Source organism: Syngnathus leptorhynchus, unplaced genomic scaffold, assembly GCF_054491065.1.
Source record: "Syngnathus leptorhynchus isolate UIUO unplaced genomic scaffold, UIUO_Slep HiC_scaffold_81, whole genome shotgun sequence".
Taxonomy (NCBI): Eukaryota; Metazoa; Chordata; class Actinopteri; order Syngnathiformes; family Syngnathidae; genus Syngnathus; species Syngnathus leptorhynchus.
Window position 1 is genome coordinate 191,639 of NW_028232048.1, and position 72,089 is coordinate 263,727.

A 72,089-nucleotide genomic window follows, 5' to 3' on the forward strand; every position below is an offset into this window, starting at 1 on the left:
GCTCCATACCTCCAGAGCTCCATACCTCCAGAGCTCCATACCTCCAGAGCTCCATAGCTCCATAGCACCAGAGCTCCATAGCTCCATAGCACCAGAGCTCCATAGCACCAGAGCTCCATAGCACCAGAGCTCCATAGCTCCATAGCACCAGAGCTCCATAGCTCCATAGCACCAGAGCTCCATACTTCCAGAGCTCCATAGCTCCATAGCTCCATAGCACCAGAGCTCCATAGCTCCATAGCACCAGAGCTCCATGGCTTCAGAGCTCCATAGCACCATAGCTCCATACCTCCAGAGCTCCAGGGCTCCATAGCTCCATACCTCCAGAGCTCCATACCTCCAGAGCTCCATACCTCCAGAGCTCCATAGCACCAGAGCTCCATAGCTCCATAGCACCAGAGCTCCATAGCACCAGAGCTCCATAGCTCCATAGCACCAGAGCTCCATAGCTCCATAGCACCAGAGCTCCATACTTCCAGAGCTCCATAGCTCCATAGCACCAGAGCTCCATAGCTCCATAGCACCAGAGCTCCATAGCTCCATAGCACCAGAGCTCCATACTTCCATAGCTCCATAGCTCCATACCTCCAGAGCTCCATAGCTCCATAGCTCCATACCTCCAGAGCTCCATAGCTCCAGAGCTCCATAGCTCCATAGCTCCATAGCACCAGAGCTCCATAGCTCCATAGCACCAGAGCTCCATACTTCCATAGCTCCAGGGCTCCATAGCTCCAGGGCTCCATACCTCCAGAGCTCCATAGCTCCATACTTCCAGAGCTCCATAGCTCCATACTTCCATAGCTCCATACTTCCATACCTCCATAGCTCCATACTTCCATAGCACCGGAGCTCCATACTTCCATAGCACCAGAGCTCCATACCTCCAGAGCTCCAGAGCTCCAGCCTGGGTGGCTGGTGGCTCCATAGCTCCATACTTCCATAGCTCTAAGTCAGAGAGTTGGCGAAAATTGCACTAAGTGCGAAAGCCCATTCATTTACAACGGCGTGTCCACAAGGCGGCGACATTTCCCCGTTACCGGTGGCTGCGCGGCGGGTGAGTGACAGAGCTTATCCGAGCGGCTGGAACTCTGCGCCGGCGTGGTCGAGCGTGAGGCCTCGGCCCTTTGGCTGCCTGGTACCTAAAACACTTCCATTGATCCAGCCACGGAGGGTGCTGGCTGGTGGCTCCATACCTCCATAGCTCCATAGCACCAGAGCTCCATAGCTCCATAGCACCAGAGCTCCATGGCTTCAGAGCTCCATAGCACCATAGCTCCATACCTCCAGAGCTCCAGGGCTCCATAGCTCCATACCTCCAGAGCTCCATACCTCCAGAGCTCCATACCTCCAGAGCTCCATAGCACCAGAGCTCCATGGCTTCAGAGCTCCATAGCACCATAGCTCCATACCTCCAGAGCTCCAGGGCTCCATAGCTCCATACCTCCAGAGCTCCATACCTCCAGAGCTCCATACCTCCAGAGCTCCATACCTCCAGAGCTCCATAGCACCAGAGCTCCATGGCTTCAGAGCTCCATAGCACCATAGCTCCATACCTCCAGAGCTCCAGGGCTCCATAGCTCCATACCTCCAGAGCTCCATACCTCCAGAGCTCCAGAGCTCCATAGCACCAGAGCTCCATGGCTTCAGAGCTCCATAGCACCATAGCTCCATACCTCCAGAGCTCCAGGGCTCCATAGCTCCATACCTCCAGAGCTCCATACCTCCAGAGCTCCAGAGCTCCATAGCACCAGAGCTCCATGGCTTCAGAGCTCCATAGCACCATAGCTCCATACCTCCAGAGCTCCAGGGCTCCAAAGCTCCATACCTCCAGAGCTCCATACCTCCAGAGCTCCATACCTCCAGAGCTCCATAGCTCCATAGCACCAGAGCTCCATAGCTCCATAGCACCAGAGCTCCATAGCACCAGAGCTCCATAGCACCAGAGCTCCATAGCTCCATAGCACCAGAGCTCCATAGCTCCATAGCACCAGAGCTCCATAGCTCCATAGCACCAGAGCTCCATACTTCCAGAGCTCCATAGCTCCATAGCTCCATAGCACCAGAGCTCCATAGCTCCATAGCACCAGAGCTCCATAGCTCCATAGCACCAGAGCTCCATACTTCCATAGCTCCATAGCTCCATACCTCCAGAGCTCCATAGCTCCATAGCTCCATACCTCCAGAGCTCCATAGCTCCAGAGCTCCATAGCTCCATAGCACCAGAGCTCCATAGCTCCATAGCACCAGAGCTCCATACTTCCATAGCTCCAGGGCTCCATAGCTCCAGGGCTCCATAGCTCCATACCTCCAGAGCTCCATAGCTCCATACTTCCAGAGCTCCATAGCTCCATAGCACCAGAGCTCCATAGCTCCATAGCACCAGAGCTCCATAGCTCCATAGCACCAGAGCTCCATAGCTCCATAGCACCAGAGCTCCATAGCTCCATAGCTCCAGGGCTCCATAGCTCCATAGCTCCAGGGCTCCATAGCTCCATAGCTCCAGGGCTCCATAGCTCCATAGCTCCATACCTCCAGAGCTCCATACCTCCAGAGCTCCATACCTCCATAGCACCAGAGCTCCATAGCTCCAGGGCTCCAGGGCTCCATAGCTCCATACCTCCAGAGCTCCATAGCTCCATACTTCCAGAGCTCCATAGCTCCATAGCTCCATACTTCCATAGCTCCATAGCTCCATACTTCCATAGCACCTGAGCTCCATACCTCCAGAGCTCCATAGCTCCAGCCTGGGTGGCTGGTGGCTCCATAGCTCCATACTTCCATAGCTCTAAGTCAGAGAGTTGGCGAAAATTGCACTAAGTGCGAAAGCCCATTCATTTACAACGGCGTGTCCGCCAGGCGGCGACATTTCCCCGTTACCGGTGGCTGCGCGGCGGGTGAGTGACAGAGCTTATCCGAGCGGCTGGAACTCTGCGCCGGCGTGGTCGAGCGTGAGGCCTCGGCCCTTTGGCTGCCTGGTACCTAAAACACTTCCATTGATCCAGCCACGGAGGGTGCTGGCTGGTGGCTCCATACCTCCATAGCTCCATAGCACCAGAGCTCCATAGCTCCATAGCACCAGAGCTCCATGGCTTCAGAGCTCCATAGCACCATAGCTCCATACCTCCAGAGCTCCAGGGCTCCATAGCTCCATACCTCCAGAGCTCCATACCTCCAGAGCTCCATACCTCCAGAGCTCCATAGCACCAGAGCTCCATGGCTTCAGAGCTCCATAGCACCATAGCTCCATACCTCCAGAGCTCCAGGGCTCCATAGCTCCATACCTCCAGAGCTCCATACCTCCAGAGCTCCATACCTCCAGAGCTCCATAGCACCAGAGCTCCATGGCTTCAGAGCTCCATAGCACCATAGCTCCATACCTCCAGAGCTCCAGGGCTCCATAGCTCCATACCTCCAGAGCTCCATACCTCCAGAGCTCCATACCTCCAGAGCTCCATAGCACCAGAGCTCCATAGCACCAGAGCTCCATAGCTCCATAGCACCAGAGCTCCATGGCTTCAGAGCTCCATAGCACCATAGCTCCATACCTCCAGAGCTCCAGGGCTCCATAGCTCCATACCTCCAGAGCTCCATACCTCCAGAGCTCCATACCTCCAGAGCTCCATAGCACCAGAGCTCCATAGCTCCATAGCACCAGAGCTCCATAGCACCAGAGCTCCATAGCACCAGAGCTCCATAGCTCCATAGCACCAGAGCTCCAGCTCCAGCCTGGGTGGCTGGTGGCTCCATAGCTCCATACTTCCATAGCTCTAAGTCAGAGAGTTGGCGAAAATTGCACTAAGTGCGAAAGCCCATTCATTTACAACGGCGTGTCCACAAGGCGGCGACATTTCCCCGTTACCGGTGGCTGCGCGGCGGGTGAGTGACAGAGCTTATCCGAGCGGCTGGAACTCTGCGCCGGCGTGGTCGAGCGTGAGGCCTCGGCCCTTTGGCTGCCTGGTACCTAAAACACTTCCATTGATCCAGCCACGGAGGGTGCTGGCTGGTGGCTCCATACCTCCATAGCTCCATAGCACCAGAGCTCCATAGCTCCATAGCACCAGAGCTCCATGGCTTCAGAGCTCCATAGCACCATAGCTCCATACCTCCAGAGCTCCAGGGCTCCATAGCTCCATACCTCCAGAGCTCCATACCTCCAGAGCTCCAGAGCTCCATAGCACCAGAGCTCCATGGCTTCAGAGCTCCATAGCTCCATACCTCCAGAGCTCCAGGGCTCCATAGCTCCATACCTCCAGAGCTCCATACCTCCAGAGCTCCAGAGCTCCATAGCACCAGAGCTCCATGGCTTCAGAGCTCCATAGCACCATAGCTCCATACCTCCAGAGCTCCAGGGCTCCATAGCTCCATACCTCCAGAGCTCCATACCTCCAGAGCTCCATACCTCCAGAGCTCCATAGCTCCATAGCACCAGAGCTCCATAGCTCCATAGCACCAGAGCTCCATAGCACCAGAGCTCCATAGCACCAGAGCTCCATAGCTCCATAGCACCAGAGCTCCATAGCTCCATAGCACCAGAGCTCCATAGCTCCATAGCACCAGAGCTCCATACTTCCAGAGCTCCATAGCTCCATAGCTCCATAGCACCAGAGCTCCATAGCTCCATAGCACCAGAGCTCCATAGCTCCATAGCACCAGAGCTCCATACTTCCATAGCTCCATAGCTCCATACCTCCAGAGCTCCATAGCTCCATAGCTCCATACCTCCAGAGCTCCATAGCTCCAGAGCTCCATAGCTCCATAGCTCCATAGCACCAGAGCTCCATAGCTCCATAGCACCAGAGCTCCATACTTCCATAGCTCCAGGGCTCCATAGCTCCAGGGCTCCATACCTCCAGAGCTCCATAGCTCCATACTTCCAGAGCTCCATAGCTCCATACTTCCATAGCTCCATACTTCCATACCTCCATAGCTCCATACTTCCATAGCACCAGAGCTCCATACTTCCATAGCACCAGAGCTCCATACCTCCAGAGCTCCAGAGCTCCAGCCTGGGTGGCTGGTGGCTCCATAGCTCCATACTTCCATAGCTCTAAGTCAGAGAGTTGGCGAAAATTGCACTAAGTGCGAAAGCCCATTCATTTACAACGGCGTGTCCACAAGGCGGCGACATTTCCCCGTTACCGGTGGCTGCGCGGCGGGTGAGTGACAGAGCTTATCCGAGCGGCTGGAACTCTGCGCCGGCGTGGTCGAGCGTGAGGCCTCGGCCCTTTGGCTGCCTGGTACCTAAAACACTTCCATTGATCCAGCCACGGAGGGTGCTGGCTGGTGGCTCCATACCTCCATAGCTCCATAGCACCAGAGCTCCATAGCTCCATAGCACCAGAGCTCCATGGCTTCAGAGCTCCATAGCACCATAGCTCCATACCTCCAGAGCTCCAGGGCTCCATAGCTCCATACCTCCAGAGCTCCATACCTCCAGAGCTCCATACCTCCAGAGCTCCATAGCACCAGAGCTCCATGGCTTCAGAGCTCCATAGCACCATAGCTCCATACCTCCAGAGCTCCAGGGCTCCATAGCTCCATACCTCCAGAGCTCCATACCTCCAGAGCTCCATACCTCCAGAGCTCCATAGCACCAGAGCTCCATGGCTTCAGAGCTCCATAGCACCATAGCTCCATACCTCCAGAGCTCCAGGGCTCCATAGCTCCATACCTCCAGAGCTCCATACCTCCAGAGCTCCATACCTCCAGAGCTCCATAGCACCAGAGCTCCATGGCTTCAGAGCTCCATAGCACCATAGCTCCATACCTCCAGAGCTCCAGGGCTCCATAGCTCCATACCTCCAGAGCTCCATACCTCCAGAGCTCCATACCTCCAGAGCTCCAGAGCTCCATGGCTTCAGAGCTCCATAGCACCATAGCTCCATACCTCCAGAGCTCCAGGGCTCCATAGCTCCATACCTCCAGAGCTCCATACCTCCAGAGCTCCATACCTCCAGAGCTCCATAGCTCCATAGCACCAGAGCTCCATAGCTCCATAGCACCAGAGCTCCATAGCACCAGAGCTCCATAGCACCAGAGCTCCATAGCTCCATAGCACCAGAGCTCCATAGCTCCTTAGCACCAGAGCTCCATAGCTCCATAGCACCAGAGCTCCATAGCTCCATAGCTCCATAGCACCAGAGCTCCATAGCTCCATAGCACCAGAGCTCCATGGCTTCAGAGCTCCATAGCACCATAGCTCCATACCTCCAGAGCTCCAGGGCTCCATAGCTCCATACCTCCAGAGCTCCATACCTCCAGAGCTCCATACCTCCAGAGCTCCATAGCACCAGAGCTCCATAGCTCCATAGCACCAGAGCTCCATAGCACCAGAGCTCCATAGCACCAGAGCTCCATAGCTCCATAGCACCAGAGCTCCATAGCTCCATAGCACCAGAGCTCCATACTTCCAGAGCTCCATAGCTCCATAGCTCCATAGCACCAGAGCTCCATAGCTCCATAGCACCAGAGCTCCATAGCTCCATAGCACCAGAGCTCCATACTTCCATAGCTCCATAGCTCCATACCTCCAGAGCTCCATAGCTCCATAGCTCCATACCTCCAGAGCTCCATACCTCCAGAGCTCCAGAGCTCCATAGCACCAGAGCTCCATGGCTTCAGAGCTCCATAGCACCATAGCTCCATACCTCCAGAGCTCCAGGGCTCCATAGCTCCATACCTCCAGAGCTCCATACCTCCAGAGCTCCAGAGCTCCAGAGCTCCATAGCACCAGAGCTCCATGGCTTCAGAGCTCCATAGCACCATAGCTCCATACCTCCAGAGCTCCAGGGCTCCATAGCTCCATACCTCCAGAGCTCCATACCTCCAGAGCTCCAGAGCTCCATAGCACCAGAGCTCCATGGCTTCAGAGCTCCATAGCACCATAGCTCCATACCTCCAGAGCTCCAGGGCTCCAAAGCTCCATACTTCCAGAGCTCCATACCTCCAGAGCTCCATACCTCCAGAGCTCCATAGCTCCATAGCACCAGAGCTCCATAGCTCCATAGCACCAGAGCTCCATAGCACCAGAGCTCCATAGCACCAGAGCTCCATAGCTCCATAGCACCAGAGCTCCATAGCTCCATAGCACCAGAGCTCCATAGCTCCATAGCACCAGAGCTCCATACTTCCAGAGCTCCATAGCTCCATAGCTCCATAGCACCAGAGCTCCATAGCTCCATAGCACCAGAGCTCCATAGCTCCATAGCACCAGAGCTCCATACTTCCATAGCTCCATAGCTCCATACCTCCAGAGCTCCATAGCTCCATAGCTCCATACCTCCAGAGCTCCATAGCTCCAGAGCTCCATAGCTCCATAGCACCAGAGCTCCATAGCTCCATAGCACCAGAGCTCCATACTTCCATAGCTCCAGGGCTCCATAGCTCCAGGGCTCCATAGCTCCATACCTCCAGAGCTCCATAGCTCCATACTTCCAGAGCTCCATAGCTCCATAGCACCAGAGCTCCATAGCTCCATAGCACCAGAGCTCCATAGCTCCATAGCACCAGAGCTCCATAGCTCCATAGCACCAGAGCTCCATAGCTCCATAGCTCCAGGGCTCCATAGCTCCATAGCTCCAGGGCTCCATAGCTCCATAGCTCCAGGGCTCCATAGCTCCATAGCTCCATACCTCCAGAGCTCCATACCTCCAGAGCTCCATACCTCCATAGCACCAGAGCTCCATAGCTCCAGGGCTCCAGGGCTCCATAGCTCCATACCTCCAGAGCTCCATAGCTCCATAGCTCCATACTTCCAGAGCTCCATAGCTCCATAGCTCCATACTTCCATAGCTCCATAGCTCCATACTTCCATAGCACCTGAGCTCCATACCTCCAGAGCTCCATAGCTCCAGCCTGGGTGGCTGGTGGCTCCATAGCTCCATACTTCCATAGCTCTAAGTCAGAGAGTTGGCGAAAATTGCACTAAGTGCGAAAGCCCATTCATTTACAACGGCGTGTCCGCCAGGCGGCGACATTTCCCCGTTACCGGTGGCTGCGCGGCGGGTGAGTGACAGAGCTTATCCGAGCGGCTGGAACTCTGCGCCGGCGTGGTCGAGCGTGAGGCCTCGGCCCTTTGGCTGCCTGGTACCTAAAACACTTCCATTGATCCAGCCACGGAGGGTGCTGGCTGGTGGCTCCATACCTCCATAGCTCCATAGCACCAGAGCTCCATAGCTCCATAGCACCAGAGCTCCATGGCTTCAGAGCTCCATAGCACCATAGCTCCATACCTCCAGAGCTCCAGGGCTCCATAGCTCCATACCTCCAGAGCTCCATACCTCCAGAGCTCCATACCTCCAGAGCTCCATAGCACCAGAGCTCCATGGCTTCAGAGCTCCATAGCACCATAGCTCCATACCTCCAGAGCTCCAGGGCTCCATAGCTCCATACCTCCAGAGCTCCATACCTCCAGAGCTCCATACCTCCAGAGCTCCATAGCACCAGAGCTCCATGGCTTCAGAGCTCCATAGCACCATAGCTCCATACCTCCAGAGCTCCAGGGCTCCATAGCTCCATACCTCCAGAGCTCCATACCTCCAGAGCTCCATACCTCCAGAGCTCCATAGCACCAGAGCTCCATGGCTTCAGAGCTCCATAGCACCATAGCTCCATACCTCCAGAGCTCCAGGGCTCCATAGCTCCATACCTCCAGAGCTCCATACCTCCAGAGCTCCATACCTCCAGAGCTCCAGAGCTCCATAGCACCAGAGCTCCATGGCTTCAGAGCTCCATAGCACCATAGCTCCATACCTCCAGAGCTCCAGGGCTCCATAGCTCCATACCTCCAGAGCTCCATACCTCCAGAGCTCCAGAGCTCCATAGCACCAGAGCTCCATGGCTTCAGAGCTCCATAGCACCATAGCTCCATACCTCCAGAGCTCCAGGGCTCCATAGCTCCATACCTCCAGAGCTCCATACCTCCAGAGCTCCAGAGCTCCATAGCACCAGAGCTCCATGGCTTCAGAGCTCCATAGCACCATAGCTCCATACCTCCAGAGCTCCAGGGCTCCAAAGCTCCATACCTCCAGAGCTCCATACCTCCAGAGCTCCATACCTCCAGAGCTCCATAGCTCCATAGCACCAGAGCTCCATAGCTCCATAGCACCAGAGCTCCATAGCACCAGAGCTCCATAGCACCAGAGCTCCATAGCTCCATAGCACCAGAGCTCCATAGCTCCATAGCACCAGAGCTCCATAGCTCCATAGCACCAGAGCTCCATACTTCCAGAGCTCCATAGCTCCATTGCTCCATAGCACCAGAGCTCCATAGCTCCATAGCACCAGAGCTCCATAGCTCCATAGCACCAGAGCTCCATACTTCCATAGCTCCATAGCTCCATACCTCCAGAGCTCCATAGCTCCATAGCTCCATACCTCCAGAGCTCCATAGCTCCAGAGCTCCATAGCTCCATAGCACCAGAGCTCCATAGCTCCATAGCACCAGAGCTCCATACTTCCATAGCTCCAGGGCTCCATAGCTCCAGGGCTCCAGGGCTCCATAGCTCCATACCTCCAGAGCTCCATAGCTCCATACTTCCAGAGCTCCATAGCTCCATAGCACCAGAGCTCCATAGCTCCATAGCACCAGAGCTCCATAGCTCCATAGCACCAGAGCTCCATAGCTCCATAGCACCAGAGTTCCATAGCTCCATAGCTCCAGGGCTCCATAGCTCCATAGCTCCAGGGCTCCATAGCTCCATAGCTCCAGGGCTCCATAGCTCCATAGCTCCATACCTCCAGAGCTCCATACCTCCAGAGCTCCATACCTCCATAGCACCAGAGCTCCATAGCTCCAGGGCTCCAGGGCTCCATAGCTCCATACCTCCAGAGCTCCATAGCTCCATACTTCCAGAGCTCCATAGCTCCATAGCTCCATACTTCCATAGCTCCATAGCTCCATACTTCCATAGCACCTGAGCTCCATACCTCCAGAGCTCCATAGCTCCAGCCTGGGTGGCTGGTGGCTCCATAGCTCCATACTTCCATAGCTCTAAGTCAGAGAGTTGGCGAAAATTGCACTAAGTGCGAAAGCCCATTCATTTACAACGGCGTGTCCGCCAGGCGGCGACATTTCCCCGTTACCGGTGGCTGCGCGGCGGGTGAGTGACAGAGCTTATCCGAGCGGCTGGAACTCTGCGCCGGCGTGGTCGAGCGTGAGGCCTCGGCCCTTTGGCTGCCTGGTACCTAAAACACTTCCATTGATCCAGCCACGGAGGGTGCTGGCTGGTGGCTCCATACCTCCATAGCTCCATAGCACCAGAGCTCCATAGCTCCATAGCACCAGAGCTCCATGGCTTCAGAGCTCCATAGCACCATAGCTCCATACCTCCAGAGCTCCAGGGCTCCATAGCTCCATACCTCCAGAGCTCCATACCTCCAGAGCTCCATACCTCCAGAGCTCCATAGCACCAGAGCTCCATGGCTTCAGAGCTCCATAGCACCATAGCTCCATACCTCCAGAGCTCCAGGGCTCCATAGCTCCATACCTCCAGAGCTCCATACCTCCAGAGCTCCATACCTCCAGAGCTCCATAGCACCAGAGCTCCATGGCTTCAGAGCTCCATAGCACCATAGCTCCATACCTCCAGAGCTCCAGGGCTCCATAGCTCCATACCTCCAGAGCTCCATACCTCCAGAGCTCCATACCTCCAGAGCTCCATAGCACCAGAGCTCCATGGCTTCAGAGCTCCATAGCACCATAGCTCCATACCTCCAGAGCTCCAGGGCTCCATAGCTCCATACCTCCAGAGCTCCATACCTCCAGAGCTCCATACCTCCAGAGCTCCATAGCACCAGAGCTCCATGGCTTCAGAGCTCCATAGCACCATAGCTCCATACCTCCAGAGCTCCAGGGCTCCATAGCTCCATACCTCCAGAGCTCCATACCTCCAGAGCTCCATACCTCCAGAGCTCCAGAGCTCCATAGCACCAGAGCTCCATGGCTTCAGAGCTCCATAGCACCATAGCTCCATACCTCCAGAGCTCCAGGGCTCCATAGATCCATACCTCCAGAGCTCCATACCTCCAGAGCTCCAGAGCTCCATAGCACCAGAGCTCCATGGCTTCAGAGCTCCATAGCACCATAGCTCCATACCTCCAGAGCTCCAGGGCTCCATAGCTCCATACCTCCAGAGCTCCATACCTCCAGAGCTCCAGAGCTCCATAGCACCAGAGCTCCATGGCTTCAGAGCTCCATAGCACCATAGCTCCATACCTCCAGAGCTCCAGGGCTCCAAAGCTCCATACCTCCAGAGCTCCATACCTCCAGAGCTCCATACCTCCAGAGCTCCATAGCTCCATAGCACCAGAGCTCCATAGCTCCATAGCACCAGAGCTCCGTAGCACCAGAGCTCCATAGCACCAGAGCTCCATAGCTCCATAGCACCAGAGCTCCATAGCTCCATAGCACCAGAGCTCCATAGCTCCATAGCACCAGAGCTCCATACTTCCAGAGCTCCATAGCTCCATAGCACCAGAGCTCCATAGCTCCATAGCACCAGAGCTCCATAGCTCCATAGCACCAGAGCTCCATACTTCCATAGCTCCATAGCTCCATACCTCCAGAGCTCCATAGCTCCATAGCTCCATACCTCCAGAGCTCCATAGCTCCAGAGCTCCATAGCTCCATAGCACCAGAGCTCCATAGCTCCATAGCACCAGAGCTCCATACTTCCATAGCTCCAGGGCTCCATAGCTCCAGGGCTCCATAGCTCCATACCTCCAGAGCTCCATAGCTCCATACTTCCAGAGCTCCATAGCTCCATAGCACCAGAGCTCCATAGCTCCATAGCACCAGAGCTCCATAGCTCCATAGCACCAGAGCTCCATAGCTCCATAGCACCAGAGCTCCATAGCTCCATAGCTCCAGGGCTCCATAGCTCCACAGCTCCAGGGCTCCATAGCTCCATAGCTCCAGGGCTCCATAGCTCCATAGCTCCATACCTCCAGAGCTCCATACCTCCAGAGCTCCATACCTCCATAGCACCAGAGCTCCATAGCTCCAGGGCTCCAGGGCTCCATAGCTCCATACCTCCAGAGCTCCATAGCTCCATACTTCCAGAGCTCCATAGCTCCATAGCTCCATACTTCCATAGCTCCATAGCTCCATACTTCCATAGCACCTGAGCTCCATACCTCCAGAGCTCCATAGCTCCAGCCTGGGTGGCTGGTGGCTCCATAGCTCCATACTTCCATAGCTCTAAGTCAGAGAGTTGGCGAAAATTGCACTAAGTGCGAAAGCCCATTCATTTACAACGGCGTGTCCGCCAGGCGGCGACATTTCCCCGTTACCGGTGGCTGCGCGGCGGGTGAGTGACAGAGCTTATCCGAGCGGCTGGAACTCTGCGCCGGCGTGGTCGAGCGTGAGGCCTCGGCCCTTTGGCTGCCTGGTACCTAAAACACTTCCATTGATCCAGCCACGGAGGGTGCTGGCTGGTGGCTCCATACCTCCATAGCTCCATAGCACCAGAGCTCCATAGCTCCATAGCACCAGAGCTCCATGGCTTCAGAGCTCCATAGCACCATAGCTCCATACCTCCAGAGCTCCAGGGCTCCATAGCTTCATACCTCCAGAGCTCCATACCTCCAGAGCTCCATAGCACCAGAGCTCCATGGCTTCAGAGCTCCATAGCACCATAGCTCCATACTTCCAGAGCTCCAGGGCTCCATAGCTCCATACCTCCAGAGCTCCATACCTCCAGAGCTCCATACCTCCAGAGCTCCATAGCACCAGAGCTCCATGGCTTCAGAGCTCCATAGCACCATAGCTCCATACCTCCAGAGCTCCAGGGCTCCATAGCTCCATACCTCCAGAGCTCCATACCTCCAGAGCTCCATACCTCCAGAGCTCCAGAGCTCCATAGCACCAGAGCTCCATGGCTTCAGAGCTCCATAGCACCATAGCTCCATACCTCCAGAGCTCCAGGGCTCCATAGCTCCATACCTCCAGAGCTCCATACCTCCAGAGCTCCAGAGCTCCAGAGCTCCATAGCACCAGAGCTCCATGGCTTCAGAGCTCCATAGCACCATAGCTCCATACCTCCAGAGCTCCAGGGCTCCATAGCTCCATACCTCCAGAGCTCCATACCTCCAGAGCTCCATACCTCCAGAGCTCCATAGCTCCATAGCACCAGAGCTCCATAGCTCCATAGCACCAGAGCTCCATAGCACCAGAGCTCCATAGCACCAGAGCTCCATAGCTCCATAGCACCAGAGCTCCATAGCTCCATAGCACCAGAGCTCCATAGCTCCATAGCACCAGAGCTCCATACTTCCAGAGCTCCATAGCTCCATAGCTCCATAGCACCAGAGCTCCATAGCTCCATAGCACCAGAGCTCCATGGCTTCAGAGCTCCATAGCACCATAGCTCCATACCTCCAGAGCTCCAGGGCTCCATAGCTCCATACCTCCAGAGCTCCATACCTCCAGAGCTCCATACCTCCAGAGCTCCATAGCACCAGAGCTCCATAGCTCCATAGCACCAGAGCTCCATAGCACCAGAGCTCCATAGCACCAGAGCTCCATAGCTCCATAGCACCAGAGCTCCATAGCTCCATAGCACCAGAGCTCCATACTTCCAGAGCTCCATAGCTCCATAGCTCCATAGCACCAGAGCTCCATAGCTCCATAGCACCAGAGCTCCATAGCTCCATAGCACCAGAGCTCCATACTTCCATAGCTCCATAGCTCCATACCTCCAGAGCTCCATAGCTCCATAGCTCCATACCTCCAGAGCTCCATAGCTCCAGAGCTCCATAGCTCCATAGCTCCATAGCACCAGAGCTCCATAGCTCCATAGCACCAGAGCTCCATACTTCCATAGCTCCAGGGCTCCATAGCTCCAGGGCTCCATACCTCCAGAGCTCCATAGCTCCATACTTCCAGAGCTCCATAGCTCCATACTTCCATAGCTCCATACTTCCATACCTCCATAGCTCCATACTTCCATAGCACCAGAGCTCCATACTTCCATAGCACCAGAGCTCCATACCTCCAGAGCTCCAGAGCTCCAGCCTGGGTGGCTGGTGGCTCCATAGCTCCATACTTCCATAGCTCTAAGTCAGAGAGTTGGCGAAAATTGCACTAAGTGCGAAAGCCCATTCATTTACAACGGCGTGTCCGCCAGGCGGCGACATTTCCCCGTTACCGGTGGCTGCGCGGCGGGTGAGTGACAGAGCTTATCCGAGCGGCTGGAACTCTGCGCCGGCGTGGTCGAGCGTGAGGCCTCGGCCCTTTGGCTGCCTGGTACCTAAAACACTTCCATTGATCCAGCCACGGAGGGTGCTGGCTGGTGGCTCCATACCTCCATAGCTCCATAGCACCAGAGCTCCATAGCTCCATAGCACCAGAGCTCCATGGCTTCAGAGCTCCATAGCACCATAGCTCCATACCTCCAGAGCTCCAGGGCTCCATAGCTCCATACCTCCAGAGCTCCATACCTCCAGAGCTCCATACCTCCAGAGCTCCATAGCACCAGAGCTCCATGGCTTCAGAGCTCCATAGCACCATAGCTCCATACCTCCAGAGCTCCAGGGCTCCATAGCTCCATACCTCCAGAGCTCCATACCTCCAGAGCTCCATACCTCCAGAGCTCCATAGCACCAGAGCTCCATGGCTTCAGAGCTCCATAGCACCATAGCTCCATACCTCCAGAGCTCCAGGGCTCCATAGCTCCATACCTCCAGAGCTCCATACCTCCAGAGCTCCATACCTCCAGAGCTCCATAGCACCAGAGCTCCATGGCTTCAGAGCTCCATAGCACCATAGCTCCATACCTCCAGAGCTCCAGGGCTCCATAGCTCCATACCTCCAGAGCTCCATACCTCCAGAGCTCCATACCTCCAGAGCTCCAGAGCTCCATAGCACCAGAGCTCCATGGCTTCAGAGCTCCATAGCACCATAGCTCCATACCTCCAGAGCTCCAGGGCTCCATAGCTCCATACCTCCAGAGCTCCATACCTCCAGAGCTCCAGAGCTCCATAGCACCAGAGCTCCATGGCTTCAGAGCTCCATAGCACCATAGCTCCATACCTCCATAGCTCCAGGGCTCCATAGCTCCATACCTCCAGAGCTCCATACCTCCAGAGCTCCAGAGCTCCATAGCACCAGAGCTCCATGGCTTCAGAGCTCCATAGCACCATAGCTCCATACCTCCAGAGCTCCAGGGCTCCAAAGCTCCATACCTCCAGAGTTCCATACCTCCAGAGCTCCATACCTCCAGAGCTCCATAGCTCCATAGCACCAGAGCTCCATAGCTCCATAGCACCAGAGCTCCATAGCACCAGAGCTCCATAGCACCAGAGCTCCATAGCTCCATAGCACCAGAGCTCCATAGCTCCATAGCACCAGAGCTCCATAGCTCCATAGCACCAGAGCTCCATACTTCCAGAGCTCCATAGCTCCATAGCACCAGAGCTCCATAGCTCCATAGCACCAGAGCTCCATAGCTCCATAGCACCAGAGCTCCATACTTCCATAGCTCCATAGCTCCATACCTCCAGAGCTCCATAGCTCCATAGCTCCATACCTCCAGAGCTCCATAGCTCCAGAGCTCCATAGCTCCATAGCACCAGAGCTCCATAGCTCCATAGCACCAGAGCTCCATACTTCCATAGCTCCAGGGCTCCATAGCTCCAGGGCTCCATAGCTCCATACCTCCAGAGCTCCATAGCTCCATACTTCCAGAGCTCCATAGCTCCATAGCACCAGAGCTCCATAGCTCCATAGCACCAGAGCTCCATAGCTCCATAGCACCAGAGCTCCATAGCTCCATAGCACCAGAGCTCCATAGCTCCATAGCTCCAGGGCTCCATAGCTCCAGGGCTCCATAGCTCCATAGCTCCAGGGCTCCATAGCTCCATAGCTCCATACCTCCAGAGCTCCATACCTCCAGAGCTCCATACCTCCATAGCACCAGAGCTCCATAGCTCCAGGGCTCCAGGGCTCCATAGCTCCATACCTCCAGAGCTCCATAGCTCCATACTTCCAGAGCTCCATAGCTCCATAGCTCCATACTTCCATAGCTCCATAGCTCCATACTTCCATAGCACCTGAGCTCCATACCTCCAGAGCTCCATAGCTCCAGCCTGGGTGGCTGGTGGCTCCATAGCTCCATACTTCCATAGCTCTAAGTCAGAGAGTTGGCGAAAATTGCACTAAGTGCGAAAGCCCATTCATTTACAACGGCGTGTCCGCCAGGCGGCGACATTTCCCCGTTACCGGTGGCTGCGCGGCGGGTGAGTGACAGAGCTTATCCGAGCGGCTGGAACTCTGCGCCGGCGTGGTCGAGCGTGAGGCCTCGGCCCTTTGGCTGCCTGGTACCTAAAACACTTCCATTGATCCAGCCACGGAGGGTGCTGGCTGGTGGCTCCATACCTCCATAGCTCCATAGCACCAGAGCTCCATAGCTCCATAGCACCAGAGCTCCATGGCTTCAGAGCTCCATAGCACCATAGCTCCATACCTCCAGAGCTCCAGGGCTCCATAGCTCCATACCTCCAGAGCTCCATACCTCCAGAGCTCCATACCTCCAGAGCTCCATAGCACCAGAGCTCCATGGCTTCAGAGCTCCATAGCACCATAGCTCCATACCTCCAGAGCTCCAGGGCTCCATAGCTCCATACCTCCAGAGCTCCATACCTCCAGAGCTCCATACCTCCAGAGCTCCATAGCACCAGAGCTCCATGGCTTCAGAGCTCCATAGCACCATAGCTCCATACCTCCAGAGCTCCAGGGCTCCATAGCTCCATACCTCCAGAGCTCCATACCTCCAGAGCTCCATACCTCCAGAGCTCCAGAGCTCCATAGCACCAGAGCTCCATGGCTTCAGAGCTCCATACCTCCAGAGCTCCAGGGCTCCATAGCTCCATACCTCCAGAGCTCCATACCTCCAGAGCTCCAGAGCTCCATAGCACCAGAGCTCCATGGCTTCAGAGCTCCATAGCACCATAGCTCCATACCTCCAGAGCTCCAGGGCTCCATAGCTCCATACCTCCAGAGCTCCATACCTCCAGAGCTCCATACCTCCAGAGCTCCATAGCTCCATAGCACCAGAGCTCCATAGCTCCATAGCACCAGAGCTCCATAGCACCAGAGCTCCATAGCACCAGAGCTCCATAGCTCCATAGCACCAGAGCTCCATAGCTCCATAGCACCAGAGCTCCATAGCTCCATAGCACCAGAGCTCCATACTTCCAGAGCTCCATAGCTCCATAGCTCCATAGCACCAGAGCTCCATAGCTCCATAGCACCAGAGCTCCATGGCTTCAGAGCTCCATAGCACCATAGCTCCATACCTCCAGAGCTCCAGGGCTCCATAGCTCCATACCTCCAGAGCTCCATACCTCCAGAGCTCCATACCTCCAGAGCTCCATAGCACCAGAGCTCCATAGCTCCATAGCACCAGAGCTCCATAGCACCAGAGCTCCATAGCACCAGAGCTCCATAGCTCCATAGCACCAGAGCTCCATAGCTCCATAGCACCAGAGCTCCATACTTCCAGAGCTCCATAGCTCCATAGCACCAGAGCTCCATAGCTCCATAGCACCAGAGCTCCATAGCTCCATAGCACCAGAGCTCCAGGGCTCCATAGCTCCATACCTCCAGAGCTCCATACCTCCAGAGCTCCAGAGCTCCATAGCACCAGAGCTCCATGGCTTCAGAGCTCCATAGCACCATAGCTCCATACCTCCAGAGCTCCAGGGCTCCAAAGCTCCATACCTCCAGAGTTCCATACCTCCAGAGCTCCATACCTCCAGAGCTCCATAGCTCCATAGCACCAGAGCTCCATAGCTCCATAGCACCAGAGCTCCATAGCACCAGAGCTCCATAGCACCAGAGCTCCATAGCTCCATAGCACCAGAGCTCCATAGCTCCATAGCACCAGAGCTCCATAGCTCCATAGCACCAGAGCTCCATACTTCCAGAGCTCCATAGCTCCATAGCACCAGAGCTCCATAGCTCCATAGCACCAGAGCTCCATAGCTCCATAGCACCAGAGCTCCATACTTCCATAGCTCCATAGCTCCATACCTCCAGAGCTCCATAGCTCCATAGCTCCATACCTCCAGAGCTCCATAGCTCCAGAGCTCCATAGCTCCATAGCACCAGAGCTCCATAGCTCCATAGCACCAGAGCTCCATACTTCCATAGCTCCAGGGCTCCATAGCTCCAGGGCTCCATAGCTCCATACCTCCAGAGCTCCATAGCTCCATACTTCCAGAGCTCCATAGCTCCATAGCACCAGAGCTCCATAGCTCCATAGCACCAGAGCTCCATAGCTCCATAGCACCAGAGCTCCATAGCTCCATAGCACCAGAGCTCCATAGCTCCATAGCTCCAGGGCTCCATAGCTCCAGGGCTCCATAGCTCCATAGCTCCAGGGCTCCATAGCTCCATAGCTCCATACCTCCAGAGCTCCATACCTCCAGAGCTCCATACCTCCATAGCACCAGAGCTCCATAGCTCCAGGGCTCCAGGGCTCCATAGCTCCATACCTCCAGAGCTCCATAGCTCCATACTTCCAGAGCTCCATAGCTCCATAGCTCCATACTTCCATAGCTCCATAGCTCCATACTTCCATAGCACCTGAGCTCCATACCTCCAGAGCTCCATAGCTCCAGCCTGGGTGGCTGGTGGCTCCATAGCTCCATACTTCCATAGCTCTAAGTCAGAGAGTTGGCGAAAATTGCACTAAGTGCGAAAGCCCATTCATTTACAACGGCGTGTCCGCCAGGCGGCGACATTTCCCCGTTACCGGTGGCTGCGCGGCGGGTGAGTGACAGAGCTTATCCGAGCGGCTGGAACTCTGCGCCGGCGTGGTCGAGCGTGAGGCCTCGGCCCTTTGGCTGCCTGGTACCTAAAACACTTCCATTGATCCAGCCACGGAGGGTGCTGGCTGGTGGCTCCATACCTCCATAGCTCCATAGCACCAGAGCTCCATAGCTCCATAGCACCAGAGCTCCATGGCTTCAGAGCTCCATAGCACCATAGCTCCATACCTCCAGAGCTCCAGGGCTCCATAGCTCCATACCTCCAGAGCTCCATACCTCCAGAGCTCCATACCTCCAGAGCTCCATAGCACCAGAGCTCCATGGCTTCAGAGCTCCATAGCACCATAGCTCCATACCTCCAGAGCTCCAGGGCTCCATAGCTCCATACCTCCAGAGCTCCATACCTCCAGAGCTCCAGAGCTCCATAGCACCAGAGCTCCATGGCTTCAGAGCTCCATAGCACCATAGCTCCATACCTCCAGAGCTCCAGGGCTCCATAGCTCCATACCTCCAGAGCTCCATACCTCCAGAGCTCCATACCTCCAGAGCTCCATAGCTCCATAGCACCAGAGCTCCATAGCTCCATAGCACCAGAGCTCCATAGCACCAGAGCTCCATAGCACCAGAGCTCCATAGCTCCATAGCACCAGAGCTCCATAGCTCCATAGCACCAGAGCTCCATAGCTCCATAGCACCAGAGCTCCATACTTCCAGAGCTCCATAGCTCCATAGCTCCATAGCACCAGAGCTCCATAGCTCCATAGCACCAGAGCTCCATAGCTCCATAGCACCAGAGCTCCATACTTCCATAGCTCCATAGCTCCATACCTCCAGAGCTCCATAGCTCCATAGCTCCATACCTCCAGAGCTCCATAGCTCCAGAGCTCCATAGCTCCATAGCTCCATAGCACCAGAGCTCCATAGCTCCATAGCACCAGAGCTCCATACTTCCATAGCTCCAGGGCTCCATAGCTCCAGGGCTCTATACCTCCAGAGCTCCATAGCTCCATACTTCCAGAGCTCCATAGCTCCATACTTCCATAGCTCCATACTTCCATACCTCCATAGCTCCATACTTCCATAGCACCAGAGCTCCATACTTCCATAGCACCAGAGCTCCATACCTCCAGAGCTCCAGAGCTCCAGCCTGGGTGGCTGGTGGCTCCATAGCTCCATACTTCCATAGCTCTAAGTCAGAGAGTTGGCGAAAATTGCACTAAGTGCGAAAGCCCATTCATTTACAACGGCGTGTCCACAAGGCGGCGACATTTCCCCGTTACCGGTGGCTGCGCGGCGGGTGAGTGACAGAGCTTATCCGAGCGGCTGGAACTCTGCGCCGGCGTGGTCGAGCGTGAGGCCTCGGCCCTTTGGCTGCCTGGTACCTAAAACACTTCCATTGATCCAGCCACGGAGGGTGCTGGCTGGTGGCTCCATACCTCCATAGCTCCATAGCACCAGAGCTCCATAGCTCCATAGCACCAGAGCTCCATGGCTTCAGAGCTCCATAGCACCATAGCTCCATACCTCCAGAGCTCCAGGGCTCCATAGCTCCATACCTCCAGAGCTCCATACCTCCAGAGCTCCATACCTCCAGAGCTCCATAGCACCAGAGCTCCATGGCTTCAGAGCTCCATAGCACCATAGCTCCATACCTCCAGAGCTCCAGGGCTCCATAGCTCCATACCTCCAGAGCTCCATACCTCCAGAGCTCCATACCTCCAGAGCTCCATAGCACCAGAGCTCCATGGCTTCAGAGCTCCATAGCACCATAGCTCCATACCTCCAGAGCTCCAGGGCTCCATAGCTCCATACCTCCAGAGCTCCATACCTCCAGAGCTCCATACCTCCAGAGCTCCATAGCACCAGAGCTCCATGGCTTCAGAGCTCCATAGCACCATAGCTCCATACCTCCAGAGCTCCAGGGCTCCATAGCTCCATACCTCCAGAGCTCCATACCTCCAGAGCTCCATACCTCCAGAGCTCCAGAGCTCCATGGCTTCAGAGCTCCATAGCACCATAGCTCCATACCTCCAGAGCTCCAGGGCTCCATAGCTCCATACCTCCAGAGCTCCATACCTCCAGAGCTCCATACCTCCAGAGCTCCATAGCTCCATAGCACCAGAGCTCCATAGCTCCATAGCACCAGAGCTCCATAGCACCAGAGCTCCATAGCACCAGAGCTCCATAGCTCCATAGCACCAGAGCTCCATAGCTCCATAGCACCAGAGCTCCATAGCTCCATAGCACCAGAGCTCCATACTTCCAGAGCTCCATAGCTCCATAGCTCCATAGCACCAGAGCTCCATAGCTCCATAGCACCAGAGCTCCATGGCTTCAGAGCTCCATAGCACCATAGCTCCATACCTCCAGAGCTCCAGGGCTCCATAGCTCCATACCTCCAGAGCTCCATACCTCCAGAGCTCCATACCTCCAGAGCTCCATAGCACCAGAGCTCCATAGCTCCATAGCACCAGAGCTCCATAGCACCAGAGCTCCATAGCACCAGAGCTCCATAGCTCCATAGCACCAGAGCTCCATAGCTCCATAGCACCAGAGCTCCATACTTCCAGAGCTCCATAGCTCCATAGCTCCATAGCACCAGAGCTCCATAGCTCCATAGCACCAGAGCTCCATAGCTCCATAGCACCAGAGCTCCATACTTCCATAGCTCCATAGCTCCATACCTCCAGAGCTCCATAGCTCCATAGCTCCATACCTCCAGAGCTCCATACCTCCAGAGCTCCAGAGCTCCATAGCACCAGAGCTCCATGGCTTCAGAGCTCCATAGCACCATAGCTCCATACCTCCAGAGCTCCAGGGCTCCATAGCTCCATACCTCCAGAGCTCCATACCTCCAGAGCTCCAGAGCTCCATAGCACCAGAGCTCCATGGCTTCAGAGCTCCATAGCACCATAGCTCCATACCTCCAGAGCTCCAGGGCTCCATAGCTCCATACCTCCAGAGCTCCATACCTCCAGAGCTCCAGAGCTCCATAGCACCAGAGCTCCATGGCTTCAGAGCTCCATAGCACCATAGCTCCATACCTCCAGAGCTCCAGGGCTCCAAAGCTCCATACTTCCAGAGCTCCATACCTCCAGAGCTCCATACCTCCAGAGCTCCATAGCTCCATAGCACCAGAGCTCCATAGCTCCATAGCACCAGAGCTCCATAGCACCAGAGCTCCATAGCACCAGAGCTCCATAGCTCCATAGCACCAGAGCTCCATAGCTCCATAGCACCAGAGCTCCATAGCTCCATAGCACCAGAGCTCCATACTTCCAGAGCTCCATAGCTCCATAGCTCCATAGCACCAGAGCTCCATAGCTCCATAGCACCAGAGCTCCATAGCTCCATAGCACCAGAGCTCCATACTTCCATAGCTCCATAGCTCCATACCTCCAGAGCTCCATAGCTCCATAGCTCCATACCTCCAGAGCTCCATAGCTCCAGAGCTCCATAGCTCCATAGCACCAGAGCTCCATAGCTCCATAGCACCAGAGCTCCATACTTCCATAGCTCCAGGGCTCCATAGCTCCAGGGCTCCATAGCTCCATACCTCCAGAGCTCCATAGCTCCATACTTCCAGAGCTCCATAGCTCCATAGCACCAGAGCTCCATAGCTCCATAGCACCAGAGCTCCATAGCTCCATAGCACCAGAGCTCCATAGCTCCATAGCACCAGAGCTCCATAGCTCCATAGCTCCAGGGCTCCATAGCTCCATAGCTCCAGGGCTCCATAGCTCCATAGCTCCAGGGCTCCATAGCTCCATAGCTCCATACCTCCAGAGCTCCATACCTCCAGAGCTCCATACCTCCATAGCACCAGAGCTCCATAGCTCCAGGGCTCCAGGGCTCCATAGCTCCATACCTCCAGAGCTCCATAGCTCCATAGCTCCATACTTCCAGAGCTCCATAGCTCCATAGCTCCATACTTCCATAGCTCCATAGCTCCATACTTCCATAGCACCTGAGCTCCATACCTCCAGAGCTCCATAGCTCCAGCCTGGGTGGCTGGTGGCTCCATAGCTCCATACTTCCATAGCTCTAAGTCAGAGAGTTGGCGAAAATTGCACTAAGTGCGAAAGCCCATTCATTTACAACGGCGTGTCCGCCAGGCGGCGACATTTCCCCGTTACCGGTGGCTGCGCGGCGGGTGAGTGACAGAGCTTATCCGAGCGGCTGGAACTCTGCGCCGGCGTGGTCGAGCGTGAGGCCTCGGCCCTTTGGCTGCCTGGTACCTAAAACACTTCCATTGATCCAGCCACGGAGGGTGCTGGCTGGTGGCTCCATACCTCCATAGCTCCATAGCACCAGAGCTCCATAGCTCCATAGCACCAGAGCTCCATGGCTTCAGAGCTCCATAGCACCATAGCTCCATACCTCCAGAGCTCCAGGGCTCCATAGCTCCATACCTCCAGAGCTCCATACCTCCAGAGCTCCATACCTCCAGAGCTCCATAGCACCAGAGCTCCATGGCTTCAGAGCTCCATAGCACCATAGCTCCATACCTCCAGAGCTCCAGGGCTCCATAGCTCCATACCTCCAGAGCTCCATACCTCCAGAGCTCCATACCTCCAGAGCTCCATAGCACCAGAGCTCCATGGCTTCAGAGCTCCATAGCACCATAGCTCCATACCTCCAGAGCTCCAGGGCTCCATAGCTCCATACCTCCAGAGCTCCATACCTCCAGAGCTCCATACCTCCAGAGCTCCAGAGCTCCATAGCACCAGAGCTCCATGGCTTCAGAGCTCCATAGCACCATAGCTCCATACCTCCAGAGCTCCAGGGCTCCATAGCTCCATACCTCCAGAGCTCCATACCTCCAGAGCTCCAGAGCTCCATAGCACCAGAGCTCCATGGCTTCAGAGCTCCATAGCACCATAGCTCCATACCTCCAGAGCTCCAGGGCTCCATAGCTCCATACCTCCAGAGCTCCATACCTCCAGAGCTCCAGAGCTCCATAGCACCAGAGCTCCATGGCTTCAGAGCTCCATAGCACCATAGCTCCATACCTCCAGAGCTCCAGGGCTCCATAGCTCCATACCTCCAGAGCTCCATACCTCCAGAGCTCCAGAGCTCCATAGCACCAGAGCTCCATGGCTTCAGAGCTCCATAGCACCATAGCTCCATACCTCCAGAGCTCCAGGGCTCCATAGATCCATACCTCCAGAGCTCCATACCTCCAGAGCTCCAGAGCTCCATAGCACCAGAGCTCCATGGCTTCAGAGCTCCATAGCACCATAGCTCCATACCTCCAGAGCTCCAGGGCTCCATAGCTCCATACCTCCAGAGCTCCATACCTCCAGAGCTCCAGAGCTCCATAGCACCAGAGCTCCATGGCTTCAGAGCTCCATAGCACCATAGCTCCATACCTCCAGAGCTCCAGGGCTCCAAAGCTCCATACCTCCAGAGCTCCATACCTCCAGAGCTCCATACCTCCAGAGCTCCATAGCTCCATAGCACCAGAGCTCCATAGCTCCATAGCACCAGAGCTCCGTAGCACCAGAGCTCCATAGCACCAGAGCTCCATAGCTCCATAGCACCAGAGCTCCATAGCTCCATAGCACCAGAGCTCCATAGCTCCATAGCACCAGAGCTCCATACTTCCAGAGCTCCATAGCTCCATAGCACCAGAGCTCCATAGCTCCATAGCACCAGAGCTCCATAGCTCCATAGCACCAGAGCTCCATACTTCCATAGCTCCATAGCTCCATACCTCCAGAGCTCCATAGCTCCATAGCTCCATACCTCCAGAGCTCCATAGCTCCAGAGCTCCATAGCTCCATAGCACCAGAGCTCCATAGCTCCATAGCACCAGAGCTCCATACTTCCATAGCTCCAGGGCTCCATAGCTCCAGGGCTCCATAGCTCCATACCTCCAGAGCTCCATAGCTCCATACTTCCAGAGCTCCATAGCTCCATAGCACCAGAGCTCCATAGCTCCATAGCACCAGAGCTCCATAGCTCCATAGCACCAGAGCTCCATAGCTCCATAGCACCAGAGCTCCATAGCTCCATAGCTCCAGGGCTCCATAGCTCCACAGCTCCAGGGCTCCATAGCTCCATAGCTCCAGGGCTCCATAGCTCCATAGCTCCATACCTCCAGAGCTCCATACCTCCAGAGCTCCATACCTCCATAGCACCAGAGCTCCATAGCTCCAGGGCTCCAGGGCTCCATAGCTCCATACCTCCAGAGCTCCATAGCTCCATACTTCCAGAGCTCCATAGCTCCATAGCTCCATACTTCCATAGCTCCATAGCTCCATACTTCCATAGCACCTGAGCTCCATACCTCCAGAGCTCCATAGCTCCAGCCTGGGTGGCTGGTGGCTCCATAGCTCCATACTTCCATAGCTCTAAGTCAGAGAGTTGGCGAAAATTGCACTAAGTGCGAAAGCCCATTCATTTACAACGGCGTGTCCGCCAGGCGGCGACATTTCCCCGTTACCGGTGGCTGCGCGGCGGGTGAGTGACAGAGCTTATCCGAGCGGCTGGAACTCTGCGCCGGCGTGGTCGAGCGTGAGGCCTCGGCCCTTTGGCTGCCTGGTACCTAAAACACTTCCATTGATCCAGCCACGGAGGGTGCTGGCTGGTGGCTCCATACCTCCATAGCTCCATAGCACCAGAGCTCCATAGCTCCATAGCACCAGAGCTCCATGGCTTCAGAGCTCCATAGCACCATAGCTCCATACCTCCAGAGCTCCAGGGCTCCATAGCTTCATACCTCCAGAGCTCCATACCTCCAGAGCTCCATACCTCCAGAGCTCCATAGCACCAGAGCTCCATGGCTTCAGAGCTCCATAGCACCATAGCTCCATACTTCCAGAGCTCCAGGGCTCCATAGCTCCATACCTCCAGAGCTCCATACCTCCAGAGCTCCATACCTCCAGAGCTCCATAGCACCAGAGCTCCATGGCTTCAGAGCTCCATAGCACCATAGCTCCATACCTCCAGAGCTCCAGGGCTCCATAGCTCCATACCTCCAGAGCTCCATACCTCCAGAGCTCCATACCTCCAGAGCTCCAGAGCTCCATAGCACCAGAGCTCCATGGCTTCAGAGCTCCATAGCACCATAGCTCCATACCTCCAGAGCTCCAGGGCTCCATAGCTCCATACCTCCAGAGCTCCATACCTCCAGAGCTCCAGAGCTCCAGAGCTCCATAGCACCAGAGCTCCATGGCTTCAGAGCTCCATAGCACCATAGCTCCATACCTCCAGAGCTCCAGGGCTCCATAGCTCCATACCTCCAGAGCTCCATACCTCCAGAGCTCCATACCTCCAGAGCTCCATAGCTCCATAGCACCAGAGCTCCATAGCTCCATAGCACCAGAGCTCCATAGCACCAGAGCTCCATAGCACCAGAGCTCCATAGCTCCATAGCACCAGAGCTCCATAGCTCCATAGCACCAGAGCTCCATAGCTCCATAGCACCAGAGCTCCATACTTCCAGAGCTCCATAGCTCCATAGCTCCATAGCACCAGAGCTCCATAGCTCCATAGCACCAGAGCTCCATGGCTTCAGAGCTCCATAGCACCATAGCTCCATACCTCCAGAGCTCCAGGGCTCCATAGCTCCATACCTCCAGAGCTCCATACCTCCAGAGCTCCATACCTCCAGAGCTCCATAGCACCAGAGCTCCATAGCTCCATAGCACCAGAGCTCCATAGCACCAGAGCTCCATAGCACCAGAGCTCCATAGCTCCATAGCACCAGAGCTCCATAGCTCCATAGCACCAGAGCTCCATACTTCCAGAGCTCCATAGCTCCATAGCTCCATAGCACCAGAGCTCCATAGCTCCATAGCACCAGAGCTCCATAGCTCCATAGCACCAGAGCTCCATACTTCCATAGCTCCATAGCTCCATACCTCCAGAGCTCCATAGCTCCATAGCTCCATACCTCCAGAGCTCCATAGCTCCAGAGCTCCATAGCTCCATAGCTCCATAGCACCAGAGCTCCATAGCTCCATAGCACCAGAGCTCCATACTTCCATAGCTCCAGGGCTCCATAGCTCCAGGGCTCCATACCTCCAGAGCTCCATAGCTCCATACTTCCAGAGCTCCATAGCTCCATACTTCCATAGCTCCATACTTCCATACCTCCATAGCTCCATACTTCCATAGCACCAGAGCTCCATACTTCCATAGCACCAGAGCTCCATACCTCCAGAGCTCCAGAGCTCCAGCCTGGGTGGCTGGTGGCTCCATAGCTCCATACTTCCATAGCTCTAAGTCAGAGAGTTGGCGAAAATTGCACTAAGTGCGAAAGCCCATTCATTTACAACGGCGTGTCCGCCAGGCGGCGACATTTCCCCGTTACCGGTGGCTGCGCGGCGGGTGAGTGACAGAGCTTATCCGAGCGGCTGGAACTCTGCGCCGGCGTGGTCGAGCGTGAGGCCTCGGCCCTTTGGCTGCCTGGTACCTAAAACACTTCCATTGATCCAGCCACGGAGGGTGCTGGCTGGTGGCTCCATACCTCCATAGCTCCATAGCACCAGAGCTCCATAGCTCCATAGCACCAGAGCTCCATGGCTTCAGAGCTCCATAGCACCATAGCTCCATACCTCCAGAGCTCCAGGGCTCCATAGCTCCATACCTCCAGAGCTCCATACCTCCAGAGCTCCATACCTCCAGAGCTCCATAGCACCAGAGCTCCATGGCTTCAGAGCTCCATAGCACCATAGCTCCATACCTCCAGAGCTCCAGGGCTCCATAGCTCCATACCTCCAGAGCTCCATACCTCCAGAGCTCCATACCTCCAGAGCTCCATAGCACCAGAGCTCCATGGCTTCAGAGCTCCATAGCACCATAGCTCCATACCTCCAGAGCTCCAGGGCTCCATAGCTCCATACCTCCAGAGCTCCATACCTCCAGAGCTCCATACCTCCAGAGCTCCAGAGCTCCATAGCACCAGAGCTCCATGGCTTCAGAGCTCCATAGCTCCATACCTCCAGAGCTCCAGGGCTCCATACCTCCAGAGCTCCATACCTCCAGAGCTCCAGAGCTCCATAGCACCAGAGCTCCATGGCTTCAGAGCTCCATAGCACCATAGCTCCATACCTCCAGAGCTCCAGGGCTCCATAGCTCCATACCTCCAGAGCTCCATACCTCCAGAGCTCCATAGCTCCATAGCACCAGAGCTCCATAGCTCCATAGCACCAGAGCTCCATAGCACCAGAGCTCCATAGCACCAGAGCTCCATAGCTCCATAGCACCAGAGCTCCATAGCTCCATAGCACCAGAGCTCCATACTTCCAGAGCTCCATAGCTCCATAGCTCCATAGCACCAGAGCTCCATAGCTCCATAGCACCAGAGCTCCATAGCTCCATAGCACCAGAGCTCCATACTTCCATAGCTCCATAGCTCCATACCTCCAGAGCTCCATAGCTCCATAGCTCCATACCTCCAGAGCTCCATAGCTCCAGAGCTCCATAGCTCCATAGCTCCATAGCACCAGAGCTCCATAGCTCCATAGCACCAGAGCTCCATACTTCCATAGCTCCAGGGCTCCATAGCTCCAGGGCTCCATACCTCCAGAGCTCCATAGCTCCATACTTCCAGAGCTCCATAGCTCCATACTTCCATAGCTCCATACTTCCATACCTCCATAGCTCCATACTTCCATAGCACCAGAGCTCCATACTTCCATAGCACCAGAGCTCCATACCTCCAGAGCTCCAGAGCTCCAGCCTGGGTGGCTGGTGGCTCCATAGCTCCATACTTCCATAGCTCTAAGTCAGAGAGTTGGCGAAAATTGCACTAAGTGCGAAAGCCCATTCATTTACAACGGCGTGTCCACAAGGCGGCGACATTTCCCCGTTACCGGTGGCTGCGCGGCGGGTGAGTGACAGAGCTTATCCGAGCGGCTGGAACTCTGCGCCGGCGTGGTCGAGCGTGAGGCCTCGGCCCTTTGGCTGCCTGGTACCTAAAACACTTCCATTGATCCAGCCACGGAGGGTGCTGGCTGGTGGCTCCATACCTCCATAGCTCCATAGCACCAGAGCTCCATAGCTCCATAGCACCAGAGCTCCATGGCTTCAGAGCTCCATAGCACATAGCTCCATAGCTCCATAGCACCAGAGCTCCATAGCTCCATAGCACCAGAGCTCCATAGCTCCATAGCACCAGAGCTCCATACTTCCATAGCTCCATAGCTCCATACCTCCAGAGCTCCATAGCTCCATACCTCCAGAGCTCCATACCTCCAGAGCTCCATAGCACCAGAGCTCCATGGCTTCAGAGCTCCATAGCACCATAGCTCCATACCTCCAGAGCTCCAGGGCTCCATAGCTCCATACCTCCAGAGCTCCATACCTCCAGAGCTCCATACCTCCAGAGCTCCATAGCACCAGAGCTCCATGGCTTCAGAGCTCCATAGCACCATAGCTCCATACCTCCAGAGCTCCAGGGCTCCATAGCTCCATACCTCCAGAGCTCCATACCTCCAGAGCTCCATACCTCCAGAGCTCCAGAGCTCCATAGCACCAGAGCTCCATGGCTTCAGAGCTCCATAGCACCATAGCTCCATACCTCCAGAGCTCCAGGGCTCCATAGCTCCATACCTCCAGAGCTCCATACCTCCAGAGCTCCAGAGCTCCATAGCACCAGAGCTCCATGGCTTCAGAGCTCCATAGCACCATAGCTCCATACCTCCAGAGCTCCAGGGCTCCATAGCTCCATACCTCCAGAGCTCCATACCTCCAGAGCTCCAGAGCTCCATAGCACCAGAGCTCCATGGCTTCAGAGCTCCATAGCACCATAGCTCCATACCTCCAGAGCTCCAGGGCTCCAAAGCTCCATACCTCCAGAGCTCCATACCTCCAGAGCTCCATACCTCCAGAGCTCCATAGCTCCATAGCACCAGAGCTCCATAGCTCCATAGCACCAGAGCTCCATAGCACCAGAGCTCCATAGCACCAGAGCTCCATAGCTCCATAGCACCAGAGCTCCATAGCTCCATAGCACCAGAGCTCCATAGCTCCATAGCACCAGAGCTCCATACTTCCAGAGCTCCATAGCTCCATAGCACCAGAGCTCCATAGCTCCATAGCACCAGAGCTCCATAGCTCCATAGCACCAGAGCTCCATACTTCCATAGCTCCATAGCTCCATACCTCCAGAGCTCCATAGCTCCATAGCTCCATACCTCCAGAGCTCCATACCTCCAGAGCTCCAGAGCTCCATAGCACCAGAGCTCCATGGCTTCAGAGCTCCATAGCACCATAGCTCCATACCTCCAGAGCTCCAGGGCTCCATAGCTCCATACCTCCAGAGCTCCATACCTCCAGAGCTCCATACCTCCAGAGCTCCATAGCTCCATAGCACCAGAGCTCCATAGCTCCATAGCACCAGAGCTCCATAGCACCAGAGCTCCATAGCACCAGAGCTCCATAGCTCCATAGCACCAGAGCTCCATAGCTCCATAGCACCAGAGCTCCATAGCTCCATAGCACCAGAGCTCCATACTTCCAGAGCTCCATAGCTCCATAGCTCCATAGCACCAGAGCTCCATAGCTCCATAGCACCAGAGCTCCATGGCTTCAGAGCTCCATAGCACAATAGCTCCATACCTCCAGAGCTCCAGGGCTCCATAGCTCCATACCTCCAGAGCTCCATACCTCCAGAGCTCCATACCTCCAGAGCTCCATAGCACCAGAGCTCCATAGCTCCATAGCACCAGAGCTCCATAGCACCAGAGCTCCATAGCACCAGAGCTCCATAGCTCCATAGCACCAGAGCTCCATAGCTCCATAGCACCAGAGCTCCATACTTCCAGAGCTCCATAGCTCCATAGCTCCATAGCACCAGAGCTCCATAGCTCCATAGCACCAGAGCTCCATAGCTCCATAGCACCAGAGCTCCATACTTCCATAGCTCCATAGCTCCATACCTCCAGAGCTCCATAGCTCCATAGCTCCATACCTCCAGAGCTCCATAGCTCCAGAGCTCCATAGCTCCATAGCTCCATAGCACCAGAGCTCCATAGCTCCATAGCACCAGAGCTCCATACTTCCATAGCTCCAGGGCTCCATAGCTCCAGGGCTCCATACCTCCAGAGCTCCATAGCTCCATACTTCCAGAGCTCCATAGCTCCATACTTCCATAGCTCCATACTTCCATACCTCCATAGCTCCATACTTCCATAGCACCAGAGCTCCATACTTCCATAGCACCAGAGCTCCATACCTCCAGAGCTCCAGAGCTCCAGCCTGGGTGGCTGGTGGCTCCATAGCTCCATACTTCCATAGCTCTAAGTCAGAGAGTTGGCGAAAATTGCACTAAGTGCGAAAGCCCATTCATTTACAACGGCGTGTCCACAAGGCGGCGACATTTCCCCGTTACCGGTGGCTGCGCGGCGGGTGAGTGACAGAGCTTATCCGAGCGGCTGGAACTCTGCGCCGGCGTGGTCGAGCGTGAGGCCTCGGCCCTTTGGCTGCCTGGTACCTAAAACACTTCCATTGATCCAGCCACGGAGGGTGCTGGCTGGTGGGTCCATACCTCCATAGCTCCATAGCACCAGAGCTCCATAGCTCCATAGCACCAGAGCTCCATGGCTTCAGAGCTCCATAGCACATAGCTCCATAGCTCCATAGCACCAGAGCTCCATAGCTCCATAGCACCAGAGCTCCATAGCTCCATAGCACCAGAGCTCCATACTTCCATAGCTCCATAGCTCCATACCTCCAGAGCTCCATAGCTCCATAGCTCCATACCTCCAGAGCTCCATAGCTCCAGAGCTCCATAGCTCCATAGCTCCATAGCACCAGAGCTCCATAGCTCCATAGCACCAGAGCTCCATACTTCCATAGCTCCAGGGCTCCATAGCTCCAGGGCTCCATACCTCCAGAGCTCCATAGCTCCATACTTCCAGAGCTCCATAGCTCCATACTTCCATAGCTCCATACTTCCATACCTCCATAGCTCCATACTTCCATAGCACCAGAGCTCCATACTTCCATAGCACCAGAGCTCCATACCTCCAGAGCTCCAGAGCTCCAGCCTGGGTGGCTGGTGGCTCCATAGCTCCATACTTCCATAGCTCTAAGTCAGAGAGTTGGCGAAAATTGCACTAAGTGCGAAAGCCCATTCATTTACAACGGCGTGTCCACAAGGCGGCGACATTTCCCCGTTACCGGTGGCTGCGCGGCGGGTGAGTGACAGAGCTTATCCGAGCGGCTGGAACTCTGCGCCGGCGTGGTCGAGCGTGAGGCCTCGGCCCTTTGGCTGCCTGGTACCTAAAACACTTCCATTGATCCAGCCACGGAGGGTGCTGGCTGGTGGCTCCATACCTCCATAGCTCCATAGCACCAGAGCTCCATAGCTCCATAGCACCAGAGCTCCATGGCTTCAGAGCTCCATAGCACCATAGCTCCATACCTCCAGAGCTCCAGGGCTCCATAGCTCCATACCTCCAGAGCTCCATACCTCCAGAGCTCCATACCTCCAGAGCTCCATAGCACCAGAGCTCCATGGCTTCAGAGCTCCATAGCACCATAGCTCCATACCTCCAGAGCTCCAGGGCTCCATAGCTCCATACCTCCAGAGCTCCATACCTCCAGAGCTCCATACCTCCAGAGCTCCATAGCACCAGAGCTCCATGGCTTCAGAGCTCCATAGCACCATAGCTCCATACCTCCAGAGCTCCAGGGCTCCATAGCTCCATACCTCCAGAGCTCCATACCTCCAGAGCTCCATACCTCCAGAGCTCCATAGCACCAGAGCTCCATGGCTTCAGAGCTCCATAGCACCATAGCTCCATACCTCCAGAGCTCCAGGGCTCCATAGCTCCATACCTCCAGAGCTCCATACCTCCAGAGCTCCATACCTCCAGAGCTCCAGAGCTCCATAGCACCAGAGCTCCATGGCTTCAGAGCTCCATAGCACCATAGCTCCATACCTCCAGAGCTCCAGGGCTCCATAGCTCCATACCTCCAGAGCTCCATACCTCCAGAGCTCCAGAGCTCCATAGCACCAGAGCTCCATGGCTTCAGAGCTCCATAGCACCATAGCTCCATACCTCCAGAGCTCCAGGGCTCCATAGCTCCATACCTCCAGAGCTCCATACCTCCAGAGCTCCAGAGCTCCATAGCACCAGAGCTCCATGGCTTCAGAGCTCCATAGCACCATAGCTCCATACCTCCAGAGCTCCAGGGCTCCAAAGCTCCATACCTCCAGAGCTCCATACCTCCAGAGCTCCATACCTCCAGAGCTCCATAGCTCCATAGCACCAGAGCTCCAGAGCTCCATAGCACCAGAGCTCCATAGCACCAGAGCTCCATAGCACCAGAGCTCCATAGCTCCATAGCACCAGAGCTCCATAGCTCCATAGCACCAGAGCTCCATAGCTCCATAGCACCAGAGCTCCATACTTCCAGAGCTCCATAGCTCCATAGCTCCATAGCACCAGAGCTCCATAGCTCCATAGCACCAGAGCTCCATAGCTCCATAGCACCAGAGCTCCATACTTCCATAGCTCCATAGCTCCATACCTCCAGAGCTCCATAGCTCCATAGCTCCATACCTCCAGAGCTCCATAGCTCCAGAGCTCCATAGCTCCATAGCACCAGAGCTCCATAGCTCCATAGCACCAGAGCTCCATACTTCCATAGCTCCAGGGCTCCATAGCTCCAGGGCTCCATAGCTCCATACCTCCAGAGCTCCATAGCTCCATACTTCCAGAGCTCCATAGCTCCATAGCACCAGAGCTCCATAGCTCCATAGCACCAGAGCTCCATAGCTCCATAGCACCAGAGCTCCATAGCTCCATAGCACCAGAGCTCCATAGCTCCATAGCTCCAGGGCTCCATAGCTCCATAGCTCCAGGGCTCCATAGCTCCATAGCTCCAGGGCTCCATAGCTCCATAGCTCCATACCTCCAGAGCTCCATACCTCCAGAGCTCCATACCTCCATAGCACCAGAGCTCCATAGCTCCAGGGCTCCAGGGCTCCATAGCTCCATACCTCCAGAGCTCCATAGCTCCATACTTCCAGAGTTCCATAGCTCCATAGCTCCATACTTCCATAGCTCCATAGCTCCATACTTCCATAGCACCTGAGCTCCATACCTCCAGAGCTCCATAGCTCCAGCCTGGGTGGCTGGTGGCTCCATAGCTCCATACTTCCATAGCTCTAAGTCAGAGAGTTGGCGAAAATTGCACTAAGTGCGAAAGCCCATTCATTTACAACGGCGTGTCCGCCAGGCGGCGACATTTCCCCGTTACCGGTGGCTGCGCGGCGGGTGAGTGACAGAGCTTATCCGAGCGGCTGGAACTCTGCGCCGGCGTGGTCGAGCGTGAGGCCTCGGCCCTTTGGCTGCCTGGTACCTAAAACACTTCCATTGATCCAGCCACGGAGGGTGCTGGCTGGTGGCTCCATACCTCCATAGCTCCATAGCACCAGAGCTCCATAGCTCCATAGCACCAGAGCTCCATGGCTTCAGAGCTCCATAGCACCATAGCTCCATACCTCCAGAGCTCCAGGGCTCCAAAGCTCCATACCTCCAGAGCTCCATACCTCCAGAGCTCCATACCTCCAGAGCTCCATAGCTCCATAGCACCAGAGCTCCATAGCTCCATAGCACCAGAGCTCCATAGCACCATAGCTCCATAGCACCAGAGCTCCATAGCTCCATAGCACCAGAGCTCCATAGCTCCATAGCACCAGAGCTCCATAGCTCCATAGCACCAGAGCTCCATACTTCCAGAGCTCCATAGCTCCATAGCACCAGAGCTCCATACTTCCATAGCTCCAGGGCTCCATAGCTCCAGGGCTCCATAGCTCCATACCTCCAGAGCTCCATAGCTCCATACCTCCAGAGCTCCATAGCTCCATACTTCCAGAGCTCCATAGCTCCATAGCACCAGAGCTCCATAGCTCCATAGCACCAGAGCTCCATAGCTCCATAGCACCAGAGCTCCATAGCTCCATAGCACCAGAGCTCCATAGCTCCATAGCTCCAGGGCTCCATAGCTCCATAGCTCCAGGGCTCCATAGCTCCATAGCTCCAGGGCTCCATAGCTCCAGGGCTCCAGGGCTCCATAGCTCCATACCTCCAGAGCTCCATAGCTCCATACTTCCAGAGCTCCATAGCTCCATAGCTCCATACTTCCATAGCTCCATAGCTCCATACTTCCATAGCACCAGAGCTCCATACCTCCAGAGCTCCAGGGCTCCATAGCTCCATACCTCCAGATCTCCATACCTCCAGAGCTCCATACCTCCAGAGCTCCAGAGCTCCATAGCACCAGAGCTCCATGGCTTCAGAGCTCCATAGCACCATAGCTCCATACCTCCAGAGCTCCAGGGCTCCATAGCTCCATACCTCCAGAGCTCCATACCTCCAGAGCTCCAGAGCTCCATAGCACCAGAGCTCCATGGCTTCAGAGCTCCATAGCACCATAGCTCCATACCTCCAGAGCTCCAGGGCTCCATAGCTCCATACCTCCATAGCTCCATAGCACCAGAGCTCCATAGCTCCATAGCACCAGAGCTCCATGGCTTCAGAGCTCCATAGCACCATAGCTCCATACCTCCAGAGCTCCAGGGCTCCAAAGCTCCATACCTCCAGAGCTCCATACCTCCAGAGCTCCATAGCTCCATAGCACCAGAGCTCCATAGCTCCATAGCACCAGAGCTCCATAGCACCATAGCTCCATAGCACCAGAGCTCCATAGCTCCATAGCACCAGAGCTCCATAGCTCCATAGCACCAGAGCTCCATAGCTCCATAGCACCAGAGCTCCATACTTCCAGAGCTCCATAGCTCCATAGCTCCATAGCACCAGAGCTCCATAGCTCCATAGCACCAGAGCTCCATAGCTCCATAGCACCAGAGCTTAATACTTCCATAGCTCCATAGCTCCATACCTCCAGAGCTCCATAGCTCCATACCTCCAGAGCTCCATAGCTCCAGAGCTCCATAGCTCCATAGCACCAGAGCTCCATAGCTCCATAGCACCAGAGCTCCATACTTCCATAGCTCCAGGGCTCCATAGCTCCAGGGCTCCATAGCTCCATACTTCCAGAGCTCCATAGCTCCATACCTCCAGAGCTCCATAGCTCCATACTTCCAGAGCTCCATAGCTCCATAGCACCAGAGCTCCATAGCTCCATAGCACCAGAGCTCCATAGCTCCATAGCACCAGAGCTCCATAGCTCCATAGCACCAGAGCTCCATAGCTCCATAGCTCCAGGGCTCCATAGCTCCATAGCTCCAGGGCTCCATAGCTCCATAGCTCCAGGGCTCCATAGCTCCAGGGCTCCAGGGCTCCATAGCTCCATACCTCCAGAGCTCCATAGCTCCATACTTCCAGAGCTCCATAGCTCCATAGCTCCATACTTCCATAGCTCCATAGCTCCATACTTCCATAGCACCAGAGCTCCATACCTCCAGAGCTCCATAGCTCCAGCCTGGGTGGCTGGTGGCTCCATAGCTCCATACTTCCATAGCTCCAGTCAGAGAGTTGGCGAAAATTGCACTAAGTGCGAAAGCCCATTCATTTACAACGGCGTGTCCACAAGGCGGCGACATTTCCCCGTTACCGGTGGCTGCGCGGCGGGTGAGTGACAGAGCTTATCCGAGCGGCTGGAACTCTGCGCCGGCGTGGTCGAGCGTGAGGCCTCGGCCCTTTGGCTGCCTGGTACCTAAAACACTTCCATTGATCCAGCCACGGAGGGTGCTGGCTGGTGGCTCCATACCTCCATAGCTCCATAGCACCAGAGCTCCATAGCTCCATAGCACCAGAGCTCCATGGCTTCAGAGCTCCATAGCACCATAGCTCCATACCTCCAGAGCTCCAGGGCTCCATAGCTCCATACCTCCAGAGCTCCATACCTCCAGAGCTCCATACCTCCAGAGCTCCATAGCACCAGAGCTCCATGGCTTCAGAGCTCCATAGCACCATAGCTCCATACCTCCAGAGCTCCAGGGCTCCATAGCTCCATACCTCCAGAGCTCCATACCTCCAGAGCTCCATACCTCCAGAGCTCCATAGCACCAGAGCTCCATGGCTTCAGAGCTCCATAGCACCATAGCTCCATACCTCCAGAGCTCCAGGGCTCCATAGCTCCATACCTCCAGAGCTCCATACCTCCAGAGCTCCATACCTCCAGAGCTCCAGAGCTCCATAGCACCAGAGCTCCATGGCTTCAGAGCTCCATAGCACCATAGCTCCATACCTCCAGAGCTCCAGGGCTCCATAGCTCCATACCTCCAGAGCTCCATACCTCCAGAGCTCCAGAGCTCCATAGCACCAGAGCTCCATGGCTTCAGAGCTCCATAGCACCATAGCTCCATACCTCCAGAGCTCCAGGGCTCCATAGCTCCATACCTCCAGAGCTCCATACCTCCAGAGCTCCATACCTCCAGAGCTCCATAGCTCCATAGCACCAGAGCTCCATAGCTCCATAGCACCAGAGCTCCATAGCACCAGAGCTCCATAGCACCAGAGCTCCATAGCTCCATAGCACCAGAGCTCCATAGCTCCATAGCACCAGAGCTCCATAGCTCCATAGCACCAGAGCTCCATACTTCCAGAGCTCCATAGCTCCATAGCTCCATAGCACCAGAGCTCCATAGCTCCATAGCACCAGAGCTCCATGGCTTCAGAGCTCCATAGCACCATAGCTCCATACCTCCAGAGCTCCAGGGCTCCATAGCTCCATACCTCCAGAGCTCCATACCTCCAGAGCTCCATACCTCCAGAGCTCCATAGCACCAGAGCTCCATAGCTCCATAGCACCAGAGCTCCATAGCACCAGAGCTCCATAGCACCAGAGCTCCATAGCTCCATAGCACCAGAGCTCCATAGCTCCATAGCACCAGAGCTCCATACTTCCAGAGCTCCATAGCTCCATAGCTCCATAGCACCAGAGCTCCATAGCTCCATAGCACCAGAGCTCCATAGCTCCATAGCACCAGAGCTCCATACTTCCATAGCTCCATAGCTCCATACCTCCAGAGCTCCATAGCTCCATAGCTCCATACCTCCAGAGCTCCATAGCTCCAGAGCTCCATAGCTCCATAGCTCCATAGCACCAGAGCTCCATAGCTCCATAGCACCAGAGCTCCATACTTCCATAGCTCCAGGGCTCCATAGCTCCAGGGCTCCATACCTCCAGAGCTCCATAGCTCCATACTTCCAGAGCTCCATAGCTCCATACTTCCATAGCTCCATACTTCCATACCTCCATAGCTCCATACTTCCATAGCACCAGAGCTCCATACTTCCATAGCACCAGAGCTCCATACCTCCAGAGCTCCAGAGCTCCAGCCTGGGTGGCTGGTGGCTCCATAGCTCCATACTTCCATAGCTCTAAGTCAGAGAGTTGGCGAAAATTGCACTAAGTGCGAAAGCCCATTCATTTACAACGGCGTGTCCACAAGGCGGCGACATTTCCCCGTTACCGGTGGCTGCGCGGCGGGTGAGTGACAGAGCTTATCCGAGCGGCTGGAACTCTGCGCCGGCGTGGTCGAGCGTGAGGCCTCGGCCCTTTGGCTGCCTGGTACCTAAAACACTTCCATTGATCCAGCCACGGAGGGTGCTGGCTGGTGGCTCCATACCTCCATAGCTCCATAGCACCAGAGCTCCATAGCTCCATAGCACCAGAGCTCCATGGCTTCAGAGCTCCATAGCACCATAGCTCCATACCTCCAGAGCTCCAGGGCTCCATAGCTCCATACCTCCAGAGCTCCATACCTCCAGAGCTCCATACCTCCAGAGCTCCATAGCACCAGAGCTCCATGGCTTCAGAGCTCCATAGCACCATAGCTCCATACCTCCAGAGCTCCAGGGCTCCATAGCTCCATACCTCCAGAGCTCCATACCTCCAGAGCTCCATACCTCCAGAGCTCCAGAGCTCCATAGCACCAGAGCTCCATGGCTTCAGAGCTCCATAGCACCATAGCTCCATACCTCCAGAGCTCCAGGGCTCCATAGCTCCATACCTCCAGAGCTCCATACCTCCAGAGCTCCAGAGCTCCATAGCACCAGAGCTCCATGGCTTCAGAGCTCCATAGCACCATAGCTCCATACCTCCAGAGCTCCAGGGCTCCATAGCTCCATACCTCCAGAGCTCCATACCTCCAGAGCTCCAGAGCTCCATAGCACCAGAGCTCCATGGCTTCAGAGCTCCATAGCACCATAGCTCCATACCTCCAGAGCTCCAGGGCTCCAAAGCTCCATACCTCCAGAGCTCCATACCTCCAGAGCTCCATACCTCCAGAGCTCCATAGCTCCATAGCACCAGAGCTCCATAGCTCCATAGCACCAGAGCTCCATAGCACCAGAGCTCCATAGCACCAGAGCTCCATAGCTCCATAGCACCAGAGCTCCATAGCTCCATAGCACCAGAGCTCCATAGCTCCATAGCACCAGAGCTCCATACTTCCAGAGCTCCATAGCTCCATAGCTCCATAGCACCAGAGCTCCATAGCTCCATAGCACCAGAGCTCCATAGCTCCATAGCACCAGAGCTCCATACTTCCATAGCTCCATAGCTCCATACCTCCAGAGCTCCATAGCTCCATAGCTCCATACCTCCAGAGCTCCATAGCTCCAGAGCTCCATAGCTCCATAGCACCAGAGCTCCATAGCTCCATAGCACCAGAGCTCCATACTTCCATAGCTCCAGGGCTCCATAGCTCCAGGGCTCCATAGCTCCATACCTCCAGAGCTCCATAGCTCCATACTTCCAGAGCTCCATAGCTCCATAGCACCAGAGCTCCATAGCTCCATAGCACCAGAGCTCCATAGCTCCATAGCACCAGAGCTCCATAGCTCCATAGCACCAGAGCTCCATAGCTCCATAGCTCCAGGGCTCCATAGCTCCATAGCTCCAGGGCTCCATAGCTCCATAGCTCCAGGGCTCCATAGCTCCATAGCTCCATACCTCCAGAGCTCCATACCTCCAGAGCTCCATACCTCCATAGCACCAGAGCTCCATAGCTCCAGGGCTCCAGGGCTCCATAGCTCCATACCTCCAGAGCTCCATAGCTCCATACTTCCAGAGCTCCATAGCTCCATAGCTCCATACTTCCATAGCTCCATAGCTCCATACTTCCATAGCACCTGAGCTCCATACCTCCAGAGCTCCATAGCTCCAGCCTGGGTGGCTGGTGGCTCCATAGCTCCATACTTCCATAGCTCTAAGTCAGAGAGTTGGCGAAAATTGCACTAAGTGCGAAAGCCCATTCATTTACAACGGCGTGTCCGCCAGGCGGCGACATTTCCCCGTTACCGGTGGCTGCGCGGCGGGTGAGTGACAGAGCTTATCCGAGCGGCTGGAACTCTGCGCCGGCGTGGTCGAGCGTGAGGCCTCGGCCCTTTGGCTGCCTGGTACCTAAAACACTTCCATTGATCCAGCCACGGAGGGTGCTGGCTGGTGGCTCCATACCTCCATAGCTCCATAGCACCAGAGCTCCATAGCTCCATAGCACCAGAGCTCCATGGCTTCAGAGCTCCATAGCACCATAGCTCCATACCTCCAGAGCTCCAGGGCTCCATAGCTCCATACCTCCAGAGCTCCATACCTCCAGAGCTCCATACCTCCAGAGCTCCATAGCACCAGAGCTCCATGGCTTCAGAGCTCCATAGCACCATAGCTCCATACCTCCAGAGCTCCAGGGATCCATAGCTCCATACCTCCAGAGCTCCATACCTCCAGAGCTCCATACCTCCAGAGCTCCATAGCACCAGAGCTCCATGGCTTCAGAGCTCCATAGCACCATAGCTCCATACCTCCAGAGCTCCAGGGCTCCATAGCTCCATACCTCCAGAGCTCCATACCTCCAGAGCTCCATACCTCCAGAGCTCCAGAGCTCCATAGCACCAGAGCTCCATGGCTTCAGAGCTCCATAGCTCCATACCTCCAGAGCTCCAGGGCTCCATAGCTCCATACCTCCAGAGCTCCATACCTCCAGAGCTCCAGAGCTCCATAGCACCAGAGCTCCATGGCTTCAGAGCTCCATAGCACCATAGCTCCATACCTCCAGAGCTCCAGGGCTCCATAGCTCCATACCTCCAGAGCTCCATACCTCCAGAGCTCCATAGCTCCATAGCACCAGAGCTCCATAGCTCCATAGCACCAGAGCTCCATAGCACCAGAGCTCCATAGCACCAGAGCTCCATAGCTCCATAGCACCAGAGCTCCATAGCTCCATAGCACCAGAGCTCCATACTTCCAGAGCTCCAGGGCTCCATAGCTCCAGGGCTCCATACCTCCAGAGCTCCATAGCTCCATACTTCCAGAGCTCCATAGCTCCATACTTCCATAGCTCCATACTTCCATACCTCCATAGCTCCATACTTCCATAGCACCAGAGCTCCATACTTCCATAGCACCAGAGCTCCATACCTCCAGAGCTCCAGAGCTCCAGCCTGGGTGGCTGGTGGCTCCATAGCTCCATACTTCCATAGCTCTAAGTCAGAGAGTTGGCGAAAATTGCACTAAGTGCGAAAGCCCATTCATTTACAACGGCGTGTCCACAAGGCGGCGACATTTCCCCGTTACCGGTGGCTGCGCGGCGGGTGAGTGACAGAGCTTATCCGAGCGGCTGGAACTCTGCGCCGGCGTGGTCGAGCGTGAGGCCTCGGCCCTTTGGCTGCCTGGTACCTAAAACACTTCCATTGATCCAGCCACGGAGGGTGCTGGCTGGTGGCTCCATACCTCCATAGCTCCATAGCACCAGAGCTCCATAGCTCCATAGCACCAGAGCTCCATGGCTTCAGAGCTCCATAGCACCATAGCTCCATACCTCCAGAGCTCCAGGGCTCCAAAGCTCCATACCTCCAGAGCTCCATACCTCCAGAGCTCCATACCTCCAGAGCTCCATAGCTCCATAGCACCAGAGCTCCATAGCTCCATAGCACCAGAGCTCCATAGCACCATAGCTCCATAGCACCAGAGCTCCATAGCTCCATAGCACCAGAGCTCCATAGCTCCATAGCACCAGAGCTCCATAGCTCCATAGCACCAGAGCTCCATACTTCCAGAGCTCCATAGCTCCATAGCTCCATAGCACCAGAGCTCCATAGCTCCATAGCACCAGAGCTCCATAGCTCCATAGCACCAGAGCTCCATACTTCCATAGCTCCATAGCTCCATACCTCCAGAGCTCCATAGCTCCATACCTCCAGAGCTCCATAGCTCCAGAGCTCCATAGCTCCATAGCACCAGAGCTCCATAGCTCCATAGCACCAGAGCTCCATACTTCCATAGCTCCAGGGCTCCATAGCTCCAGGGCTCCATAGCTCCATACCTCCAGAGCTCCATAGCTCCATACCTCCAGAGCTCCATAGCTCCATACTTCCAGAGCTCCATAGCTCCATAGCACCAGAGCTCCATAGCTCCATAGCACCAGAGCTCCATAGCTCCATAGCACCAGAGCTCCATAGCTCCATAGCACCAGAGCTCCATAGCTCCATAGCTCCAGGGCTCCATAGCTCCATAGCTCCAGGGCTCCATAGCTCCATAGCTCCAGGGCTCCATAGCTCCAGGGCTCCAGGGCTCCATAGCTCCATACCTCCAGAGCTCCATAGCTCCATACTTCCAGAGCTCCATAGCTCCATAGCTCCATACTTCCATAGCTCCATAGCTCCATACTTCCATAGCACCAGAGCTCCATACCTCCAGAGCTCCATAGCTCCAGCCTGGGTGGCTGGTGGCTCCATAGCTCCATACTTCCATAGCTACAGTCAGAGAGTTGGCGAAAATTGCACTAAGTGCGAAAGCCCATTCATTTACAACGGCGTGTCCACAAGGCGGCGACATTTCCCCGTTACCGGTGGCTGCGCGGCGGGTGAGTGACAGAGCTTATCCGAGCGGCTGGAACTCTGCGCCGGCGTGGTCGAGCGTGAGGCCTCGGCCCTTTGGCTGCCTGGTACCTAAAACACTTCCATTGATCCAGCCACGGAGGGTGCTGGCTGGTGGCTCCATACCTCCATAGCTCCATAGCACCAGAGCTCCATAGCTCCATAGCACCAGAGCTCCATGGCTTCAGAGCTCCATAGCACCATAGCTCCATACCTCCAGAGCTCCAGGGCCATAGCTCCATACCTCCAGAGCTCCATACCTCCAGAGCTCCATACCTCCAGAGCTCCATAGCACCAGAGCTCCATGGCTTCAGAGCTCCATAGCACCATAGCTCCATACCTCCAGAGCTCCAGGGCTCCATAGCTCCATACCTCCAGAGCTCCATACCTCCAGAGCTCCATACCTCCAGAGCTCCATAGCACCAGAGCTCCATGGCTTCAGAGCTCCATAGCACCATAGCTCCATACCTCCAGAGCTCCAGGGCTCCATAGCTCCATACCTCCAGAGCTCCATACCTCCAGAGCTCCAGAGCTCCATAGCACCAGAGCTCCATGGCTTCAGAGCTCCATAGCACCATAGCTCCATACCTCCAGAGCTCCAGGGCTCCATAGCTCCATACCTCCAGAGCTCCATACCTCCAGAGCTCCAGAGCTCCATAGCACCAGAGCTCCATGGCTTCAGAGCTCCATAGCACCATAGCTCCATACCTCCAGAGCTCCAGGGCTCCATAGCTCCATACCTCCAGAGCTCCATACCTCCAGAGCTCCATACCTCCAGAGCTCCATAGCTCCATAGCACCAGAGCTCCATAGCTCCATAGCACCAGAGCTCCATAGCACCAGAGCTCCATAGCACCAGAGCTCCATAGCTCCATAGCACCAGAGCTCCATAGCTCCATAGCACCAGAGCTCCATAGCTCCATAGCACCAGAGCTCCATACTTCCAGAGCTCCATAGCTCCATAGCACCAGAGCTCCATAGCTCCATAGCACCAGAGCTCCATGGCTTCAGAGCTCCATAGCACCATAGCTCCATACCTCCAGAGCTCCAGGGCTCCATAGCTCCATACCTCCAGAGCTCCATACCTCCAGAGCTCCATACCTCCAGAGCTCCATAGCACCAGAGCTCCATAGCTCCATAGCACCAGAGCTCCATAGCACCAGAGCTCCATAGCACCAGAGCTCCATAGCTCCATAGCACCAGAGCTCCATAGCTCCATAGCACCAGAGCTCCATACTTCCAGAGCTCCATAGCTCCATAGCTCCATAGCACCAGAGCTCCATAGCTCCATAGCACCAGAGCTCCATAGCTCCATAGCACCAGAGCTCCATACTTCCATAGCTCCATAGCTCCATACCTCCAGAGCTCCATAGCTCCATAGCTCCATACCTCCAGAGCTCCATAGCTCCAGAGCTCCATAGCTCCATAGCTCCATAGCTCCATAGCACCAGAGCTCCATAGCTCCATAGCACCAGAGCTCCATACTTCCATAGCTCCAGGGCTCCATAGCTCCAGGGCTCCATACCTCCAGAGCTCCATAGCTCCATACTTCCAGAGCTCCATAGCTCCATACTTCCATAGCTCCATACTTCCATACCTCCATAGCTCCATACTTCCATAGCACCAGAGCTCCATACTTCCATAGCACCAGAGCTCCATACCTCCAGAGCTCCAGAGCTCCAGCCTGGGTGGCTGGTGGCTCCATAGCTCCATACTTCCATAGCTCTAAGTCAGAGAGTTGGCGAAAATTGCACTAAGTGCGAAAGCCCATTCATTTACAACGGCGTGTCCACAAGGCGGCGACATTTCCCCGTTACCGGTGGCTGCGCGGCGGGTGAGTGACAGAGCTTATCCGAGCGGCTGGAACTCTGCGCCGGCGTGGTCGAGCGTGAGGCCTCGGCCCTTTGGCTGCCTGGTACCTAAAACACTTCCATTGATCCAGCCACGGAGGGTGCTGGCTGGTGGCTCCATACCTCCATAGCTCCATAGCACCAGAGCTCCATAGCTCCATAGCACCAGAGCTCCATGGCTTCAGAGCTCCATAGCACCATAGCTCCATACCTCCAGAGCTCCAGGGCTCCATAGCTCCATACCTCCAGAGCTCCATACCTCCAGAGCTCCATACCTCCAGAGCTCCATAGCACCAGAGCTCCATGGCTTCAGAGCTCCATAGCACCATAGCTCCATACCTCCAGAGCTCCAGGGCTCCATAGCTCCATACCTCCAGAGCTCCATACCTCCAGAGCTCCATACCTCCAGAGCTCCATAGCACCAGAGCTCCATGGCTTCAGAGCTCCATAGCACCATAGCTCCATACCTCCAGAGCTCCAGGGCTCCATAGCTCCATACCTCCAGAGCTCCATACCTCCAGAGCTCCATACCTCCAGAGCTCCAGAGCTCCATAGCACCAGAGCTCCATGGCTTCAGAGCTCCATAGCACCATAGCTCCATACCTCCAGAGCTCCAGGGCTCCATAGCTCCATACCTCCAGAGCTCCATACCTCCAGAGCTCCAGAGCTCCATAGCACCAGAGCTCCATGGCTTCAGAGCTCCATAGCACCATAGCTCCATACCTCCAGAGCTCCAGGGCTCCATAGCTCCATACCTCCAGAGCTCCATACCTCCAGAGCTCCATAGCACCAGAGCTCCATGGCTTCAGAGCTCCATAGCACCATAGCTCCATACCTCCAGAGCTCCAGGGCTCCAAAGCTCCATACCTCCAGAGCTCCATACCTCCAGAGCTCCATACCTCCAGAGCTCCATAGCTCCATAGCACCAGAGCTCCATAGCTCCATAGCACCAGAGCTCCATAGCACCAGAGCTCCATAGCACCAGAGCTCCATAGCTCCATAGCACCAGAGCTCCATAGCTCCATAGCACCAGAGCTCCATAGCTCCATAGCACCAGAGCTCCATACTTCCAGAGCTCCATAGCTCCATAGCTCCATAGCACCAGAGCTCCATAGCTCCATAGCACCAGAGCTCCATAGCTCCATAGCACCAGAGCTCCATACTTCCATAGCTCCATAGCTCCATACCTCCAGAGCTCCATAGCTCCATAGCTCCATACTTCCAGAGCTCCATAGCTCCATACTTCCATACCTCCATAGCTCCATACTTCCATAGCACCAGAGCTCCATACTTCCATAGCACCAGAGCTCCATACCTCCAGAGCTCCAGAGCTCCAGCCTGGGTGGCTGGTGGCTCCATAGCTCCATACTTCCATAGCTCTAAGTCAGAGAGTTGGCGAAAATTGCACTAAGTGCGAAAGCCCATTCATTTACAACGGCGTGTCCACAAGGCGGCGACATTTCCCCGTTACCGGTGGCTGCGCGGCGGGTGAGTGACAGAGCTTATCCGAGCGGCTGGAACTCTGCGCCGGCGTGGTCGAGCGTGAGGCCTCGGCCCTTTGGCTGCCTGGTACCTAAAACACTTCCATTGATCCAGCCACGGAGGGTGCTGGCTGGTGGCTCCATACCTCCATAGCTCCATAGCACCAGAGCTCCATAGCTCCATAGCACCAGAGCTCCATGGCTTCAGAGCTCCATAGCACCATAGCTCCATACCTCCAGAGCTCCAGGGCTCCATAGCTCCATACCTCCAGAGCTCCATACCTCCAGAGCTCCATACCTCCAGAGCTCCATAGCACCAGAGCTCCATGGCTTCAGAGCTCCATAGCACCATAGCTCCATACCTCCAGAGCTCCAGGGCTCCATAGCTCCATACCTCCAGAGCTCCATACCTCCAGAGCTCCATACCTCCAGAGCTCCATAGCACCAGAGCTCCATGGCTTCAGAGCTCCATAGCACCATAGCTCCATACCTCCAGAGCTCCAGGGCTCCATAGCTCCATACCTCCAGAGCTCCATACCTCCAGAGCTCCATACCTCCAGAGCTCCATAGCACCAGAGCTCCATAGCTCCATAGCACCAGAGCTCCATAGCACCAGAGCTCCATAGCACCAGAGCTCCATAGCTCCATAGCACCAGAGCTCCATAGCTCCATAGCACCAGAGCTCCATACTTCCAGAGCTCCATAGCTCCATAGCACCAGAGCTCCATGGCTTCAGAGCTCCATAGCACCATAGCTCCATACCTCCAGAGCTCCAGGGCTCCATACCTCCAGAGCTCCATACCTCCAGAGCTCCATACCTCCAGAGCTCCATAGCACCAGAGCTCCATGGCTTCAGAGCTCCATAGCACCATAGCTCCATACCTCCAGAGCTCCAGGGCTCCATAGCTCCATACCTCCAGAGCTCCATACCTCCAGAGCTCCAGAGCTCCATAGCACCAGAGCTCCATGGCTTCAGAGCTCCATAGCACCATAGCTCCATACCTCCAGAGCTCCAGGGCTCCATAGCTCCATACCTCCAGAGCTCCATACCTCCAGAGCTCCATACCTCCAGAGCTCCATAGCTCCATAGCACCAGAGCTCCATAGCTCCATAGCACCAGAGCTCCATAGCACCAGAGCTCCATAGCTCCATAGCACCAGAGCTCCATAGCTCCATAGCACCAGAGCTCCATAGCTCCATAGCACCAGAGCTCCATACTTCCAGAGCTCCATAGCTCCATAGCTCCATAGCACCAGAGCTCCATAGCTCCATAGCACCAGAGCTCCATGGCTTCAGAGCTCCATAGCACCATAGCTCCATACCTCCAGAGCTCCAGGGCTCCATAGCTCCATACCTCCAGAGCTCCATACCTCCAGAGCTCCATACCTCCAGAGCTCCATAGCACCAGAGCTCCATAGCTCCATAGCACCAGAGCTCCATAGCACCAGAGCTCCATAGCACCAGAGCTCCATAGCTCCATAGCACCAGAGCTCCATAGCTCCATAGCACCAGAGCTCCATACTTCCAGAGCTCCATAGCTCCATAGCTCCATAGCACCAGAGCTCCATAGCTCCATAGCACCAGAGCTCCATAGCTCCATAGCACCAGAGCTCCATACTTCCATAGCTCCATAGCTCCATACCTCCAGAGCTCCATAGCTCCATAGCTCCATACCTCCAGAGCTCCATAGCTCCAGAGCTCCATAGCTCCATAGCTCCATAGCACCAGAGCTCCATAGCTCCATAGCACCAGAGCTCCATACTTCCATAGCTCCAGGGCTCCATAGCTCCAGGGCTCCATACCTCCAGAGCTCCATAGCTCCATACTTCCAGAGCTCCATAGCTCCATACTTCCATAGCTCCATACTTCCATACCTCCATAGCTCCATACTTCCATAGCACCAGAGCTCCATACTTCCATAGCACCAGAGCTCCATACCTCCAGAGCTCCAGAGCTCAAGCCTGGGTGGCTGGTGGCTCCATAGCTCCATACTTCCATAGCTCTAAGTCAGAGAGTTGGCGAAAATTGCACTAAGTGCGAAAGCCCATTCATTTACAACGGCGTGTCCACAAGGCGGCGACATTTCCCCGTTACCGGTGGCTGCGCGGCGGGTGAGTGACAGAGCTTATCCGAGCGGCTGGAACTCTGCGCCGGCGTGGTCGAGCGTGAGGCCTCGGCCCTTTGGCTGCCTGGTACCTAAAACACTTCCATTGATCCAGCCACGGAGGGTGCTGGCTGGTGGCTCCATACCTCCATAGCTCCATAGCACCAGAGCTCCATAGCTCCATAGCACCAGAGCTCCATGGCTTCAGAGCTCCATAGCACCATAGCTCCATACCTCCAGAGCTCCAGGGCTCCATAGCTCCATACCTCCAGAGCTCCATACCTCCAGAGCTCCATACCTCCAGAGCTCCATAGCACCAGAGCTCCATGGCTTCAGAGCTCCATAGCACCATAGCTCCATACCTCCAGAGCTCCAGGGCTCCATAGCTCCATACCTCCAGAGCTCCATACCTCCAGACCTCCATACCTCCAGAGCTCCAGAGCTCCATAGCACCAGAGCTCCATGGCTTCAGAGCTCCATAGCACCATAGCTCCATACCTCCAGAGCTCCAGGGCTCCATAGCTCCATACCTCCAGAGCTCCATACCTCCAGAGCTCCAGAGCTCCATAGCACCAGAGCTCCATGGCTTCAGAGCTCCATAGCACCATAGCTCCATACCTCCAGAGCTCCAGGGCTCCATAGCTCCATACCTCCATAGCTCCATAGCACCAGAGCTCCATAGCTCCATAGCACCAGAGCTCCATGGCTTCAGAGCTCCATAGCACCATAGCTCCATACCTCCAGAGCTCCAGGGCTCCAAAGCTCCATACCTCCAGAGCTCCATACCTCCAGAGCTCCATACCTCCAGAGCTCCATAGCTCCATAGCACCAGAGCTCCATAGCTCCATAGCACCAGAGCTCCATAGCACCATAGCTCCATAGCACCAGAGCTCCATAGCTCCATAGCACCAGAGCTCCATAGCTCCATAGCACCAGAGCTCCATAGCTCCATAGCACCAGAGCTCCATACTTCCAGAGCTCCATAGCTCCATAGCTCCATAGCACCAGAGCTCCATAGCTCCATAGCACCAGAGCTCCATAGCTCCATAGCACCAGAGCTCCATACTTCCATAGCTCCATAGCTCCATACCTCCAGAGCTCCATAGCTCCATACCTCCAGAGCTCCATAGCTCCAGAGCTCCATAGCTCCATAGCACCAGAGCTCCATAGCTCCATAGCACCAGAGCTCCATACTTCCATAGCTCCAGGGCTCCATAGCTCCAGGGCTCCATAGCTCCATACCTCCAGAGCTCCATAGCTCCATACCTCCAGAGCTCCATAGCTCCATACTTCCAGAGCTCCATAGCTCCATAGCACCAGAGCTCCATAGCTCCATAGCACCAGAGCTCCATAGCTCCATAGCACCAGAGCTCCATAGCTCCATAGCACCAGAGCTCCATAGCTCCATAGCTCCAGGGCTCCATAGCTCCATAGCTCCAGGGCTCCATAGCTCCATAGCTCCAGGGCTCCATAGCTCCAGGGCTCCAGGGCTCCATAGCTCCATACCTACAGAGCTCCATAGCTCCATACTTCCAGAGCTCCATAGCTCCATAGCTCCATACTTCCATAGCTCCATAGCTCCATACTTCCATAGCACCAGAGCTCCATACCTCCAGAGCTCCATAGCTCCAGCCTGGGTGGCTGGTGGCTCCATAGCTCCATACTTCCATAGCTCCAGTCAGAGAGTTGGCGAAAATTGCACTAAGTGCGAAAGCCCATTCATTTACAACGGCGTGTCCACAAGGCGGCGACATTTCCCCGTTACCGGTGGCTGCGCGGCGGGTGAGTGACAGAGCTTATCCGAGCGGCTGGAACTCTGCGCCGGCGTGGTCGAGCGTGAGGCCTCGGCCCTTTGGCTGCCTGGTACCTAAAACACTTCCATTGATCCAGCCACGGAGGGTGCTGGCTGGTGGCTCCATACCTCCATAGCTCCATAGCACCAGAGCTCCATAGCTCCATAGCACCAGAGCTCCATGGCTTCAGAGCTCCATAGCACCATAGCTCCATACCTCCAGAGCTCCAGGGCTCCATAGCTCCATACCTCCAGAGCTCCATACCTCCAGAGCTCCATACCTCCAGAGCTCCATAGCACCAGAGCTCCATAGCTCCATAGCACCAGAGCTCCATAGCACCAGAGCTCCATAGCACCAGAGCTCCATAGCTCCATAGCACCAGAGCTCCATAGCTCCATAGCACCAGAGCTCCATACTTCCAGAGCTCCATAGCTCCATAGCTCCATAGCACCAGAGCTCCATAGCTCCATAGCACCAGAGCTCCATAGCTCCATAGCACCAGAGCTCCATACTTCCATAGCTCCATAGCTCCATACCTCCAGAGCTCCATAGCTCCATAGCTCCATACCTCCAGAGCTCCATAGCTCCAGAGCTCCATAGCTCCATAGCTCCATAGCACCAGAGCTCCATAGCTCCATAGCACCAGAGCTCCATACTTCCATAGCTCCAGGGCTCCATAGCTCCAGGGCTCCATACCTCCAGAGCTCCATAGCTCCATACTTCCAGAGCTCCATAGCTCCATACTTCCATAGCTCCATACTTCCATACCTCCATAGCTCCATACTTCCATAGCACCAGAGCTCCATACTTCCATAGCACCAGAGCTCCATACCTCCAGAGCTCCAGAGCTCCAGCCTGGGTGGCTGGTGGCTCCATAGCTCCATACTTCCATAGCTCTAAGTCAGAGAGTTGGCGAAAATTGCACTAAGTGCGAAAGCCCATTCATTTACAACGGCGTGTCCGCCAGGCGGCGACATTTCCCCGTTACCGGTGGCTGCGCGGCGGGTGAGTGACAGAGCTTATCCGAGCGGCTGGAACTCTGCGCCGGCGTGGTCGAGCGTGAGGCCTCGGCCCTTTGGCTGCCTGGTACCTAAAACACTTCCATTGATCCAGCCACGGAGGGTGCTGGCTGGTGGCTCCATACCTCCATAGCTCCATAGCACCAGAGCTCCATAGCTCCATAGCACCAGAGCTCCATGGCTTCAGAGCTCCATAGCACCATAGCTCCATACCTCCAGAGCTCCAGGGCTCCATAGCTCCATACCTCCAGAGCTCCATACCTCCAGAGCTCCATACCTCCAGAGCTCCATAGCACCAGAGCTCCATGGCTTCAGAGCTCCATAGCACCATAGCTCCATACCTCCAGAGCTCCAGGGCTCCATAGCTCCATACCTCCAGAGCTCCATACCTCCAGAGCTCCATACCTCCAGAGCTCCATAGCACCAGAGCTCCATGGCTTCAGAGCTCCATAGCACCATAGCTCCATACCTCCAGAGCTCCAGGGCTCCATAGCTCCATACCTCCAGAGCTCCATACCTCCAGAGCTCCATACCTCCAGAGCTCCAGAGCTCCATAGCACCAGAGCTCCATGGCTTCAGAGCTCCATAGCTCCATACCTCCAGAGCTCCAGGGCTCCATACCTCCAGAGCTCCATACCTCCAGAGCTCCAGAGCTCCATAGCACCAGAGCTCCATGGCTTCAGAGCTCCATAGCACCATAGCTCCATACCTCCAGAGCTCCAGGGCTCCATAGCTCCATACCTCCAGAGCTCCATACCTCCAGAGCTCCATAGCTCCATAGCACCAGAGCTCCATAGCTCCATAGCACCAGAGCTCCATAGCACCAGAGCTCCATAGCACCAGAGCTCCATAGCTCCATAGCACCAGAGCTCCATAGCTCCATAGCACCAGAGCTCCATACTTCCAGAGCTCCATAGCTCCATAGCTCCATAGCACAGGAGCTCCATAGCTCCATAGCACCAGAGCTCCATAGCTCCATAGCACCAGAGCTCCATACTTCCATAGCTCCATAGCTCCATACCTCCAGAGCTCCATAGCTCCATAGCTCCATACCTCCAGAGCTCCATAGCTCCAGAGCTCCATAGCTCCATAGCTCCATAGCACCAGAGCTCCATAGCTCCATAGCACCAGAGCTCCATACTTCCATAGCTCCAGGGCTCCATAGCTCCAGGGCTCCATACCTCCAGAGCTCCATAGCTCCATACTTCCAGAGCTCCATAGCTCCATACTTCCATAGCTCCATACTTCCATACCTCCATAGCTCCATACTTCCATAGCACCAGAGCTCCATACTTCCATAGCACCAGAGCTCCATACCTCCAGAGCTCCAGAGCTCCAGCCTGGGTGGCTGGTGGCTCCATAGCTCCATACTTCCATAGCTCTAAGTCAGAGAGTTGGCGAAAATTGCACTAAGTGCGAAAGCCCATTCATTTACAACGGCGTGTCCACAAGGCGGCGACATTTCCCCGTTACCGGTGGCTGCGCGGCGGGTGAGTGACAGAGCTTATCCGAGCGGCTGGAACTCTGCGCCGGCGTGGTCGAGCGTGAGGCCTCGGCCCTTTGGCTGCCTGGTACCTAAAACACTTCCATTGATCCAGCCACGGAGGGTGCTGGCTGGTGGCTCCATACCTCCATAGCTCCATAGCACCAGAGCTCCATAGCTCCATAGCACCAGAGCTCCATGGCTTCAGAGCTCCATAGCACATAGCTCCATAGCTCCATAGCACCAGAGCTCCATAGCTCCATAGCACCAGAGCTCCATAGCTCCATAGCACCAGAGCTCCATACTTCCATAGCTCCATAGCTCCATACCTCCAGAGCTCCATAGCTCCATACCTCCAGAGCTCCATACCTCCAGAGCTCCATAGCACCAGAGCTCCATGGCTTCAGAGCTCCATAGCACCATAGCTCCATACCTCCAGAGCTCCAGGGCTCCATAGCTCCATACCTCCAGAGCTCCATACCTCCAGAGCTCCATACCTCCAGAGCTCCATAGCACCAGAGCTCCATGGCTTCAGAGCTCCATAGCACCATAGCTCCATACCTCCAGAGCTCCAGGGCTCCATAGCTCCATACCTCCAGAGCTCCATACCTCCAGAGCTCCATACCTCCAGAGCTCCAGAGCTCCATAGCACCAGAGCTCCATGGCTTCAGAGCTCCATAGCACCATAGCTCCATACCTCCAGAGCTCCAGGGCTCCATAGCTCCATACCTCCAGAGCTCCATACCTCCAGAGCTCCAGAGCTCCATAGCACCAGAGCTCCATGGCTTCAGAGCTCCATAGCACCATAGCTCCATACCTCCAGAGCTCCAGGGCTCCATAGCTCCATACCTCCAGAGCTCCATACCTCCAGAGCTCCAGAGCTCCATAGCACCAGAGCTCCATGGCTTCAGAGCTCCATAGCACCATAGCTCCATACCTCCAGAGCTCCAGGGCTCCAAAGCTCCATACCTCCAGAGCTCCATACCTCCAGAGCTCCATACCTCCAGAGCTCCATAGCTCCATAGCACCAGAGCTCCATAGCTCCATAGCACCAGAGCTCCATAGCACCAGAGCTCCATAGCACCAGAGCTCCATAGCTCCATAGCACCAGAGCTCCATAGCTCCATAGCACCAGAGCTCCATAGCTCCATAGCACCAGAGCTCCATACTTCCAGAGCTCCATAGCTCCATAGCACCAGAGCTCCATAGCTCCATAGCACCAGAGCTCCATAGCTCCATAGCACCAGAGCTCCATACTTCCATAGCTCCATAGCTCCATACCTCCAGAGCTCCATAGCTCCATAGCTCCATACCTCCAGAGCTCCATACCTCCAGAGCTCCAGAGCTCCATAGCACCAGAGCTCCATGGCTTCAGAGCTCCATAGCACCATAGCTCCATACCTCCAGAGCTCCAGGGCTCCATAGCTCCATACCTCCAGAGCTCCATACCTCCAGAGCTCCATACCTCCAGAGCTCCATAGCTCCATAGCACCAGAGCTCCATAGCTCCATAGCACCAGAGCTCCATAGCACCAGAGCTCCATAGCACCAGAGCTCCATAGCTCCATAGCACCAGAGCTCCATAGCTCCATAGCACCAGAGCTCCATAGCTCCATAGCACCAGAGCTCCATACTTCCAGAGCTCCATAGCTCCATAGCTCCATAGCACCAGAGCTCCATAGCTCCATAGCACCAGAGCTCCATGGCTTCAGAGCTCCATAGCACAATAGCTCCATACCTCCAGAGCTCCAGGGCTCCATAGCTCCATACCTCCAGAGCTCCATACCTCCAGAGCTCCATACCTCCAGAGCTCCATAGCACCAGAGCTCCATAGCTCCATAGCACCAGAGCTCCATAGCACCAGAGCTCCATAGCACCAGAGCTCCATAGCTCCATAGCACCAGAGCTCCATAGCTCCATAGCACCAGAGCTCCATACTTCCAGAGCTCCATAGCTCCATAGCTCCATAGCACCAGAGCTCCATAGCTCCATAGCACCAGAGCTCCATAGCTCCATAGCACCAGAGCTCCATACTTCCATAGCTCCATAGCTCCATACCTCCAGAGCTCCATAGCTCCATAGCTCCATACCTCCAGAGCTCCATAGCTCCAGAGCTCCATAGCTCCATAGCTCCATAGCACCAGAGCTCCATAGCTCCATAGCACCAGAGCTCCATACTTCCATAGCTCCAGGGCTCCATAGCTCCAGGGCTCCATACCTCCAGAGCTCCATAGCTCCATACTTCCAGAGCTCCATAGCTCCATACTTCCATAGCTCCATACTTCCATACCTCCATAGCTCCATACTTCCATAGCACCAGAGCTCCATACTTCCATAGCACCAGAGCTCCATACCTCCAGAGCTCCAGAGCTCCAGCCTGGGTGGCTGGTGGCTCCATAGCTCCATACTTCCATAGCTCTAAGTCAGAGAGTTGGCGAAAATTGCACTAAGTGCGAAAGCCCATTCATTTACAACGGCGTGTCCACAAGGCGGCGACATTTCCCCGTTACCGGTGGCTGCGCGGCGGGTGAGTGACAGAGCTTATCCGAGCGGCTGGAACTCTGCGCCGGCGTGGTCGAGCGTGAGGCCTCGGCCCTTTGGCTGCCTGGTACCTAAAACACTTCCATTGATCCAGCCACGGAGGGTGCTGGCTGGTGGGTCCATACCTCCATAGCTCCATAGCACCAGAGCTCCATAGCTCCATAGCACCAGAGCTCCATGGCTTCAGAGCTCCATAGCACATAGCTCCATAGCTCCATAGCACCAGAGCTCCATAGCTCCATAGCACCAGAGCTCCATAGCTCCATAGCACCAGAGCTCCATACTTCCATAGCTCCATAGCTCCATACCTCCAGAGCTCCATAGCTCCATAGCTCCATACCTCCAGAGCTCCATAGCTCCAGAGCTCCATAGCTCCATAGCTCCATAGCACCAGAGCTCCATAGCTCCATAGCACCAGAGCTCCATACTTCCATAGCTCCAGGGCTCCATAGCTCCAGGGCTCCATACCTCCAGAGCTCCATAGCTCCATACTTCCAGAGCTCCATAGCTCCATACTTCCATAGCTCCATACTTCCATACCTCCATAGCTCCATACTTCCATAGCACCAGAGCTCCATACTTCCATAGCACCAGAGCTCCATACCTCCAGAGCTCCAGAGCTCCAGCCTGGGTGGCTGGTGGCTCCATAGCTCCATACTTCCATAGCTCTAAGTCAGAGAGTTGGCGAAAATTGCACTAAGTGCGAAAGCCCATTCATTTACAACGGCGTGTCCACAAGGCGGCGACATTTCCCCGTTACCGGTGGCTGCGCGGCGGGTGAGTGACAGAGCTTATCCGAGCGGCTGGAACTCTGCGCCGGCGTGGTCGAGCGTGAGGCCTCGGCCCTTTGGCTGCCTGGTACCTAAAACACTTCCATTGATCCAGCCACGGAGGGTGCTGGCTGGTGGCTCCATACCTCCATAGCTCCATAGCACCAGAGCTCCATAGCTCCATAGCACCAGAGCTCCATGGCTTCAGAGCTCCATAGCACCATAGCTCCATACCTCCAGAGCTCCAGGGCTCCATAGCTCCATACCTCCAGAGCTCCATACCTCCAGAGCTCCATACCTCCAGAGCTCCATAGCACCAGAGCTCCATGGCTTCAGAGCTCCATAGCACCATAGCTCCATACCTCCAGAGCTCCAGGGCTCCATAGCTCCATACCTCCAGAGCTCCATACCTCCAGAGCTCCATACCTCCAGAGCTCCATAGCACCAGAGCTCCATGGCTTCAGAGCTCCATAGCACCATAGCTCCATACCTCCAGAGCTCCAGGGCTCCATAGCTCCATACCTCCAGAGCTCCATACCTCCAGAGCTCCATACCTCCAGAGCTCCATAGCACCAGAGCTCCATGGCTTCAGAGCTCCATAGCACCATAGCTCCATACCTCCAGAGCTCCAGGGCTCCATAGCTCCATACCTCCAGAGCTCCATACCTCCAGAGCTCCATACCTCCAGAGCTCCAGAGCTCCATAGCACCAGAGCTCCATGGCTTCAGAGCTCCATAGCACCATAGCTCCATACCTCCAGAGCTCCAGGGCTCCATAGCTCCATACCTCCAGAGCTCCATACCTCCAGAGCTCCAGAGCTCCATAGCACCAGAGCTCCATGGCTTCAGAGCTCCATAGCACCATAGCTCCATACCTCCAGAGCTCCAGGGCTCCATAGCTCCATACCTCCAGAGCTCCATACCTCCAGAGCTCCAGAGCTCCATAGCACCAGAGCTCCATGGCTTCAGAGCTCCATAGCACCATAGCTCCATACCTCCAGAGCTCCAGGGCTCCAAAGCTCCATACCTCCAGAGCTCCATACCTCCAGAGCTCCATACCTCCAGAGCTCCATAGCTCCATAGCACCAGAGCTCCAGAGCTCCATAGCACCAGAGCTCCATAGCACCAGAGCTCCATAGCACCAGAGCTCCATAGCTCCATAGCACCAGAGCTCCATAGCTCCATAGCACCAGAGCTCCATAGCTCCATAGCACCAGAGCTCCATACTTCCAGAGCTCCATAGCTCCATAGCTCCATAGCACCAGAGCTCCATAGCTCCATAGCACCAGAGCTCCATAGCTCCATAGCACCAGAGCTCCATACTTCCATAGCTCCATAGCTCCATACCTCCAGAGCTCCATAGCTCCATAGCTCCATACCTCCAGAGCTCCATAGCTCCAGAGCTCCATAGCTCCATAGCACCAGAGCTCCATAGCTCCATAGCACCAGAGCTCCATACTTCCATAGCTCCAGGGCTCCATAGCTCCAGGGCTCCATAGCTCCATACCTCCAGAGCTCCATAGCTCCATACTTCCAGAGCTCCATAGCTCCATAGCACCAGAGCTCCATAGCTCCATAGCACCAGAGCTCCATAGCTCCATAGCACCAGAGCTCCATAGCTCCATAGCACCAGAGCTCCATAGCTCCATAGCTCCAGGGCTCCATAGCTCCATAGCTCCAGGGCTCCATAGCTCCATAGCTCCAGGGCTCCATAGCTCCATAGCTCCATACCTCCAGAGCTCCATACCTCCAGAGCTCCATACCTCCATAGCACCAGAGCTCCATAGCTCCAGGGCTCCAGGGCTCCATAGCTCCATACCTCCAGAGCTCCATAGCTCCATACTTCCAGAGTTCCATAGCTCCATAGCTCCATACTTCCATAGCTCCATAGCTCCATACTTCCATAGCACCTGAGCTCCATACCTCCAGAGCTCCATAGCTCCAGCCTGGGTGGCTGGTGGCTCCATAGCTCCATACTTCCATAGCTCTAAGTCAGAGAGTTGGCGAAAATTGCACTAAGTGCGAAAGCCCATTCATTTACAACGGCGTGTCCGCCAGGCGGCGACATTTCCCCGTTACCGGTGGCTGCGCGGCGGGTGAGTGACAGAGCTTATCCGAGCGGCTGGAACTCTGCGCCGGCGTGGTCGAGCGTGAGGCCTCGGCCCTTTGGCTGCCTGGTACCTAAAACACTTCCATTGATCCAGCCACGGAGGGTGCTGGCTGGTGGCTCCATACCTCCATAGCTCCATAGCACCAGAGCTCCATAGCTCCATAGCACCAGAGCTCCATGGCTTCAGAGCTCCATAGCACCATAGCTCCATACCTCCAGAGCTCCAGGGCTCCAAAGCTCCATACCTCCAGAGCTCCATACCTCCAGAGCTCCATACCTCCAGAGCTCCATAGCTCCATAGCACCAGAGCTCCATAGCTCCATAGCACCAGAGCTCCATAGCACCATAGCTCCATAGCACCAGAGCTCCATAGCTCCATAGCACCAGAGCTCCATAGCTCCATAGCACCAGAGCTCCATAGCTCCATAGCACCAGAGCTCCATACTTCCAGAGCTCCATAGCTCCATAGCTCCATAGCACCAGAGCTCCATAGCTCCATAGCACCAGAGCTCCATAGCTCCATAGCACCAGAGCTCCATACTTCCATAGCTCCATAGCTCCATACCTCCAGAGCTCCAGAGCTCCATAGCTCCATACCTCCAGAGCTCCATAGCTCCAGAGCTCCATAGCTCCATAGCACCAGAGCTCCATAGCTCCATAGCACCAGAGCTCCATACTTCCATAGCTCCAGGGCTCCATAGCTCCAGGGCTCCATAGCTCCATACCTCCAGAGCTCCATAGCTCCATACCTCCAGAGCTCCATAGCTCCATACTTCCAGAGCTCCATAGCTCCATAGCACCAGAGCTCCATAGCTCCATAGCACCAGAGCTCCATAGCTCCATAGCACCAGAGCTCCATAGCTCCATAGCACCAGAGCTCCATAGCTCCATAGCTCCAGGGCTCCATAGCTCCATAGCTCCAGGGCTCCATAGCTCCATAGCTCCAGGGCTCCATAGCTCCAGGGCTCCAGGGCTCCATAGCTCCATACCTCCAGAGCTCCATAGCTCCATACTTCCAGAGCTCCATAGCTCCATAGCTCCATACTTCCATAGCTCCATAGCTCCATACTTCCATAGCACCAGAGCTCCATACCTCCAGAGCTCCAGGGCTCCATAGCTCCATACCTCCAGATCTCCATACCTCCAGAGCTCCATACCTCCAGAGCTCCAGAGCTCCATAGCACCAGAGCTCCATGGCTTCAGAGCTCCATAGCACCATAGCTCCATACCTCCAGAGCTCCAGGGCTCCATAGCTCCATACCTCCAGAGCTCCATACCTCCAGAGCTCCAGAGCTCCATAGCACCAGAGCTCCATGGCTTCAGAGCTCCATAGCACCATAGCTCCATACCTCCAGAGCTCCAGGGCTCCATAGCTCCATACCTCCATAGCTCCATAGCACCAGAGCTCCATAGCTCCATAGCACCAGAGCTCCATGGCTTCAGAGCTCCATAGCACCATAGCTCCATACCTCCAGAGCTCCAGGGCTCCAAAGCTCCATACCTCCAGAGCTCCATACCTCCAGAGCTCCATACCTCCAGAGCTCCATAGCTCCATAGCACCAGAGCTCCATAGCTCCATAGCACCAGAGCTCCATAGCACCATAGCTCCATAGCACCAGAGCTCCATAGCTCCATAGCACCAGAGCTCCATAGCTCCATAGCACCAGAGCTCCATAGCTCCATAGCACCAGAGCTCCATACTTCCAGAGCTCCATAGCTCCATAGCTCCATAGCACCAGAGCTCCATAGCTCCATAGCACCAGAGCTCCATAGCTCCATAGCACCAGAGCTTAATACTTCCATAGCTCCATAGCTCCATACCTCCAGAGCTCCATAGCTCCATACCTCCAGAGCTCCATAGCTCCAGAGCTCCATAGCTCCATAGCACCAGAGCTCCATAGCTCCATAGCACCAGAGCTCCATACTTCCATAGCTCCAGGGCTCCATAGCTCCAGGGCTCCATAGCTCCATACTTCCAGAGCTCCATAGCTCCATACCTCCAGAGCTCCATAGCTCCATACTTCCAGAGCTCCATAGCTCCATAGCACCAGAGCTCCATAGCTCCATAGCACCAGAGCTCCATAGCTCCATAGCACCAGAGCTCCATAGCTCCATAGCACCAGAGCTCCATAGCTCCATAGCTCCAGGGCTCCATAGCTCCATAGCTCCAGGGCTCCATAGCTCCATAGCTCCAGGGCTCCATAGCTCCAGGGCTCCAGGGCTCCATAGCTCCATACCTCCAGAGCTCCATAGCTCCATACTTCCAGAGCTCCATAGCTCCATAGCTCCATACTTCCATAGCTCCATAGCTCCATACTTCCATAGCACCAGAGCTCCATACCTCCAGAGCTCCATAGCTCCAGCCTGGGTGGCTGGTGGCTCCATAGCTCCATACTTCCATAGCTCCAGTCAGAGAGTTGGCGAAAATTGCACTAAGTGCGAAAGCCCATTCATTTACAACGGCGTGTCCACAAGGCGGCGACATTTCCCCGTTACCGGTGGCTGCGCGGCGGGTGAGTGACAGAGCTTATCCGAGCGGCTGGAACTCTGCGCCGGCGTGGTCGAGCGTGAGGCCTCGGCCCTTTGGCTGCCTGGTACCTAAAACACTTCCATTGATCCAGCCACGGAGGGTGCTGGCTGGTGGCTCCATACCTCCATAGCTCCATAGCACCAGAGCTCCATAGCTCCATAGCACCAGAGCTCCATGGCTTCAGAGCTCCATAGCACCATAGCTCCATACCTCCAGAGCTCCAGGGCTCCATAGCTCCATACCTCCAGAGCTCCATACCTCCAGAGCTCCATACCTCCAGAGCTCCATAGCACCAGAGCTCCATGGCTTCAGAGCTCCATAGCACCATAGCTCCATACCTCCAGAGCTCCAGGGCTCCATAGCTCCATACCTCCAGAGCTCCATACCTCCAGAGCTCCATACCTCCAGAGCTCCATAGCACCAGAGCTCCATGGCTTCAGAGCTCCATAGCACCATAGCTCCATACCTCCAGAGCTCCAGGGCTCCATAGCTCCATACCTCCAGAGCTCCATACCTCCAGAGCTCCATACCTCCAGAGCTCCAGAGCTCCATAGCACCAGAGCTCCATGGCTTCAGAGCTCCATAGCACCATAGCTCCATACCTCCAGAGCTCCAGGGCTCCATAGCTCCATACCTCCAGAGCTCCATACCTCCAGAGCTCCAGAGCTCCATAGCACCAGAGCTCCATGGCTTCAGAGCTCCATAGCACCATAGCTCCATACCTCCAGAGCTCCAGGGCTCCATAGCTCCATACCTCCAGAGCTCCATACCTCCAGAGCTCCATACCTCCAGAGCTCCATAGCTCCATAGCACCAGAGCTCCATAGCTCCATAGCACCAGAGCTCCATAGCACCAGAGCTCCATAGCACCAGAGCTCCATAGCTCCATAGCACCAGAGCTCCATAGCTCCATAGCACCAGAGCTCCATAGCTCCATAGCACCAGAGCTCCATACTTCCAGAGCTCCATAGCTCCATAGCTCCATAGCACCAGAGCTCCATAGCTCCATAGCACCAGAGCTCCATGGCTTCAGAGCTCCATAGCACCATAGCTCCATACCTCCAGAGCTCCAGGGCTCCATAGCTCCATACCTCCAGAGCTCCATACCTCCAGAGCTCCATACCTCCAGAGCTCCATAGCACCAGAGCTCCATAGCTCCATAGCACCAGAGCTCCATAGCACCAGAGCTCCATAGCACCAGAGCTCCATAGCTCCATAGCACCAGAGCTCCATAGCTCCATAGCACCAGAGCTCCATACTTCCAGAGCTCCATAGCTCCATAGCTCCATAGCACCAGAGCTCCATAGCTCCATAGCACCAGAGCTCCATAGCTCCATAGCACCAGAGCTCCATACTTCCATAGCTCCATAGCTCCATACCTCCAGAGCTCCATAGCTCCATAGCTCCATACCTCCAGAGCTCCATAGCTCCAGAGCTCCATAGCTCCATAGCTCCATAGCACCAGAGCTCCATAGCTCCATAGCACCAGAGCTCCATACTTCCATAGCTCCAGGGCTCCATAGCTCCAGGGCTCCATACCTCCAGAGCTCCATAGCTCCATACTTCCAGAGCTCCATAGCTCCATACTTCCATAGCTCCATACTTCCATACCTCCATAGCTCCATACTTCCATAGCACCAGAGCTCCATACTTCCATAGCACCAGAGCTCCATACCTCCAGAGCTCCAGAGCTCCAGCCTGGGTGGCTGGTGGCTCCATAGCTCCATACTTCCATAGCTCTAAGTCAGAGAGTTGGCGAAAATTGCACTAAGTGCGAAAGCCCATTCATTTACAACGGCGTGTCCACAAGGCGGCGACATTTCCCCGTTACCGGTGGCTGCGCGGCGGGTGAGTGACAGAGCTTATCCGAGCGGCTGGAACTCTGCGCCGGCGTGGTCGAGCGTGAGGCCTCGGCCCTTTGGCTGCCTGGTACCTAAAACACTTCCATTGATCCAGCCACGGAGGGTGCTGGCTGGTGGCTCCATACCTCCATAGCTCCATAGCACCAGAGCTCCATAGCTCCATAGCACCAGAGCTCCATGGCTTCAGAGCTCCATAGCACCATAGCTCCATACCTCCAGAGCTCCAGGGCTCCATAGCTCCATACCTCCAGAGCTCCATACCTCCAGAGCTCCATACCTCCAGAGCTCCATAGCACCAGAGCTCCATGGCTTCAGAGCTCCATAGCACCATAGCTCCATACCTCCAGAGCTCCAGGGCTCCATAGCTCCATACCTCCAGAGCTCCATACCTCCAGAGCTCCATACCTCCAGAGCTCCAGAGCTCCATAGCACCAGAGCTCCATGGCTTCAGAGCTCCATAGCACCATAGCTCCATACCTCCAGAGCTCCAGGGCTCCATAGCTCCATACCTCCAGAGCTCCATACCTCCAGAGCTCCAGAGCTCCATAGCACCAGAGCTCCATGGCTTCAGAGCTCCATAGCACCATAGCTCCATACCTCCAGAGCTCCAGGGCTCCATAGCTCCATACCTCCAGAGCTCCATACCTCCAGAGCTCCAGAGCTCCATAGCACCAGAGCTCCATGGCTTCAGAGCTCCATAGCACCATAGCTCCATACCTCCAGAGCTCCAGGGCTCCAAAGCTCCATACCTCCAGAGCTCCATACCTCCAGAGCTCCATACCTCCAGAGCTCCATAGCTCCATAGCACCAGAGCTCCATAGCTCCATAGCACCAGAGCTCCATAGCACCAGAGCTCCATAGCACCAGAGCTCCATAGCTCCATAGCACCAGAGCTCCATAGCTCCATAGCACCAGAGCTCCATAGCTCCATAGCACCAGAGCTCCATACTTCCACAGCTCCATAGCTCCATAGCTCCATAGCACCAGAGCTCCATAGCTCCATAGCACCAGAGCTCCATAGCTCCATAGCACCAGAGCTCCATACTTCCATAGCTCCATAGCTCCATACCTCCAGAGCTCCATAGCTCCATAGCTCCATACCTCCAGAGCTCCATAGCTCCAGAGCTCCATAGCTCCATAGCACCAGAGCTCCATAGCTCCATAGCACCAGAGCTCCATACTTCCATAGCTCCAGGGCTCCATAGCTCCAGGGCTCCATAGCTCCATACCTCCAGAGCTCCATAGCTCCATACTTCCAGAGCTCCATAGCTCCATAGCACCAGAGCTCCATAGCTCCATAGCACCAGAGCTCCATAGCTCCATAGCACCAGAGCTCCATAGCTCCATAGCACCAGAGCTCCATAGCTCCATAGCTCCAGGGCTCCATAGCTCCATAGCTCCAGGGCTCCATAGCTCCATAGCTCCAGGGCTCCATAGCTCCATAGCTCCATACCTCCAGAGCTCCATACCTCCAGAGCTCCATACCTCCATAGCACCAGAGCTCCATAGCTCCAGGGCTCCAGGGCTCCATAGCTCCATACCTCCAGAGCTCCATAGCTCCATACTTCCAGAGCTCCATAGCTCCATAGCTCCATACTTCCATAGCTCCATAGCTCCATACTTCCATAGCACCTGAGCTCCATACCTCCAGAGCTCCATAGCTCCAGCCTGGGTGGCTGGTGGCTCCATAGCTCCATACTTCCATAGCTCTAAGTCAGAGAGTTGGCGAAAATTGCACTAAGTGCGAAAGCCCATTCATTTACAACGGCGTGTCCGCCAGGCGGCGACATTTCCCCGTTACCGGTGGCTGCGCGGCGGGTGAGTGACAGAGCTTATCCGAGCGGCTGGAACTCTGCGCCGGCGTGGTCGAGCGTGAGGCCTCGGCCCTTTGGCTGCCTGGTACCTAAAACACTTCCATTGATCCAGCCACGGAGGGTGCTGGCTGGTGGCTCCATACCTCCATAGCTCCATAGCACCAGAGCTCCATAGCTCCATAGCACCAGAGCTCCATGGCTTCAGAGCTCCATAGCACCATAGCTCCATACCTCCAGAGCTCCAGGGCTCCATAGCTCCATACCTCCAGAGCTCCATACCTCCAGAGCTCCATACCTCCAGAGCTCCATAGCACCAGAGCTCCATGGCTTCAGAGCTCCATAGCACCATAGCTCCATACCTCCAGAGCTCCAGGGATCCATAGCTCCATACCTCCAGAGCTCCATACCTCCAGAGCTCCATACCTCCAGAGCTCCATAGCACCAGAGCTCCATGGCTTCAGAGCTCCATAGCACCATAGCTCCATACCTCCAGAGCTCCAGGGCTCCATAGCTCCATACCTCCAGAGCTCCATACCTCCAGAGCTCCATACCTCCAGAGCTCCAGAGCTCCATAGCACCAGAGCTCCATGGCTTCAGAGCTCCATAGCTCCATACCTCCAGAGCTCCAGGGCTCCATAGCTCCATACCTCCAGAGCTCCATACCTCCAGAGCTCCAGAGCTCCATAGCACCAGAGCTCCATGGCTTCAGAGCTCCATAGCACCATAGCTCCATACCTCCAGAGCTCCAGGGCTCCATAGCTCCATACCTCCAGAGCTCCATACCTCCAGAGCTCCATAGCTCCATAGCACCAGAGCTCCATAGCTCCATAGCACCAGAGCTCCATAGCACCAGAGCTCCATAGCACCAGAGCTCCATAGCTCCATAGCACCAGAGCTCCATAGCTCCATAGCACCAGAGCTCCATACTTCCAGAGCTCCAGGGCTCCATAGCTCCAGGGCTCCATACCTCCAGAGCTCCATAGCTCCATACTTCCAGAGCTCCATAGCTCCATACTTCCATAGCTCCATACTTCCATACCTCCATAGCTCCATACTTCCATAGCACCAGAGCTCCATACTTCCATAGCACCAGAGCTCCATACCTCCAGAGCTCCAGAGCTCCAGCCTGGGTGGCTGGTGGCTCCATAGCTCCATACTTCCATAGCTCTAAGTCAGAGAGTTGGCGAAAATTGCACTAAGTGCGAAAGCCCATTCATTTACAACGGCGTGTCCACAAGGCGGCGACATTTCCCCGTTACCGGTGGCTGCGCGGCGGGTGAGTGACAGAGCTTATCCGAGCGGCTGGAACTCTGCGCCGGCGTGGTCGAGCGTGAGGCCTCGGCCCTTTGGCTGCCTGGTACCTAAAACACTTCCATTGATCCAGCCACGGAGGGTGCTGGCTGGTGGCTCCATACCTCCATAGCTCCATAGCACCAGAGCTCCATAGCTCCATAGCACCAGAGCTCCATGGCTTCAGAGCTCCATAGCACCATAGCTCCATACCTCCAGAGCTCCAGGGCTCCAAAGCTCCATACCTCCAGAGCTCCATACCTCCAGAGCTCCATACCTCCAGAGCTCCATAGCTCCATAGCACCAGAGCTCCATAGCTCCATAGCACCAGAGCTCCATAGCACCATAGCTCCATAGCACCAGAGCTCCATAGCTCCATAGCACCAGAGCTCCATAGCTCCATAGCACCAGAGCTCCATAGCTCCATAGCACCAGAGCTCCATACTTCCAGAGCTCCATAGCTCCATAGCTCCATAGCACCAGAGCTCCATAGCTCCATAGCACCAGAGCTCCATAGCTCCATAGCACCAGAGCTCCATACTTCCATAGCTCCATAGCTCCATACCTCCAGAGCTCCATAGCTCCATACCTCCAGAGCTCCATAGCTCCAGAGCTCCATAGCTCCATAGCACCAGAGCTCCATAGCTCCATAGCACCAGAGCTCCATACTTCCATAGCTCCAGGGCTCCATAGCTCCAGGGCTCCATAGCTCCATACCTCCAGAGCTCCATAGCTCCATACCTCCAGAGCTCCATAGCTCCATACTTCCAGAGCTCCATAGCTCCATAGCACCAGAGCTCCATAGCTCCATAGCACCAGAGCTCCATAGCTCCATAGCACCAGAGCTCCATAGCTCCATAGCACCAGAGCTCCATAGCTCCATAGCTCCAGGGCTCCATAGCTCCATAGCTCCAGGGCTCCATAGCTCCATAGCTCCAGGGCTCCATAGCTCCAGGGCTCCAGGGCTCCATAGCTCCATACCTCCAGAGCTCCATAGCTCCATACTTCCAGAGCTCCATAGCTCCATAGCTCCATACTTCCATAGCTCCATAGCTCCATACTTCCATAGCACCAGAGCTCCATACCTCCAGAGCTCCATAGCTCCAGCCTGGGTGGCTGGTGGCTCCATAGCTCCATACTTCCATAGCTACAGTCAGAGAGTTGGCGAAAATTGCACTAAGTGCGAAAGCCCATTCATTTACAACGGCGTGTCCACAAGGCGGCGACATTTCCCCGTTACCGGTGGCTGCGCGGCGGGTGAGTGACAGAGCTTATCCGAGCGGCTGGAACTCTGCGCCGGCGTGGTCGAGCGTGAGGCCTCGGCCCTTTGGCTGCCTGGTACCTAAAACACTTCCATTGATCCAGCCACGGAGGGTGCTGGCTGGTGGCTCCATACCTCCATAGCTCCATAGCACCAGAGCTCCATAGCTCCATAGCACCAGAGCTCCATGGCTTCAGAGCTCCATAGCACCATAGCTCCATACCTCCAGAGCTCCAGGGCCATAGCTCCATACCTCCAGAGCTCCATACCTCCAGAGCTCCATACCTCCAGAGCTCCATAGCACCAGAGCTCCATGGCTTCAGAGCTCCATAGCACCATAGCTCCATACCTCCAGAGCTCCAGGGCTCCATAGCTCCATACCTCCAGAGCTCCATACCTCCAGAGCTCCATACCTCCAGAGCTCCATAGCACCAGAGCTCCATGGCTTCAGAGCTCCATAGCACCATAGCTCCATACCTCCAGAGCTCCAGGGCTCCATAGCTCCATACCTCCAGAGCTCCATACCTCCAGAGCTCCAGAGCTCCATAGCACCAGAGCTCCATGGCTTCAGAGCTCCATAGCACCATAGCTCCATACCTCCAGAGCTCCAGGGCTCCATAGCTCCATACCTCCAGAGCTCCATACCTCCAGAGCTCCAGAGCTCCATAGCACCAGAGCTCCATGGCTTCAGAGCTCCATAGCACCATAGCTCCATACCTCCAGAGCTCCAGGGCTCCATAGCTCCATACCTCCAGAGCTCCATACCTCCAGAGCTCCATACCTCCAGAGCTCCATAGCTCCATAGCACCAGAGCTCCATAGCTCCATAGCACCAGAGCTCCATAGCACCAGAGCTCCATAGCACCAGAGCTCCATAGCTCCATAGCACCAGAGCTCCATAGCTCCATAGCACCAGAGCTCCATAGCTCCATAGCACCAGAGCTCCATACTTCCAGAGCTCCATAGCTCCATAGCACCAGAGCTCCATAGCTCCATAGCACCAGAGCTCCATGGCTTCAGAGCTCCATAGCACCATAGCTCCATACCTCCAGAGCTCCAGGGCTCCATAGCTCCATACCTCCAGAGCTCCATACCTCCAGAGCTCCATACCTCCAGAGCTCCATAGCACCAGAGCTCCATAGCTCCATAGCACCAGAGCTCCATAGCACCAGAGCTCCATAGCACCAGAGCTCCATAGCTCCATAGCACCAGAGCTCCATAGCTCCATAGCACCAGAGCTCCATACTTCCAGAGCTCCATAGCTCCATAGCTCCATAGCACCAGAGCTCCATAGCTCCATAGCACCAGAGCTCCATAGCTCCATAGCACCAGAGCTCCATACTTCCATAGCTCCATAGCTCCATACCTCCAGAGCTCCATAGCTCCATAGCTCCATACCTCCAGAGCTCCATAGCTCCAGAGCTCCATAGCTCCATAGCTCCATAGCTCCATAGCACCAGAGCTCCATAGCTCCATAGCACCAGAGCTCCATACTTCCATAGCTCCAGGGCTCCATAGCTCCAGGGCTCCATACCTCCAGAGCTCCATAGCTCCATACTTCCAGAGCTCCATAGCTCCATACTTCCATAGCTCCATACTTCCATACCTCCATAGCTCCATACTTCCATAGCACCAGAGCTCCATACTTCCATAGCACCAGAGCTCCATACCTCCAGAGCTCCAGAGCTCCAGCCTGGGTGGCTGGTGGCTCCATAGCTCCATACTTCCATAGCTCTAAGTCAGAGAGTTGGCGAAAATTGCACTAAGTGCGAAAGCCCATTCATTTACAACGGCGTGTCCACAAGGCGGCGACATTTCCCCGTTACCGGTGGCTGCGCGGCGGGTGAGTGACAGAGCTTATCCGAGCGGCTGGAACTCTGCGCCGGCGTGGTCGAGCGTGAGGCCTCGGCCCTTTGGCTGCCTGGTACCTAAAACACTTCCATTGATCCAGCCACGGAGGGTGCTGGCTGGTGGCTCCATACCTCCATAGCTCCATAGCACCAGAGCTCCATAGCTCCATAGCACCAGAGCTCCATGGCTTCAGAGCTCCATAGCACCATAGCTCCATACCTCCAGAGCTCCAGGGCTCCATAGCTCCATACCTCCAGAGCTCCATACCTCCAGAGCTCCATACCTCCAGAGCTCCATAGCACCAGAGCTCCATGGCTTCAGAGCTCCATAGCACCATAGCTCCATACCTCCAGAGCTCCAGGGCTCCATAGCTCCATACCTCCAGAGCTCCATACCTCCAGAGCTCCATACCTCCAGAGCTCCATAGCACCAGAGCTCCATGGCTTCAGAGCTCCATAGCACCATAGCTCCATACCTCCAGAGCTCCAGGGCTCCATAGCTCCATACCTCCAGAGCTCCATACCTCCAGAGCTCCATACCTCCAGAGCTCCAGAGCTCCATAGCACCAGAGCTCCATGGCTTCAGAGCTCCATAGCACCATAGCTCCATACCTCCAGAGCTCCAGGGCTCCATAGCTCCATACCTCCAGAGCTCCATACCTCCAGAGCTCCAGAGCTCCATAGCACCAGAGCTCCATGGCTTCAGAGCTCCATAGCACCATAGCTCCATACCTCCAGAGCTCCAGGGCTCCATAGCTCCATACCTCCAGAGCTCCATACCTCCAGAGCTCCATAGCACCAGAGCTCCATGGCTTCAGAGCTCCATAGCACCATAGCTCCATACCTCCAGAGCTCCAGGGCTCCAAAGCTCCATACCTCCAGAGCTCCATACCTCCAGAGCTCCATACCTCCAGAGCTCCATAGCTCCATAGCACCAGAGCTCCATAGCTCCATAGCACCAGAGCTCCATAGCACCAGAGCTCCATAGCACCAGAGCTCCATAGCTCCATAGCACCAGAGCTCCATAGCTCCATAGCACCAGAGCTCCATAGCTCCATAGCACCAGAGCTCCATACTTCCAGAGCTCCATAGCTCCATAGCTCCATAGCACCAGAGCTCCATAGCTCCATAGCACCAGAGCTCCATAGCTCCATAGCACCAGAGCTCCATACTTCCATAGCTCCATAGCTCCATACCTCCAGAGCTCCATAGCTCCATAGCTCCATACTTCCAGAGCTCCATAGCTCCATACTTCCATACCTCCATAGCTCCATACTTCCATAGCACCAGAGCTCCATACTTCCATAGCACCAGAGCTCCATACCTCCAGAGCTCCAGAGCTCCAGCCTGGGTGGCTGGTGGCTCCATAGCTCCATACTTCCATAGCTCTAAGTCAGAGAGTTGGCGAAAATTGCACTAAGTGCGAAAGCCCATTCATTTACAACGGCGTGTCCACAAGGCGGCGACATTTCCCCGTTACCGGTGGCTGCGCGGCGGGTGAGTGACAGAGCTTATCCGAGCGGCTGGAACTCTGCGCCGGCGTGGTCGAGCGTGAGGCCTCGGCCCTTTGGCTGCCTGGTACCTAAAACACTTCCATTGATCCAGCCACGGAGGGTGCTGGCTGGTGGCTCCATACCTCCATAGCTCCATAGCACCAGAGCTCCATAGCTCCATAGCACCAGAGCTCCATGGCTTCAGAGCTCCATAGCACCATAGCTCCATACCTCCAGAGCTCCAGGGCTCCATAGCTCCATACCTCCAGAGCTCCATACCTCCAGAGCTCCATACCTCCAGAGCTCCATAGCACCAGAGCTCCATGGCTTCAGAGCTCCATAGCACCATAGCTCCATACCTCCAGAGCTCCAGGGCTCCATAGCTCCATACCTCCAGAGCTCCATACCTCCAGAGCTCCATACCTCCAGAGCTCCATAGCACCAGAGCTCCATGGCTTCAGAGCTCCATAGCACCATAGCTCCATACCTCCAGAGCTCCAGGGCTCCATAGCTCCATACCTCCAGAGCTCCATACCTCCAGAGCTCCATACCTCCAGAGCTCCATAGCACCAGAGCTCCATAGCTCCATAGCACCAGAGCTCCATAGCACCAGAGCTCCATAGCACCAGAGCTCCATAGCTCCATAGCACCAGAGCTCCATAGCTCCATAGCACCAGAGCTCCATACTTCCAGAGCTCCATAGCTCCATAGCACCAGAGCTCCATGGCTTCAGAGCTCCATAGCACCATAGCTCCATACCTCCAGAGCTCCAGGGCTCCATACCTCCAGAGCTCCATACCTCCAGAGCTCCATACCTCCAGAGCTCCAGAGCTCCATAGCACCAGAGCTCCATGGCTTCAGAGCTCCATAGCACCATAGCTCCATACCTCCAGAGCTCCAGGGCTCCATAGCTCCATACCTCCAGAGCTCCATACCTCCAGAGCTCCAGAGCTCCATAGCACCAGAGCTCCATGGCTTCAGAGCTCCATAGCACCATAGCTCCATACCTCCTGAGCTCCAGGGCTCCATAGCTCCATACCTCCAGAGCTCCATACCTCCAGAGCTCCATACCTCCAGAGCTCCATAGCTCCATAGCACCAGAGCTCCATAGCTCCATAGCACCAGAGCTCCATAGCACCAGAGCTCCATAGCTCCATAGCACCAGAGCTCCATAGCTCCATAGCACCAGAGCTCCATAGCTCCATAGCACCAGAGCTCCATACTTCCAGAGCTCCATAGCTCCATAGCTCCATAGCACCAGAGCTCCATAGCTCCATAGCACCAGAGCTCCATGGCTTCAGAGCTCCATAGCACCATAGCTCCATACCTCCAGAGCTCCAGGGCTCCATAGCTCCATACCTCCAGAGCTCCATACCTCCAGAGCTCCATACCTCCAGAGCTCCATAGCACCAGAGCTCCATAGCTCCATAGCACCAGAGCTCCATAGCACCAGAGCTCCATAGCACCAGAGCTCCATAGCTCCATAGCACCAGAGCTCCATAGCTCCATAGCACCAGAGCTCCATACTTCCAGAGCTCCATAGCTCCATAGCTCCATAGCACCAGAGCTCCATAGCTCCATAGCACCAGAGCTCCATAGCTCCATAGCACCAGAGCTCCATACTTCCATAGCTCCATAGCTCCATACCTCCAGAGCTCCATAGCTCCATAGCTCCATACCTCCAGAGCTCCATAGCTCCAGAGCTCCATAGCTCCATAGCTCCATAGCACCAGAGCTCCATAGCTCCATAGCACCAGAGCTCCATACTTCCATAGCTCCAGGGCTCCATAGCTCCAGGGCTCCATACCTCCAGAGCTCCATAGCTCCATACTTCCAGAGCTCCATAGCTCCATACTTCCATAGCTCCATACTTCCATACCTCCATAGCTCCATACTTCCATAGCACCAGAGCTCCATACTTCCATAGCACCAGAGCTCCATACCTCCAGAGCTCCAGAGCTCAAGCCTGGGTGGCTGGTGGCTCCATAGCTCCATACTTCCATAGCTCTAAGTCAGAGAGTTGGCGAAAATTGCACTAAGTGCGAAAGCCCATTCATTTACAACGGCGTGTCCACAAGGCGGCGACATTTCCCCGTTACCGGTGGCTGCGCGGCGGGTGAGTGACAGAGCTTATCCGAGCGGCTGGAACTCTGCGCCGGCGTGGTCGAGCGTGAGGCCTCGGCCCTTTGGCTGCCTGGTACCTAAAACACTTCCATTGATCCAGCCACGGAGGGTGCTGGCTGGTGGCTCCATACCTCCATA